This window comes from Rissa tridactyla, chromosome 3, assembly GCF_028500815.1.
Source record: "Rissa tridactyla isolate bRisTri1 chromosome 3, bRisTri1.patW.cur.20221130, whole genome shotgun sequence".
Taxonomy (NCBI): domain Eukaryota; kingdom Metazoa; phylum Chordata; class Aves; order Charadriiformes; family Laridae; genus Rissa; species Rissa tridactyla.
The window spans coordinates 68741513-68805535 of NC_071468.1; the positions used below are offsets into that span (position 1 = coordinate 68741513).

At 41.6% G+C, this 64023-nt stretch overlaps 1 protein-coding gene and 1 long non-coding RNA gene across 12 annotated transcripts; one reads left to right on the forward strand and one right to left on the reverse strand.

Annotated features, from left to right (window-relative positions):
• Positions 1–23260: 23260 nt before the first annotated feature.
• On the reverse strand, positions 23261–56443 carry TRMT11 (tRNA methyltransferase 11 homolog). 9 transcript variants are annotated; one of them, XM_054195790.1, is made up of 13 exons: positions 56259–56443; positions 52595–52660; positions 51791–51864; positions 49383–49464; positions 49208–49300; positions 48046–48180; positions 46205–46361; positions 42050–42130; positions 41248–41412; positions 39839–39911; positions 38992–39123; positions 35742–35862; positions 23261–25109 (listed from the first exon to the last, which is right to left on the reverse strand). In XM_054195790.1, the coding sequence occupies exons 1-13, from the start codon at positions 56364–56366 to the stop codon at positions 24969–24971; spliced, it is 1428 nt and encodes a 475-aa protein (XP_054051765.1). In that variant the 5' UTR covers positions 56367–56443; the 3' UTR covers positions 23261–24968. The 9 variants fall into 9 exon arrangements, 5 of the variants coding, with proteins under 5 accessions (XP_054051765.1, XP_054051767.1, XP_054051766.1 ...); XM_054195792.1 differs by having other exon boundaries at positions 23262–25021; XR_008465516.1 differs by having other exon boundaries at positions 24938–25021; positions 38972–39123.
• On the forward strand, positions 56382–60741 carry LOC128907219 (uncharacterized). Of its 3 annotated transcripts, none has more exons than XR_008465520.1 (3): positions 56382–56459; positions 58935–59264; positions 59537–60741. It is a non-coding gene; the product is annotated as an uncharacterized LOC128907219 (long non-coding RNA). The 3 variants fall into 3 exon arrangements; XR_008465519.1 differs by lacking the exon at positions 56382–56459 and adding an exon at positions 56565–56820; XR_008465518.1 differs by lacking the exon at positions 56382–56459 and adding an exon at positions 57297–58639.
• The last annotated feature ends 3282 nt before the right edge of the window (positions 60742–64023 follow it).

Below are 64023 nucleotides of genomic sequence, written 5' to 3' on the forward strand. Positions count from 1 at the left end.
GCTGACCACAGCTCTCACTTGATTCTCTAAAAAGCGCATTTATTAAGCACACACACCACACACACACACCCCGCAGACCTTTGAATTTGAAATAAGAAGTACTGGTTACACGGCTCATAGGGAGCCTGCCAATCTCTCCTCGATTTCTGCTTCAGTCCTGGAGACAGTGGATGTGTGAGTCAGTGGAGGGGGAGAGGAGAGGAGAGGAGAGGAGAGAGGAGAGGAGAGGAGAGGAGAGGAGGGGGGGGGGGGGAGGGGAGGGGAGGGGAGGGGGGGGAGGGGAGGGGAGGGGAGGGGGAGGGGAGGGGAGGGGAGGGGGAGGGGGGGGGAGGGAAAAAGAAAAGAGAAAGGGAGACGAATCTGGGTGTGTAATTTATATATGAGGGAAAGTTTAAACCAGTGTGACTGGCAAGAATACAATGTTACTAAAAGCCACAGACATGCTAATTGGTGAGTTATTTAAGCAAACCCTATTGATCTTGCAAGTTTGCCAGTTTCCAATTTTCACTTTTACTTGAAAACAGCTCAGAAAACAAGACTTAACCAGAAACTCATGATCGGTGACTTTTTAATCCAATTTTTTAGCAAATGTAACTTATCTATCTTGAGGGGTGCTTTTGTTTGACCAAGGGAACAGTTCCAAAGAGCTTCCCTTTACTCACCTAAGCCTCCCCCAGCGCGGGCTGGAGATGGAACGCTTGGGGCAGGCCAGCTCCTCTGTGCTATTCTCCTGCAGCTGCAAACCGAGGTATTCTTCTCAAAGGTGATCTTCACTGCCAGCAACCCGTTTTAGGTGTATGAGGAGTAACCACCAGAGGCCTGTGACACCTCAGCCACGCCACTGCAGAGGTGGGGGAATCCAAACTTGGCTCAGCTCGATTTTCTGCAGTTCTCGTAGCCGTGCCCAGCACAGGAGCTCTCAGCTGCTCAGAAATTTGACTGACATTGTCATCTTGCTGACAGTAAATGAACGTGACTGATGTCTAACAGTTCAAAGATGAGTTTAGTATGGCAATTCATGTAAATGAACAACAAAAAAGAAGGTTTTATCCCACTATCCCATCCCTCCTTTATTATTTGGACTGTAGCTAAGGCAAAGTTGACAGTAGTGGCCAAAGCAGGTATCCCTGGCCGTCCACCCTGCTCCTCTGTCACAGGTTAGGAAGACCTCGTCCTCTCTGAGAGAAGCACTATGGGCTACCAAGTCATCCTGAGCTGCTGCGATAGAGGGACGGGCTCCTTCTCCCCCTTGGCAAGAGCGTCAGTAAGCAGGCACAGGCTTTCCACGTTCTTAAGCAAAATATTTACTTTACAAGTGCTGAAACAAAATTTGGAAAAGTGAAAAATAATATTTATTTTGACAACGTTAAATTGCATTAAAGTTGAAAGTGAAAATTAGATGCATGCACATACATTGAGGGCATTATCCACTAATCACAGCAACATAAAAGAACTGGAAAATACCCTCCTCCGCTGCCACTAGGAAAGTTGGTCTGGACTAAATTACAGGCAAAATGTATAATTAAGCAAGCTATTATTACCCAGTGTCTTAGCAGATGCTGACCTCGTTTATGGTGATTTGGATAAGAATTCAACCGAGGTTTGATTTCACAGCTGTGTCCACCATGCCTTGGACCTGTTGTACTGCCCCAGAAATTCCCAGCATGTTAGCACTGGTGCCTAAGTGCGGTGCTTACAGTTTCCTATCCTCCTCGGCTGCTGGCGGGGGAACTTTTCTTCGGCTTCTTGGGAAAGAGAAAACAGTTTTCCTGATCTGTCAGCCAGGCTTTCTATTTGAAACCTGTGTTTAATTACTTTGAAGAAGCTTTAATATTCCACCAGTACAAGGAGGGGGGGGGGGACCTTCCACTGCTGTGTTATTCTCTTATTTTTATTTTTTGCAGGTGTAGGCTTGTGGCTTAGTTACTGAAATAATAATTCTGGAAATATCATTGGCATGAGGGATGAGCTGCCAAAGTGTTATGGGCTCAGTAATTTGTACATGGAAATGAGGATCCAGGGAACAACATGAACATCAGTGGCCCGAGGAGCTTATGATTAAAACATGATGCTGAGCTTTTATGATTTCTACAGCTAATTAGCAAGATTTATAAGCATCTAACAAAAAACAAGGCTGAATACAGTAATGATCCTTATTTTCCACTTGGAGCAGAAAACTACTGGGTTCTAAAACAGCAGGCAAAGGAAGAGAGGAACAAACACCCTTATCTCTTCATTTGCCCACCATTTAGCCTAATTGCTTCTTTCTTTTCCATAGGATGAGTGGACGTCTCTCAGGTGGCAAGCATGAAGTCTGTGACTTATTCACATCGATGGCAATACCCCGTTGATTTAATAAAGAAAAGGTTTCCTGCTGCTTCTTTATGGCTTCAGACTAGCACCCGTTTTGTTTTCCAGCAGCGTGCTGGGGGAATGCGAGATGTCTGAAAAAGCCACTTCCACCAGCCTATACTTGGTTGATTCTGTTCCCCAGAGGTGTAAAAGTAATAGGAGAAAGAAGAAAAAAAAAAAAAAAAAGGAAGAAATACCAAGCTAGTCTGTAGAGAAATGAAGTGCTTAGTCTGCAACCGTAGACCCGCGAGGGGCCCTGCTGTTCCCGGGAGGGCTTGTGGTCGGCAGTGCCTGCGTGACCTGCCTGGGAAGTTCCCGGTGTGCATGGAGGGGCCGTGCGTGACCCCAGCCTTTTCCCCTCTGGCTTCTGCATTTCCAGAAGCCCAAACATCCTCATGTAGTCACAGACTGGAAAACCCCTGGCCAGCGTGTAAAACTCTTCAATTCGGCCTGGAGAAACCTTCCAGCTGGAAAAGGAGACATCCTCCAGAAAAACTTGATTGCATGGAAATCTCATGGCAGGGGACGAGCCTCGCTCAAACCGTAGATAAAAACAAGACGATCGTCACTGAAGCCATTGGCAAAGGAATGGCTCCAATACGGACCCACAGCAACTGAGGTCAGATGCAATGACTGGTTTTGGTGTGATTGCAGCCGGCTCCTCTGCGCAGCACAGCTGAGATTTCACCCAGAACGCAGCCGTGTTGTTTCAGCCAAGAGGTCCCTCGCTCAGGTTTGCCTTTGGGAAGAGGCTCTCCAGCCACTGCAGGTATTGGTCTTTTTCAGCATCTGCACTGGGCACCTCTCCCGTTTCTAGCCAGGAATGCAAGGACCACAGGTGGGTCTGTGCTCCCTTGGCTGGGCATCGTGACCCACGGTGGGGGACTGAGAGCCCCACTGGGCCCTCAGCTGCCTGGGCAGCACTGCTCCCCTTGGCATGGAGCGACGTGGAGGGAGATGTGCTGTGCACACAGCCATCCCAGGCAAACCTGACCTTCAGAAGGCTGTACTTCATTTTTTGTCAGTTGTAAACTTCTAGTGTCAGGCACAGCATCTTCCCTTGTCCATGGAAAGTGGCTTTACCCATTCTGTATGTTGCCACAATGTAATAATTAAAAATACACTGTGTTATTACACAGTTAGTGTGACCACAAAAGTCCATTTATAAAGCTCCATTTATTTATACTGGAGCTGTGTTTCCTTAGCTTAGAGATATACAAATACTGGTAGGCCATGATTAATATTACCCTAGCATTTTATTATTTTTTAATGAACCACTGTCATCACCTCCTCCAGTATTTTTTTTTCTTGTTCCTGTATCCATAGACAGTTGACCTAAATGGGTATAATGGGATAATTTCCACTGCAGCAATGGTTTGGCGCTTGCGTTGAACAGTGCCTGGTAGCTGGTGCATCCTTGAGACACAGAGTCTGCTGAAGTTTATGGTGAGACCCACACCGGAGTGATGCCACACTCTCCGTTTTCACCTCCAAAACCAGTACATTTTTTTTGCTGGCATGGAGTCGGAGCAACTACATAGAAACATTTCTGAAGGGTTTCTGGTCTAACATTAGATAGGGAGGTTTAGCCAGCAAATTTCCTCCAAAGCAGCACCTAGCGTTCTGCTTTCTTGGCCAGAGGTCCTTCAGACCATGGGAATGTCATGTCGACATCTCTGTCGGAAAAACATCCAGTGAGAGGAGCATCAGCAGAGCTTGCCCTCATCGTATAAACCCAGCGCTGCATACAGACGCAAAGCTCTCAAAACAGAGCTGTGGATGAAAGGATCTCTCCCTGCTGGAAAGAGGAAAGCGGAATGAAGACCTGGGCTTGGCCAGAATCGCCGGGACGCTGGCAGAGCTTGGGCTAGTCCTAGCGGCAGCGGGAGGGGAGCGGGTCAGGGGGCACCACCCCGCCGCAGGGCAGCCCCCCTTGCCCACCAGTGCTGGGAGCAGGGTCTGCCTGGCCTCTTTTTACAGGTGTGCAGGGAAACGGGGGGAGCGACAGGCTGCCGGGGCTCTCCTCCCAAGCATGTGCGCTCCAGATGTGCCAGGAGTGAAAGCCAGCCAATAAGAAATATTATTTATAATAACAATAATAACAATATTAATAACATAAGAACATCTGGTAGCGTTTTTTTTTCCATCTACCATTTGGCTGGAGGCAGAGCATCCGGGTGACATGACAATTGGTATTTCTGTTTCCAATTTAGCCCGAGCTCAGCTGCTGCGTAGACTCAGACACAGGCGCTTCCAGGGATGCGTCCCCAGCTCCTGGGCTCGGCCGGCCCCACAGGTGTCACTCCTGCCACCACCCATGGCAGAAGCACCTAAAAACTTCTGGGTTTGGGTTTCCTTTATCGGCTGTTTCATAGGAGATTGCAAGGGGGATTCTACAACTCCATGGCTGCTTTCCATCCCGCCCTGTGAGAAAGTTACCCAACTACAACGGTGTGCGGTTTCAAACAGAAAACAAAAGCAAGCTGTTTTGAAATCAAAACAGAAGTGGCTCGATTACACATTTCATGCTATTGAAAGTATATTTGACTGAATACATATTTAAACCATTTTGGTATTGTTTTGAATTCTAAGGCTTTCAAATGTGTCCAGTAAATATATCACTTCCACCTACTGAGATTTCAGTTTTGACATGCAACTAACATCCAGCCCAAAAAAATTAATGCTGTGTTTAAGAAACAGTCCTCTAGCTTTTCTTTCCTCTGCATACTGACAGAAAGCTAAAAGCAAAATCACCATGGCAGCTGCAGCTGCTGCTCCTAAAGTCTGCACAGACAGCGGCAGCAAAATCCTTTTACCCATCCCGCTCATCATTAGTTTCTCCCGGCAAGGTGTAGGCTGGGGAGTTGGTTTCTTCGGGACCTGGTGCACGGAGGATGGATTCCTCAGTCATGGAACAGGCTTTCGCTTCAGAGCAGATAATGCATTGCGCACAGACTCTCATCTGCTATAAATTTATACAGGTTGATGACAAACTTAAAATGTGCACTATTAAAACGTCACGTTCAAGAATAATGTTCATTTAAGTATTCGAACATTCTCCCTCGAGTCATTAGAGACTGAGATTTATGAAGAGCAAATGAAGAGGGCCCCTTACGCCTTTGGAGGCATGTATCCTGTTCCTGTCCTTGGGGTCAGCCAGCTCTGCACGTACGCTCAAGGACAAACTAGGCCCCAACACTCATTATATTATCAAATTTGCATACGAAGCAGCAAATGTTGCTGATAAACAGAAAATCTAGGCCTTTGGCTCAGCACTTGTCGAATTATTAAAATAAGTTGCTTTAGATTGCATCTTCAATAAATCCATTTCTCTTAATGCACTTTACTCTGTGAATAATAGGTTAGATTAAATCTAATTAGGCAGACAGACCTCCTACTTTATGCAGCTGAATTTATCGCGCAATGCAAGACTGCTCCCATCACCTTTGGCTCTAGCATAGTCATTCTTAAAATACGTAAGTTGAAAATTTCAATAGCTTCAATACACTATTTGTTACTAGCAAAAGCCAGGAATTTGGGTTAATTCTACCCCCAGCCTTATTTTAATCCCTACGTAGGCTCCCTGCTGTCACAAATATTATTAGCATAGGAAATCTGCTGACTGCTAAAGTTTGGGGAATTCCAATAATGAAGGAATTTCCACAGCCTTAAATCTGACACATTCTCTGAAGCAGATGCTCAGCTAATGTATATTACAAAGCTCCCCTGGTTGTTTCAATGCGAACTTACGGTAGCCAAGAGCCTGGAGCTCTGTCACGTGAAAAACGGTGCCAGGCTCTCATCTCTTGGCCTGGAGAGACAGTGGCTCCCCTTCTCCCTGGGGACGCTCACGATGCCACCCAAGTGGGGACCCAATGCCCGCTTTCCTCCGGGATGCTGAGGCTGGCCCCGGGTGCAGTGATTATGGGTCAGCACACAAACGGACTAGAAATTTGGCAGCTGAGCAGCCAGAAGAGAGGGGGGATGAAGCGGACCTGGGAAAAAGAAACTGGAAAGGAACAAAGAGAGAGATGTAATCAGAAATAATCTGAAGCCATGCTGTTAATATGTTACGCGTAACAACATCCTTGATGACAGTCCAGGATGCTCAGCTTGGGCCAGGGAACTGTCAGCTAGGAAGGAGTAAGTCGTTACATAGGTTCATACTATTAATAGTGACAGTGCTCAGTAAATCTTACCTCATGCACCGTAAACAAGTTTTTATTCCTACAGCTCAGGGCAAGTCCTTCCGAATCCAGAATTCATTTGTCTCTCAGCTACACAGACCAGAGGTCCAGCTTCGCAGGCAGAACTGAAACACTGCAATAATGAGCCCTGCACTGCTTGCATACATTTTTTTAGCATTAATAGGTACAATTCACCTTCCTCTTACAAGACATTGAGCCTCTTAGTTCAGTTTCTCCTCCCCTTCCCACATCCCACCTCTCCAAAACAGGGTCTTCCCTCCATTCTGCAGGGCATTTCCTCGCGTACAAGCCCTTTTGCTTTATGTGAACCAAAGAAGTATCTGTGACAGTCACCTGGAAGGGTAAGAAGTGGGTTCCTGCCTCTGTTGAAAGACTTGATACAGTGGGAGAGTGGGATTAAGATCTCCACGGTCTCCAGAGAGGTCTCGCAGCCTGGTGAGACAGCCTTGCCTCTGCTGGTGCTTCCTCTGAACACCATAATTAAATCCTTGAACACAAAGATGACGGCTTCAATGGGGAGACTGAGATCCCTCACCACAAAGCTTTCTAATCCTTTTCTCCTAGAAAATGGGTTAAACAGCCCTGGTTTTCCTTGGCAAAGGAGGGGTTTCAAACTGGGTGTCCCACAGACCGGGTAAGCAGGTAGAGGGAGAAGTGCCTAAATCCCTTCTCAGTCCTTCGGGGTCTATCTCACTTTACCACCAGAGATAAGCAGCGAGCCAGCCTGTCTTTGAACACCGCGTCTCTGTGCAGCGGAGGGCTGAACACCTTCAGGCAGAGATGCCCTGCCCCCCACTCCAGGGTTTCAATAGTCTATTACCAGAAAATCCTGAATATCGATGGTGATTTTCTAGTAAGATTTTCATTGTTTTTTAAAATGCAAGTGTAGAAGGCTGATGAAAAGTTTTCAGAGCAATGTGTGTTAAGGTGTCAACATCAGAAATCTAGAGAGGATATCAGCAATTCACTCACATTTCTGCAGGCGTGTCATCTGAAAGAAAAGCTTATTTCATGTTGAGTATCATACTATGATGGAAGGACAGAGAACTCAATCAATAGGAAAGGACACAAACACTTCTGGGCACAGTAAAAGGCATCCCTAGGAATAAATACTGCAATGTATTTTTGTTGCTTTATGCCTTCTTCCAAAGGTTGCCTTTGAGCATCACCCAGAGGCAAGACACCTTCCTCTCCTTCTGGGTGAAAATCCAAAAATCTCTCTCCCAAGAAGGGAGTAGATGCAGTCTAGTTGGGAGTCTCCAAGAGTTTCAGGATCTTCCAAGCACAAATGCCCACAAATTTGCTTGAACATTCAGAATTGTTCTTCAGTGGAGAAAAAACGTTGACTAGATTTACCCTTGATTTCTAAAAATAATTTATGGGCTGCCTGAGCACCCACGCACACACTGGACTACTTGGCATTGTCACCTACGTACTTCTGTTTCGGCCACGGGTCCATGGATTAGTCCGTCTTCTCAAAGAGGACACTGCCAGCAGCAAAGCTCCCTCTTGACATTAGGTTAGTGTTGCTGTTAGTGAGTTGTGGGCTCGTGCTATGGGGGAAGGAAGAGAAAGTAATACTTGGATTCATAAAGAGAGGACCCTGGAGCAATCAGTAAATGGGAGAAGTGAAGATGACTAGTGTCGTACTGATTGCTGTCAGCAAGCAACTCAGAGCACAGTCCCTTCCAACCTCTTTATAAGGAAAGACAAAGGACTAGAGCTGGGGAAGAGGAGAAGCCATCCAGCCCAGTGAATCAGGACGGACAGTCCATCTCTGCAATGGGTAAATGAGCTGGTCCAGCTCCTACCACAAAAGAGCAGAAGCTGGAGGGCTAAGCCCACTTAACTTTAACCGACTTTTACTAATGTGGGACCTAAAACCACACATTTTGGGGATCAAGAAACGAGAGTGCTACTGGCTGCATTACAATGAACAAAATGAGCGGCAAAGTGACTGCATATGGGTAATAAAAATAATAGCTGATGGGAAACATGAGGAATCATTTAAATGATGCAAGAGAAAGGATATACATCTGAGTATATTTTTCATAGGCAAACAGATGAAAACTGGTCCTCCAGCAAAGCTGGGGTACAGCCAGGGACTTAGATGTTGCAATGTTTTAATTTGCAGATTTCCTGTTGCCTAGCAGACTCCTCAGCCAGGAATTAGACAGTCAAGATACGATTCCCGGGGAGAATTAGGTGCCTTAGAATAGCATTCCTAGAAACCAGCACACGGAGCATGAAGTTATTTACACTGGCCTGGAGAAACCACAGAAGAACAGAATAGGACCACAGTCAGAGACAGCAAAAATACCTCTCTCTGCTCAGTCTCGAACCTCCTCCTGTTAGGTAGGTAGGTGTTCAAGCCCAGTTAACCCTTTGTCGCAAAAAGACACTTTGCTCTTTTCTTCTCCTCCCATCGCACTCTGTATCTCGGTAGGTAGATCACTCTCCACAAAGAAGGAAAACCTGCTTTAAACCTCCATGCTGCCTGATCTGCGGCAATGATTTGGTCCTGACTGTTGCACATCACAGGCAAGCACCCATGTCAAATCAGGTTCACCTGCTCCCTCTCCCAACCCCAGTGACTATGCAAAGTGAAATGGTGTCAACAGGAGAAACTGGGAAAGGCTCACCCTAAAACACCAGGAGAAGCAGTAAGCTGAATGCCAACAGCGGATATCAGAGCATGGCATTCAAATTTTTGTTCCAAATTTGCTAAAGTGTGCGACTTTGCAAAAATACCCCACTTCCCAGTTCAGCCTTCCTCTGTCTCCTGGGTAACATCTGGCCAATGCATCCTGAAAAGCCTGATTTATGGCTGCTTGCAAAACCAAGACCCAGCTTGAGGACAAGTATGAAGGCTGACCTACAGCTGCGATGGGGGAAGACGTGCTTCATTTGAGAAGTTGCTCTGCAAGAGCGTGGAGGTAAGTGGGGCTCCGAAGAGACCGGCCACACCAAGACTGATGCTGCGGCAGGTGTGACAACAGAGTGAGGTTTAGGAGGACAGCACGGCCTTTCAACTGCACCTAGAAATCAGGATTCAGGTGCCCTGAGAAATCTACCCCTCTGATACTAATGCAACAATGCCATAGCTGCCTATATCACTCACAGTAACATGAAGATGCAGATGAACTTTGTAAAAGTTTAATGTGGAAGAGTTTCATAGCCAGCTCTTCGTCAGCGTTCTCTCACCCCTCTATTAGGCATGGAAAACTGATGGATGGACTCTTGTTATCTCCTCTTGTGCATGCTGCCTTGTGAAAGAAGGCTCTGCTCTCCCTGAGGAAACGAAGCACAGCTGCGTATTTCTTTCATATTGGATGCAATATCTGTTGAACCCTGCCAGAAATTTACCTCCTCCTTAGGCTTCCTTATTAAGTGTGCAAGAGTAATATTTATGTGAAATCAGCTGAGAGCTACATCCAAAAAACAACTATCCCAGAGAATATTTATGTGATTTTTATCTGGCTAACAGTAAAATGCTTCTGCATAAGCAGAATCTACTTATGTAATATTATAACACGGACAGCTGTATGTTGCTTGCAGGCAACGTCTCCACTAATTTTGGCTGGTATGCAGACCTTAAGGCACTGAAGAAACCTGCTTTAAAATAATTAAAAGTATACTTCTCATTGTCAAATTTAGAGTAATCTTGAAAGTGTAACCTTAGAAAATAATTCTGAAATTGGAGTGAATTATACATGCTCTAGACTTGTGCTATGGATTTTTTGAAATTTAAGACAAATGTGCACCAAGTCATTTTCATAATGATGTTTGCAGTGCAGCATCACTCTCAGTCTCAGATTCAGAGGATTTCTGTCTCCGCAGCTGCCAGTGAAACTCTATTTCCTTCTGTAGGCAGGTCATTTTCAGTAGCGTCTTATTGAGCTCCTTAAGACAGGCTTCCCTACTAGATAAACCACTGCGATTTGAAACCACAGAAAGCAAACTGCAAACCGCCTTGCCCAGAATGATTGTAAACATACAAGCAAACATGCTCTCAATAAGCCAAAGAACCTTTGAGTTAATGAAAACGCATGCCAATAGCCATCTTGATTTCTGCGAAGAGAATATTCTAGACTGAAAGAACTGAAGTAAGCCGGGCTGCAAGAGTGCTGTTGATGTAGATATTTGATTTGACCAGTAAATGAAATGTGCTTCAGAAAACCGTACCGGATCTGATTTGAGTAAGAAGAGTCAAAAACCAGATAATTTTTCTGACCATATGAGACCATCTTCCACCTCTCAACAATACCCCAGACTACTCCCTTGTTATAATTAAGGTTATGTGGGGTATTACTGGTGGCAAAACTCTGTCGAATAAACAGAACCTATTTAGCAATCGGCTGCACAAAACAATAGCAAATAGACCATGAAAGCAATAATCCCGTGCTGGCAGAGATGGACACTGGATGATCTAATTGACCTCCTGCGTTTGAACCTTGTCATCTATCACTGGCTACGGGCTGCAGAAGAATGAAAAACGTGTAAGATGAAGGTTTAACAATAGAAAAAGAAAAAACAAATGCAAATGCAGAATGCAATACGATTGCTCAAGATGCAAATTATAACCAGACCCGGGGACAGATTAAGAAATGATGAGTATACTCAGAGTGCCAAACTCCAAATAGTAGGTTACTGTAATGCCTCCTTTTTAACCCCACTCAGTCACTTAGCCACCAGTAAACGTCCTTTGCAGGACTTGTATCTCCTCATATTCAGGACGTAGGTAGAAAAGCACATTCAAAGCTCCAATTTTACTTCTAGGTCTACAGCGCGTTAGAGACAACAACCTAGACTTCATTTTACAACAGGAAGAGTCACGGAAAGTAGCTCATCTCCTCCAAAGCTGCTGAAGGCTGGATAAAACCTTTGTCTGTGGAAGACGGTCTAATTGCCACCTCACCTCTGAATACAACTCTATAAACTCTGATTTCCTAGAGTTTGTACTTGAGGCTATGCCAACAGTAGTGCTGTAATTAGCTGAAAAAAAACACCTTGAATTTCTACTATAATCAGCCTGAAAATCTTTGGTTTGTAGAACAAGTTAATCTGCATTACTTCCATTTCTGCCTGATTTGTTGTCACTTTGTGCACGCCCCGCAGCCAGCCCCATTAGGCTGGCCACGGCCTAAGGACAACAGCCTGCTCTAAGTGCTTCTCCACATTCTCCCTCTCCTTCAAGATGTAACCACAGAAGGATTCTCCATCCTTTGCCCCAGTTTCCTGCTCTAGAACTGCTCTCCTTCCTTCCTTTGGGAAACACTGGATTCGCTTCCCAATTCCTGGTAAAGAAGCAACTCTAATGCATCCCCACTTTGTCCAGCTGAAGCTCAAAAGCAGGCATTTTGTAAGAGAAAGAAAAGAAGAAAAAGTGGTTGTGAGGGGCCACAGCTCTGCTCTCTCCCATCTCTGCTACTCAGACAGAGGTCCACAAGGCGCTGGGGTTTCTACGACATCAGGAGGGGGCTGGTAAAGTGACTACACCTTGCTTCAAACATACCCACAGCTTCCAAGGGGGTTTGCTGGGAAGCATCACTGCCTGCTGGAGAAAAGAGTGGGAGCCAGTCACCCAGCCATCAGTTTTTATGGGCTGGCAGGACCTACAGGCAGGCATAAAGACATTTTTATTAGCAACACTTATAATCAAATTGTTTGATTACAAGATTAAGCTAGGATTTTGCAAAGCGATTAGCTCAATTGCCAAAGATTTTCTCACTTATTATTGACCCTTTTATCCAACAAAGAGTGGGATACAGAAAGGTTCATAGACTTTTATAAGACTACATCATTCTTCCATTAAGAAAGGTTGAGAAATAGTACCTTTATTCAAAATATTCAAAGACATTACAGATCCCCCTGCTCTCTGCGATATGACTTTCAAAGCCAGATTCAGACGGGAAAAATATAACCTTAAAACAGACAGATCAACCTTTCCCAAACTCTTAGCTGCAATAGAAATGGAGCTGGAACTATACGAGTGATCCTTTAGTTTGCAGTTTTCCAATTTCTTCCCTTGCAAGTAGAATTAATAACAAGTTTAGGTTCATTTTATTCCTCGGACTCTTTAACAAAAGCAATTTCTGCCCTCCATCTCTAACAAAAGGTCCCCAATCTCAGCGCTACCCCAACGGCTCTAATAAACAGTTACAGGTCTCCACTGAACAATTTCTTTGCAAATCAGATTGACACAGAACAATTTCCTTGGCCAAGAAAACCAAGAATTCAGCCAAAAAAAGACAAAAAAAAAACCCTTTCCCCTCGATTTTCAGGCAAACACACAACTGTAATAATATTTGAGCATATTTTATCATCAAAATCAACTACTTCACTCTTAAACAACTTATACTCTTTAGCCAACCATCCAACTAAACTGCTGGTCTGTCCAAACAATTAGTCATATTTTAAACCAATGATAACAGGCAAAATCGTCGTTTCCATAATAAATAAAGTGATCATTTTTAGTAGAAACCATACTTTGTATCTGTTTCTCCAATATATATGTTACTGTATGTATATCAATGTAGTTAATGCTCAGATGACAACTGATGGAGAACAGAAAAGATGCCGAGGCTGGCGTAGATCCTACCTCATCCTGAGTTTCTGCTTCTGGGACAGGAGTCAGGAAAATGAAAGGTCTCTGTAAACTTCATTCTGTCACAAGAAATGAGTAGGAAAGAAGAAGGTGAACCCACAAAGAAACCAGAACAAGACGAGACCTTGGGATTTCAAATTCTCTTCCAATTCATATAAACAGAGGCTATTTCCTTTCGGTTTAATTCCCTACCCCGCCTTATTGCTCTATTGCACATTATAAGCAGAGGTCCCAACCGTTTGCCTGACTGAATTACCACAATATGTTCCCAGAAAAACTGCAGTCACCAGAAGAACTCCGGTCGCCAGTGGCCATCCCATGAGACTGGCTGCTCTACCACCTGCAGATCAGTGGGTGGCTTTACTGGTGTGAAGGCCATTTGGCCACATTTGGTCCTCAGAGCACAACGTCCTGCTTCAACAGAAAAGGTACTGACAGCACAAAATGGAGCAAATCAACACATCAATTCTGGCTTTCCACCATGGTGTGGAGAAGGGGAGAATGGGTGTCTCTTGACCTGTGATGCCCAGGCACAGATGCCATTCTTCTCTAACCTCCCGTCTAAGGCAGGTGCTAAGAGGAGACCCATCACCCCTTCCAAGCTACTGTTGTGTCTCCTCGAGGTCGGCTGCAGCAGCATCCCCTTTTTCACAAGGATCAGCTGAACCAAAGACTTGGGACCTTCAGAACACGAACCCAGGCTTTGGCGGGTTTTTTTTGGGCTGGGTTTTTTGTTTATGCTTTTTTTCAGGCAGACATTTGTGTAACAGGGAGCACCTGAACTAACTGAAATCTAAGTAACGATGTGGGGAAGGGAGAGAGGGAGGAATGGGAAAAGGAGTGGAAAAGCTTGGTCATCAGTAATTCCTTACCTATAATAATTTCTAAACCTGGCTAAGCACCTAAGCATGTGCAGAACTGCATACACTCAAGTCTTCCTCTGGATCACCTCCAAGACATTAATTAGAGCTTTCAGAATTAAAAAATACACATATACAATTATAATTAATGAGATTATAGATTTCGTGTGATCCCACCATTTCCAGTTCAATGTAAGAACAATAATTTTGGAGGGGTCAGTTGCCCTTTCTTATCCAAAGGACTTGCGCCAATGTGAAATTACTAAGTGGGAGGAGAATTAAAGCATGTCGCTGGAAACTGGACAATTTAAGTCTCTGGAGATATACATCTGGTTTTATAGTTCATTCTTTGATAATTTTTCTTTAAAAGCCTGAAAAAGTACAAGCAATTGAATACCAATTAAACCATTACAGTGTCTGCAGGGCTTTCTTTCCATTACAGGTTCAATAACCTAAATGAGGCCTTTTAGTTACTTCTACAGAGTCCAGATTCACAAAAAAACCCCAACCTCACACACATACACACAGAGAGGCCTTCAAACGCTGAAGACCCTGGTTTATAAAATCACATAGTGAGATTAGTTTTGAGGAAATTCAGAAGCAACCGTGCAGTTATGTATCTGATAGTAGAGCCAGCAGATAGTGATCATTTCGGAGAAAGGCACTCCTTTTGTCCCACTCAGAACAGCAATATTTTTGACAGTGAGTCAAAGTGAAGCACGTGCAGCCATTGTAGCTACGAAGGCATCCTACAGTCACGGCAGGGACTACTGCAAAATTACAGCACTTGTGCTTTGCGTCATAAATAAAGCAACCCGTGGGAAGGGGTGCTCAATGTTTGCGATGCAACAGATAGATATCCTTTACCCCCTTTTTCAGAACTCAGGTATTAATACAACAGATTTAGTTGGACACTATGAAAACAGCCCTATCCAACTTTCCAGATGCTCCAAATCTACAAAGCAAAAGGCAACTGGTACCAAAATAGAGTCTTTGGGCACCAAGCTTACAGACTGGCAAAACCTTAAGCCAAAAAGTGGTTAGATTTCCTGCTCTCTGCCCAGATTATAGAGAGGATGTAATATTTCATGGTAAAAGATTGCCATGGAAGATATTTGCCTGGGCTTTTTTCAATAAAGTTTATTTGGCAGCTACAAGGGAACGGACCATTAGGTATTTTTCCATCTCTAGCATCTATTATTCTAATTTCACCTAGGAATAGCAGTCCGGTATCCATCTGTAGCAGCGAAGCTAGAAAGGTAGAGTTAAGCACAGACATAAAAACACAGGCTGCAGGAAGAGCCAACGCGATCAGTTGTCCATATCTGGTACCCAGTAATCTGATAGTCCAGCCTCTTACCTTTAAGACTGAAAATATCCGTCATCATAGAGTGGGAATTCATTTCTAGAAGAACAAACAGAAAACTTTGAAAATAATCTTCTAGGCATGTGCTGGAGGTACCTCACCACCCTGTCCTCTCTCTCTTCACGCTGATGTGTTGCATCCTGTGAAGAAGGCTAAGACAGACTCTCTGAAATGTTGTGATGTTTTTCTCTTCACCTTGTCACAGCTCTGCTGAGTGATGGAGGAGGATCTGAATGGTCTATTCTCTCTGGAGCGAGAGAATAGTGTCAACACCGCTCTAGATTTCAGATCTGGCAAAACGTGCCTGAAGGTGACATGGAAGAACAGCAAGTTTTAAATGACATCTCCGTTCTCATATGACTCTTGTGAAGCTCTGCCATTAATAAGATAAAGCTTTCTTAAAAATTAAATGTTATTCTTGTGTCTCTTGTACTGAGTACCTCAACACAACACTGAGTTAAACAAAGCAGGCACTTATTTTAGATGTGGAGTGATAAGCACCAGTAATTTACCGGTTTTAATGAAATTCTGTGAGTATGTTTTAGTCCCAGCACCATTGGTGCTCACAGACTAGCAATGCTCCGTAGATAAATTAGTCTTTCTTGACATCAGCAACCACAAATATCCATTTTATTTTTTTTTTGGAAAACCTAACACAGTTGTGTCTTTTGTGGAAAAAGTCTTTCAGACAAGCTTTGACGATAACCACTACAATAAAGGATTAATTCTCTTAGTTTCCTGGGTCTTAATCTGTTTGCTGTAGTTCAGTTTAAAACAAAAGAGTACCTTCCTTACAAATGACAATTCAGAGTGAATGAAACCAATTGTGCGGATTAAAAACTTTAAAGTTTTACTTGAAGATCATACTAACTGTCCAGCAAAATTTAACAATCATTGACAGATCTGCTTGCATTTTTGCTTATGGTACCAAGCAGTTTACATAACCTGTATTTTGTTCACGAGAACGTGCAGTATATTGTGAACAATTATTTTCTAGTTCACTGTGAATTTCCCCACTAATTTAAAAATCAGTCGGTCTTTCATGTATTTTCAGTACACTCTTATGGATCATTGGTTCTTTCCAGTTAGAAAGAAAATGAAGGAACATGGTGCCCACAAGCATTAAAATAGTACATATTGCAACAGAACCCTACAAAATGACTGGCTTCACAGCTAGGTCCAGATTTTGATTTACAGATCCAGAACATTTTGCTTCCCCAATCTCCTAGCACGTAAAAAAATCACAGTGGAGGTACTGCACTGTGAGCTGGTTGTGGTCAACCCTAGAAGAAAAGATGGTGGAGTGGTTTGAGAGCTAGCCTGAGACTTGGATTCAATTCCTGCTCTACCATGGGCGCCATGTATGACCTTGGGCAAGTCATGTTTGTAAATGGGAATACCTATTTCATAAGGATCTGGTGAGGACAAATGCATTCAAGAATGCGAGACACTCAAGTATTACGGTCATATGGTTTATATAAATACATAAACTAATTACGTAAGTTCCGTATCTGGAAGCTTTGGAGGGTAAGGAGTCCTGAGTTCCAATGTATTTGTACAAAGAATGGCCACAGCCCTAGATAAAAGGAGTCTTCACCCTGAATTCCCAAAGACAGATGTTTCACATGGGAAGATGTCCTCAGCCTCAGAGATGAACACCTGCTTGCACTTCACACACAGAAAACCCCTTCAGGCTTCAGGCAGGTTATAAAATCTGGGCTACCCACTGCAGTCACAACTGCTGCTCTGTCACTCTAGTACCACTTCATCATCTCAGCATGCGGGGTACAAATATCCCCATGAGCACACACATACCACCTCGTTCCAAACACCCCCCAAAACTCCTCTGCGTGCTGCTGTTTGCTGGGTAGCTGCCTTAACCCGCCCCCCTGTACTATTCAGGGTGGGATTAACTAGTCGGTGATTTCACGCGTTGAATCTGGTTTATGTCCTGCTACTCAGACATTAACCACAGAGAGAAGGACTGTCTCACCAAACCACACTCAGAGAGCAAAGAAGCCCAGCCCATCCTCACACCAACTACCCAGGCATGCTCTTTGAAATGCCTGGGTCAAAAAAAAGTTGCAGCATCTAAATTAAAGGAATCCCAGGCCACCCCTCAGTTGACAGACTGAGAAGAAAGAACTGATTTCTCAGTAAAAAATCTGTAGCCACTGAGATGCAAATCCAAATAGGACAAAGATCAAATCAGAAACACATTCTGCTCCAAAAAGGGACAGTTTCACGGTGTTGGAAACTATTATGAGCGAAATCAGCTTGGAGAGAGAATTTTTGAAAGGAAATCAGAAGTAATAATTAGGAGGTATTGAAAAAGAGAGCACTGAATCACTAAAGACACACAGTCACACACACAAAAAAGAACTTTTTGCTGCTGTGACACATACTGTGGCTGGACTTTTCTACACCTTAAAATCCTCCAGAACCTGAAGAGAGGCTGTAAATGCCCCTGGACTGCAAATCTCTTCACACCCCTCTGAGGTGCCAAAAGCCCAGTTGCAGCTCCACTACCGATCCTCATGGTTCCTCTGGGCTACATGGTTCCTTTGGCACTCCCTCTCCCTGGATCACAAGAAAAGAAAGCTTTCAGCAGCAACAACATAGCTCTTCATTTAAAAGAAAAACACAATAAAGTGTAAGCTACAAATGTGTAAATAACCCCCAAAGGCAAACCTTCTCACTTTAGTTTGTATTTCCTTTTCTCAAAGACAGGGTCAATTTGTGTTTAGAAAGGCAGCTAATGATTTTTCTTATAGAATCATAGAATCACAGAATGGTTCAGGTTGGAAGGGACCTTAAAGATCATCTAGTTCCAACCCCCCTGCCATGGCCAGGGACACCTCCCACTAGACCAGGTTGCTCAAAGCCCCATCCAGCCTGGCCTTGAACACTTCCAGGGATGGGGCATCCACAACTTCCCTGGGCAACCTGCTCCAGCGTCTCACCACCCTCACAGTAAAGAATTTCTTCCTAATATCCAATCTAAATCTACTGTCCTTCAGTTTGAAACTGTTACCCCTCATCCTATTGCTGCACTCCCTGATAAAGAGTCCCTCCCCATCCTTCCTGTAGGCCCCCTTTAGGTACTGGAAGGCTGCTACAAGGTCTCCCTGGAGCCTTCTCTTCTCCAGGCTGAAGAACCCCAACTCTCTCAGCCTGTCCTCATAGCACAGGTGCTCCAGCCCGCTGATCATCTTCAACCTTCCACATTTTTACGTTTAACAAAGCCCACTGTGACACCAAAGAACATCAGCAGCTTTCCTTCTGCCAGGAGGCTCTTGGGTGATCCAGCGAGGAGCTGCACAGTCTCCACAGACCGCCTGAGGTCTAGGAGTAATGTGACAGAGACCACAGTTTCAGGACCACAGCGAGCTGATCCAACAGCTCACCTCCAATGGGAGAAAATGCACTCCCTCGCAGTAATCTTTTTCAGCAAAAAGCAACAGTTTTCTGCTGGCTTAGTAAGTGGAACTGGCACAGGAAAGGCTCCAGTAAGAACCAGAGTCAGTGCAAGAGTGGGCAATTCCGCTGAGCACAGCAGGAGAAAAGCCAGGACCAAGGAATGGGGAAAAGGCAGCAAACCCCCCTCCTTTCAGCAGCACTGCACTGTCACATTAGCTTCCCTGCTTGTGAAACCGCAGGCTGGGGACTTGCTGCGGAGCAATAACTCATCTGCAGAACCTTTCATGAAATGTAATCCGCTACTCCCAGGCAGGATTCGTATCTCACCCATCAGCTCCCCAAAGCATCATACATATGAAGTAACGATGTAGTGAAAGGGGAAGTAAAGTTAGCCGTACAAATATTTAGATAACTCACACAAAAAGGAGAAGTAGGCAGCAACTCCTAGAAATCATAAGCCAGAAAACTGATAAGGCAGCCAAAAGGACAAAGGGAAATAAATTCTGTGACTGCTAAGACACTAAGAAAGGAGAGATTTTTAGTTTTTTGATGTAGGACAAGAGGAAATGGCCTCAAGTTGTGCCAGGGGAGGTTTAGGTTAGACAATAGGAAAAATTTTTACGCGGAAAGGGTTATCAAACATTGGAACAGGCTGCCCAGGGAAGTGGTAGAATCGTCATCCCTGGAGGTACTTAAAAGACGGGCAGACGTGGTGCTGAGGGACATGGTTTAGTGATGCGATGATCTGAAAGGTCCCTTACAACCTAGACAATTCTGATGCTATTCTGTGTTTAGGTGTTTGCTCTCCTGTGTGTTTCTTGAATTCTTGTTTTTTGCTGGATATCAAAAACAAATTGGTCCATCTTGGGATGGACGAAGTAGATGAAAATGAAGAGGCAGAACTATTTCATAAATATTCTTATCCAGCATCACAGAAGCAGCAGCTGACATGCATATATAAAATGAAGGTGAATTAACCAGCCTCACTGTGCCCATTTGGTATGGAAATATGCAAGAAGATGGCTGAAAATATGCCCCAGTGCTGCCTCTCCTGACTGAAAGCTGGGCTGGACTTCAGCTGGGACATTTCACTTTCCCCTTTCTGCCTCCTCGAGACTACATTCATCCCTATCTCAAGGCGTCCTGAGAAGGAAAGAAGAGCTCGGTCACTGTGCATTTCCCCTGCTCCTCCATGGCAGGTGGGACACAACTCACGGAGCCTGTCAAGCAGCAGCTCACACTTGCTCAACAGCCAATGGAGAAAACCAGCAGCTAATGGTGACAAGGAGCGCACCTTTTAAAAACGAAGCCCTCAGCCAAGTGGAAATGAGTGGAAGGGGTAGTTCTTCCGCAAGAGATCAGAGGGACTGCACGGCTTTCAGCGCCAGCAGGCACCGCCTGGAGACGGGAGATGCTGCTGCCTACACCGTCCCCCATAAATCTTTAGCAGAGGCCATGTCCTTCATGATCTTCAGATTCACCAAACATTTTAAGTGGTCCATCTGGGAAAGCTGCTGTTGCTGTTGTTCAAAATAATTAACAGAATATGCCATAAATATGAGTAGTAGTACTCCTTCTCCATGCAGGTCAGCAAGGTGCTCAGACCACCTGCAGTGAGGAGCTCCTGCCATCCCCTCTGGCGAGCGCTGGCATCTGAGCTAACGTACTCACAGGTAGCTTTCCGATGTCCTTGTGAGCTGCAGCCTCACACATGGAGCGGGCAAGGCCACGGGAAGAGGCTGTCGGCATCCCAGGGCACTGCCCGTGTTCGGAGCACTGCCTTTTCTCTGTCCCAGCGTGGTCACCAGGAGAGGAACACGCTGAGCAAGATCATAGTAAGCTTACAAGCTTCCAGAAGACTCTCCTGGCGAGAGGGAGGAGGGAAAGGAACGTGGGCCGCTTGCCAGAGATCGATCTGTCCAATTTAAAGAAATTAATTTAATTGTTTGTGGCAGTAGGAGAGCTTGCAGCTGTTGGCTGCAGGAAGCCTGGAGAGTAAGAAAACACGGCGCCAACACTGCTAGAACTAAGCAAGCGAGGTGAGCACCCAGCAGCCAGAACTTAGGACGCTGGGTGGCTTCACGTCTCTGAGATGGCAAGACTGCACATCCGCCTTTGCCGTGTTGAACAGCCCCTTCCCAGCGTGGCAACTCTCCCTAAAACGCAGGCTGGCTGTGAACACGCAGAGCAGCTGGTATGAGACAGGGCTTACAAAAACTCCAACACCCTGCAATCAAAAGCTCGCCCTGCAAAAAAGCCAGAGGTCCGTCCCGCAAAGGGGAGCCCAGGGAGGCTGCTCGGGCGGGCGAGAGGCGATGGCCGTGTGCGCGGTCCATGCCCTGATGCCCTGCACGGGCTGCGTGGTCCATGCCCTGCACGCAGACACCCGCTGCCCCTGCCTGGGTCGTGGAAAGGCAGGGAGAACGCTAACAACTGTGTAATTACAAAATTATGTTTGCTTATTTTCATTCTTTTTTATTTTTTTTTGTGACTCAGAAGATAAGAACAGTTGGAGAAGTATACGCTGTGGGGCCTCAGCAAATTGACTGCCAGGGTTTGCTGTTTGAGGCTTTTTCATCCATCCAGTTTTAATCCAAATTAGTAGGAGCTTCAGAAAGGGACTCTGGCAAAGTCACAGCTGGAAAGATTTTCATCATTAATTCTGCCAAGCATATAAAAAATACAATTAAAAAAAAAAGGGGGGGGGTTGGATGTAACAGTTCTTGGCGCAAACATGTTTTGACTTCCTTTTAGAGTAAAAAGAAAAACCAAATGAAAATCTATATTTAATAAAGAAATAGTCCGTATCTTTGTCTTCCTTGACATCTTTACATAAGGCTACAAACGCTGTTCGATGATGATTACAAAATTCGTTTCTTACTGAAGGAGAATTTTTCATTGCTTTATGCAGAGGCGAGGCGGCCGGGGGTGAGAGGGGAGGTCCCGCTTCCCTGGCCCCAGCGGCACGGGGCCCGTGCGGCTTTTTGGCAGGTCATTCCCGGTCGCAAAGAGCAGTAGTTTGTGGAGTTCGGCCCTGCAGCTCGTCATGTTGCTCCCAGGAGGGAACACCAGAACAGGGAGGCAGAACAAACGCAGGGGGTGCCTGGGCGCTTTGTGGTGAATATTGGGCAAATATTCACCACTGCCCGTATCGGCTGCTTTGCAATTCGCGGATGGAGCAGAGGCACCGCGCTACTGAAGAAGCCGCTTTCCAGCAGCCACTATCAAAGCACCCACCCATGGGTGCACACACACCTCTGTGACAGCTCCTGTTGCAAGCCACGGAGACTAAAACACGACATTTTGCAAATGCCAACTTTGACAAATACATACCCATTAAGCAAAATCAGCCCCTTTTCTCACATAACTTCACTACTTTTTTTCCAGGGAGCATTGTGTAAAGGGGTGAGGTTCAAGCAAAGGCATCCAAGGGAGTACCCCTGCCACATACGCATTTTGAAGAGAGTGTGGGAACTTCCCAAGACTTCCCTAAATTGCTAGGGCTTTGTTTTTTAGCGAGACAAAAGGTTCTCCCCACGACAGGAGCGTTGAGTCAGTTTTGGGCCCCTCACTACAAGAAGGACATTGAGGTGTTGGAGCGTGTCCAGAGAAGGGCTACAAAACTGGTGAGGGGTCTGGAGGACAAACCTTATGAGGAACGACTGAGGGAGCTGGGGTTGTTTAGCTTGGAGAGGAGGAGGCTGAGGGGAGACCTTATCACCCTCTACAGCTACCTGAAAGGAGGTTGTAGAGAGATGGGGGCTGACCTCTTCTCCCTGCTGACAAGTGATAGGACGAGAGGAAACGGGTTCAAGTTATGCCAGGGGAGGTTTAGATTGGATATTAGGAAACATTTTTTCACTGAAAGGGTTATTAAACATTGGAACAGGCTGCCCAGGGAGGTGGTGGATCCACCATCCCTGGAGGTGTTTAAAAAAAGGGTAGATGGGGCACTTAGGGACATGGTTTAGAAGTGGTTTTTGTCAGGGTAGGTTAATGGTTGGAGTTGATGATCTTAAAGGTCCCTTCCAACCTCAGCAATTCTATGATTCTATGATTCTATGAGTCCTGCTCATGATTCAGGTTATCCTAGTCTCTGCCACAACTGCTACCGCAATAAACACATTGCAGTCTGCCTGGCGCTTCTAACTGCAGGATCCCACAGCTTTATGCAAACAGCCTCAAAAGAAACCTGTGGAGCAGAACAATTTATAAAGGCATGAAGTGTGGCCAGAGAAGCATCATTCCACCCATTGCACACGCTCACATGAAGAACAGTACCACAGCTCGGTGGAGAAGACTGCCTGTAAGGACCTATCCTTCCAACTGAACACATCCAACCACTCACAGTCCACATAAACAAAAGCTACATTTCATTTCCATCCAAAAGGCACAGTATTTTTGAACCTTGACTATTACTTATTAAAAACTTTTATATCTAAATTTATCCTGTACTGAAATTACCTGCTTGCGTTTCTCCCAGTGCTGCATTCGACAGAAAAAAAAGACAGATGAAGGATTAGTCTTGTTCCAAAATGCAATCATTGGCATAATTCCTAATCTTCAGCGGAAATCTCTCCTAACAGTCTCAGGATAAAGCAAAGGCACCCTGGGCTGCCCGGTCGTGGCACTAAACATCCATCCTTGGTCATCACTCAGAGACATCCCATCTTTCGGGACAGACTCTTGTAGACGGAAGTATGACAATTAATTGCTACATGTCTATCGTGCCAATATTATCTCCTTATGGAGATGAGATTGTTTAGCTACGAGTTATGTATTTGATTAGAATTAATTACTTATCCCATCACATACAGTAACATGACCTGCTATTTTGCACTTTATTAGTGCAAAATTTATTAGAATGAATCCATGAAGAACAAGTTTTAGATCAGAATTTTATACAGCAAGAGGCACTTTCATTGAAAAAAAAATTGAAAAGTATTTCTTAAATAAGATTAATAACATTTCGTTTGGGAGACAATTAAAACAGTGATAACACTATACTGTTTTGACGTCTTTAGAAGGTAAGATTTTTTTTATTTTAACCAACAGATATTTTGGATTAGAATCTCAGATGGTCATTGGCAATCATCGTATCTTCGTACCACATAGTCTCTTTCCATCACCTGAAAACTGAATTTAAAAAAAATAACTTTGGGGGAATTTTAAATGAAGGAAAATGTCCTGTTCCTACCCAGTTGTACTCAAAATACTCCTTGTGAAACCTGACATGCAGCGTCTGCTCTGGGCTGTCAGCAATCTGCAACGTATCACCCCAGGAACCTCACTGAGCGCACAGATACCAAAGATCGCAACAGTGGCAGTAAGACATTAAGATCTCCCCTCTTAATCAATGGATTTTACCTTTCAGCTGCCCAGCTCATTTTAAGCAACATACAAGAATTTGAAAAGATCTTACTTGGCAAACCTGCCTGGAGGTCCGATACCCTTAAGTGTAGCCAGAGAGATTGTCCTTTCTCTGCCATCTTGGGTTTGATGGGCCTTTTAGCTGAAAGAGAGCTGACATCTCTTTTGAGAGGTGTCCTCCACATCCACAGGCTCAGCAAAGCTGTAACTGATTAGAGGCACTGTACAAAATAACAGCCACAGTGATAGACAACTATAATGAAAACAGTTGTGAGAATACGTACATCAACAGATTTTTACAGTCCAATAAGCCAATAAGAGAACATCAAAGAAACATATTAAAAAGGGTAGCACGGAGGCAGGTAAGTTATATTTCACTGTTTTAAATGAGTGATCACCAAAATCGATGACATAAGAGAATAAGGTTTAAAAAATTATTTTTTTTTTTCCAAATAGCAAACAGAAGAGAAAGGCAGAGGGATACCGGCCTCTTTGTTCTCCCGGGTACCCACAACTCTGTTCTTTTTAGGAGCAGGGAAGAAGTTTCCAGACTGAAAAGACAGCCTTGTTCAACTCTGGGCCTCAGTTCAGACTGGAGACCAAGCTAAACAGCAAAGAAAGAACGCATTCATTTTTTCTTAGAGTGTCAGAAAAGAGAAACATGGTGGTGACGGGAGCTGAGCCAGCAGAGAACAACCTTTGCCTTCTGGAGACTTCATCGGCCTCCTGTCAGCTAACCCCAGAGCTGCTTGCTGTTCGACAGGGAAACTGGTAACCACTGCGTATCATCGGCTCCAGACTTGCCCTCTCCCACGGGACATGTTTGTCTCTGGAAAACCTGTGGCCAGAGGACAGTGCAAAGTCACAGGGTCACCTTCTCTGTGACACCCTTCTCTGGATGGCGGCCCTAAGGCCGTGGAGTTGTCCTGGAGAGAGTTGAAATAATCATTAAGAAGAAATCTTAAAAAGCAGTGAGAGAAAGAAAGAGAAGATTCAGAATTATTAAGGTGCTTCCTCCCTGTAACATCTCTACTGTTCACTGTAATATCGAAACAGTGAGAGAAAGCCCATACTTTATCTTCTTAGCAGTGTTTTTCAGTATTTTTGGACAGATGACCCTTCACTGAGATCACTGCCTACTGCCAACTTCCATATGTACCAATGACCCTCTTACAAGTCACAACTCTGAACTAACATACTACTTTAATGGACAAAGAAGAGGTGGCAAACAGTTAAGGACTTCCACCACAGTCTTCCAGCACCACTGAACAGGTAGAGAGGAAGGAAAGATCCACCAAAACCAAACTTCAAGAGCTGCTGTTGAAGTGCCCACATCCAGCGAGTGGAAGTTGCTTTAGTGCATGGTACCAGCACAAAGCCCAGCACGGCTGGTATGGAAACAAAAATCCCGCTCTACTAGAGGAGGTCCAGAGTCAGATGTTGTCCCAATAACAGACAACAGTTTCTTAGGTTGGTTTAAAGGGAGGACTGCATTCTCCTTGAGATGTTCAGCAAGCTGACATATCTGCTTAACTCCTCTCATTGGAGTGATGAGGAGAAACCAACGAGTCTAAGTTTTTGTGAGCTGGTGTCACAGCTTGAGTAGAAGTGGAAAGTTCAGCCAAGACCTTTACGTTCCTTCTAAAAAAGCTCTTCGTATGCTTTCATTTGGGTCTTTTTGTTTTAAAGAGAAGATCAAGAAGCAACAGGACCAGCACTGGTCGTAGCAGTGGCAACAAAAATCATGGTTAGAGTATTTGTCCCCAGGTCTTGTTTCCATGTGGGTTCTCTGATAATTAGAGTTGAACTCGTATTACAACCTTCTCCCTGGAAGAGATTACCTGGGTCTTTTTCTTCAACACCTCTGCCTATTTCAAGAAAAGTTGCAGCTCCCTCTTATCTGTAAAACTTCATCAAACCTTGACCTTCTGTCAAACTGGCTTATCTGTAAAACTTCATCAAACCCTGACCTTCTGTCAAACTTCTGTCCAACTCGCCACTAATTAAAAAAAATATTAGAGATAAGCAGATAGGGCACATAATTAATGCAGAGAAAATCTATTTCTGCTACTTTTCCACTTCCTCTTCCTATAGATTCGTGGGAAGCTTGGCAGCCAGGAACACCACCACCAGGCAAAGGTATTCTGTGAAAAGAGGGGGCTCCTTCCCTTTGTTGCCTCCACAAATCGCTCCCTGCAGCAGGAGACAGCCTCTGCCCATATGACCTCGCAGCCGTTTTCAGCTCCTCCCTCTATCCAATTTGCTGCAGCGCAACAAAGCGCTCCAAAAATAACGTTTATTTTTCAAAACTGGAAAATGGCACAAACCACCCCAAAGGAGAGAATGACAACGGCATGAGTTCAGCGCGGGCTCGTGAAATGACCCTCCCTGCCAGGGACAGGAAACTGGAACCTCATGGAAAGAGACTGAATGGAACCAGATCGAACAAAAGCGCCAGAAACCGCGGCCATCGATGGCCAAATCCTGCCGAAAGGATAACTCAGTCCTTCGCTAGAGCGAGCACAAGGACTGTGACACGGCTCTGCAGCTATAAACACCTCCGCTTTGCGAGTCTGGGTGTACGAAAGCTGGAGGACGCACTTTAAGCGAGGAGAAAGTTAGAGATCAGGAATATTTCCAAATGATAGCTTTAAAGTTGGGGACCAAGCAGAGCTTGAACATCTGATTCCAATTCTAAACTATTCCTTATTAGCAGATGTTGAGGTAGTACCCCAAATACACTTAAGAGTTTCTGTTCAAAATGGTATTCTTCAGTAATGATAGAGCTGTTATGTATGAACTGCTAAACAGAGGCCACACCACCGCTGCTGAATGGACGAAAAGTTGGACCAGGCAGAGGAGAAATAAACTAAATCATTCTCTTTGAATAGACTGAGCCAGATTTGCCACTACCTTACATCTTGTATAACCATTTAGATCATGTCTATGTAAGGTAACTTTTATGAAAATGAAGTTATAAATACATAATAAATCCATCTAGAAAAATTCCTTGCCTATGAAGAACAGAAAGTAATTTTAATTTGTAAAGTAATAAAAGCTGAATGCCAAATTGCAATGCTAAAATTGAAGTCAGAAGTTACACGAAGACAGTTTTTCAGAAGCAGTAATTTTTTTGATGTAGTATTTGAAAGTGATCAATTCAAATTCTGCTTTTGAAAAAATTTTCAGAGCTTTGATCTCGCTCCAAGTTTAGCCCAGAACAACTATTATATGGCTGACATTAAAAGTCTCAAAACAAAGTGATTTATAATGGAAACACAGAAAATAAATCACTATTTCAGAACCTCCTAATACACCATAGATTAGATCCAGAAGGTCAGACAAAGTTGTCATTGAGTATGTGAGCTCTCCCTGTTGCAGCTGAGGACCACAACACACAGAAGAGCAAATTTAGTTAATGAACTTGATCAGATACCCACAAGACTCATGCCTTCCTAGGCATCATTTGTTTTTTGGAGAGGCACTTAAAGATTATAATCTACAAAGACTGTAGCACGACCACAGCCAGTAACTCGCAGCAAGTTGAGAAGCAAGGCTTTCTCTGGCTGGAGCGAGTAGATACATTCACCAATGCCCTGCTGAAGAATATTTGACCATATTTGACCACCAAAATGAGAAGAGCCATTAACATCTTGAATTAATGGGCTTAGTGGTTTTCAAATGAGGTATTTTCATGATGGACATGGTGGGGATTCAGCAAAGTTCGCCCTTCAACAAATACAGCTTCAATTTCAAAGATTTGATTAGGCTTAATACCATTAGGGAACCATTACTGATTTTATGCTCTTGTTGTTACTGCTTTAACTATCAGTTTCTGAACCAAAAATTGCAGACAGTTGGCTTGACCAAGAGTCAAGGTTTAGGAATGCAAAAGCAAATCCAAGGTACAGATGAGCTTCAGATGTGGACAGGCTTCACAGGATTTAACAGGCTCTCCAGAGTTTCTTAGGTCACAGAGGCTTCTTCTTCTTGGGGAGGTGTGTGTGCGCGCACGAGCGCATTTGTTTCTTTGTGTTTTTTGTTTGTTTCAAACACTGGTTGCCTGAGCCAGAGCAAACGGAATTCATACAAGCAATTATTGCATGCAACAATTGAAAAAAAAAAAAAACTCACATCAATCTTTTCTGTTTTATTGTATACCATTTACAAAAAAACAAAACAAATGAAAATGATCTTCTTAACAAGCAACCCTTTATCACCACCACGTGTTTCTAAAACAGCCAGATGTTCACAGTTTAAGAAGCCAAATAATACTACTACTCTTTTGTAAACGTTAATGGTGAAAGAGCAATAATAATGGTTTTAGTCAATCATCATTAGTACTTGAAAGTACAAATATAAATTAAATAAGACTCAAAAAACTTGTACAATAAAATTCGCTATAAACAAAGCTAATTAAAAAGAACTGCTCTCAACCTGTGTTGTGGGTTTCATCTTGTTTTAAAATTAAAAGCAGTATTTATTTTTCTGAAGCATCCAAATGAATGTTCACATCCAGATGTCCTTACAAAGAAACACGATCTTCATTCTTTCCTCATTTTTTAATCTGTTTATATTACATTTTACTTATGATTGTCCTTTTCTTCCTTGGCAATCCTCTTTGTCACACCACTGAAATACTTCTCACGGAATGAATTGTGTCCCCTGTATGGCGTATATTGACCGTCCAATAAGTAAGAATTCTGATCTTGATCCTGCATGGTATCAAAATGCAAGCATTAGGATTTATGGTAGTATGTTGAGCATGTCTTGCCATTGGTTTTCCTCCAGATTTTTTCAGACAATTACAAGCAAGAGTAAAGCTGGTTGATCAGTGGTTGTTTTGTTGTTTTTTGGTTGGTTTTTTTTTTTCCCTCCCAATTCAATGGCAAACATTTAAGTCATTAGATTGATTAAAGAATTCCAGAAATAGAATGCTAAGGTTTCCATAAGGATTAACAAGAACACATACATCCTACTGCAAAGTCTTAATATTTAACAGAACTGAAAATCCACATGCAATGGATTCTCATTTGAAATTGATCAAATACAAGCTGTAAGCAGACAAGGAGTTTTTGTTGGGTTTTTTTTGTTTTGTTTTTTTTACCTACTCATTCAAATTTTCATTATTTTACTTTGTACATTTTGCAATGATGCAAGTTGTCAGTACCAGACACTTGAAGTTTTAGCAGTGCTGCATCACTGGAAACATCTCAGCTAACATCACCAGAATCCAACCTTTGCATGAAAAAATGAGAGCATACGTACTATGCCACACAGCCTTTTATAAAGGAAAATACAAAGATTGAATTCTCCAGACAGTCTTTTTTCAGGAAACTAATCACTTATAGGTTTGTGGAAGGCAGATACAAACCGGAGACCACCATAAATAACTAAAATGAGTTCCTGCTCATTTTAGGCTATCGGAGCGCTATCGGAGGATTTTTTTCTTGTGCAGTATTCAGGTACTTCTGAAAGTTAAAAGTTGACACAGTAAATCCCTACACATAATACCTAGCTGACATCAGCCAGGAACATAGTCTAGAAAATTGGCCCATTATATACACAAAGGTTTAGTTCACCGTGTACTGCAGCTTTATACAATTAAGATACCTGTCAACTAAAGTTATCAATACTCTCAGATAAACAATACATCAAACTTGCATCTGAGCGCTAAAGAAAACTGATGGCAACTTTTAAAAACCATTTCACGCTTATGGTTGATGTCAGTTTATTATGCTCAATAGCAGGATGGAACTGAGATAAACAGCCCCACATAGAACAACTGAACTGTACAAAGAGAAAATAAAAACAAGCATACGACAGAACTAAACCTCTATCCCACTAAATGCTTCTTCTCAATGCATCCTCATTACTATATTTTTTTCATCAATGCAGCAACATACAGATTGGTTCATTAGCTAAGTTTCGGTTCAGGGTTATTTGTTTGTAATTGAAAATGAGGTTACTGTTGAATGCTTTAGCGTAAGTAATAGGGACATGGAAGTAGACTTAAGTCAGTATTTCTATCCATTACAAAAGTATTACAATGTAAGAATCAGCTGAATTGCAGTGGACAGTCCCGCCCGCTTTCAGCTATTTTGTAGCCTGTTCAGGCTTTCACCTAGCAAGATCAACACCTCATCTTGCTTTGGATACCCTAATATGCATTCTGAAGGAGTGAAACAAAAGGTTTTTCAACATAGCAAGAGGTTAGTGTGCATGTACAAGTGCCCTCTTCTGGACACAAGAAGATAATCCAATGATGTAGTTCTCATCTGCTAACCTAGCAGATAGCAGCAGTGTGCCACTGGCTCAAATTAACTTGCTAAGTGTTAAGTGCCATGTAGATATCAAACATGTAAAGCATGTACACCGGTAGCAGCCAATTAGTTCTATTTAAATACTGCAATATTGGAAAACAGCAGCAGAAAATGACCTCAGTAAAGCCACTGTAGACACAGTACTATCTATTGCCTTTTGGTCACCTATGAGACTGCCATCTCTAAAACCATTCTCAGGCTGACGATCAACAGGCTTTTAACATGTCCGTGGGGAAAAAAAAAAGTTACTATTGGCAGTTAGGAAACAAGGAGGACTTAAGATACTCTCCTCCCACAGCCAGCCTTTACCCGCTTCTCCAGGTCTCATACAGGGCCACTGTGAGGAAAAGAGCGCTTATTCTTCCCCTGAATTTGCAGGTCAGTAATCCTTCTTTGATCTAAACATATAATATATTTTGAAACCTTTTGGGTGTGCTTTAAATGTAATTCTACATAATTTGCTTGTTTTGAGAACTGAATGGGATATTTGACCCTCAAAGATAATGATACCTGGGTCAACATTATTTTAACATAAAAATTAATCCCCACAACCTCTAAGAGGTCACACATCTGTACACCATTCATCTTGATTCCTTAAGTAACAAAATGCTGATTCAGGGTGAAGGGAGGAAGGAAGAAAGGAACTACCCCTTCAACCCCCCAAGCTGGTTAGGGCAAAGAGAGGATATGATATGTAAGAGAACAAACTTCAAGTTAAACAGAGCTCTAAGAGGAGCATCTGCATTCATCAAATGGAAACAGGCTTGGTGCATCACTCCACAGCAGAATCCATTTTGCAAATCCAGGCCTCATCAAAAGATATGCAAATCATTGCTCACTAGATAAGAGGAGATCTGCAGTCAGGCACGCATTTCTTGGAAGAGCTGACAAAGGAAGCTCCTGGCCCACATCACAGTAATTCCAGCTTCAGAGCTTCCACTCCTTACCTCTCCCCTGTACAGACGTGACTGCCCAATACAGATGGTAATTGCTTTAAAGAAAAAGAATAGATTGAGAATTGCTTCTTAAAAAAGGGAAAAGAAAATAAGATAGCCTGAACGACCTGGAGATGCCATTCACTGTTGACATTTACTAGTCAAAACAGTTTTATAGGCAACACAAGAACTGATCAAAGCAAAAGGAATTGTTGGATTGCAGAGAATAACAATTTCCAAACAAATTCTAACTTAGGGCATTTTATATCTACACGGGGAGATGAATGGGTGCAATCTGAACACCAGGGACACGCTGCATTCAATGCTACAGAGATAAGAAGTTGTCAAAAATCATCTGTTAAACAATTTGTTGTGACTATTTGCACTAGAATTTGCCTGGGCATGAGGCACCAGCTTGTTTCAGTAAGGAAGCCAGTCAAACATCCTTAGTTAAGCTCTGTCTTGAGTAGCATAAATTGGTAGAATATGAACTTTAAATATTTGGCAGGAATGTTTTGCAGTAAGAGAAGATATGTCTCTTATGGAGGGTGTCAGAGACAACTCTCCCTCTAGTGTATTAACTGCCCAGTGCAGTCAATATGGATGGGGTTTTTTTTGTTTCTCTTGCTTCTTAAAAAAGGTTTAAATTCAGGGAACAGAGTTGAACCACAGTGTTTTAAGGGAGATAGTCTCTTTCCTCCTCTGGAAGAGGAATAAGGAGTACTGCTCATGAGTAGTAATGCTCAGTACAGCTGCATCTACGGGCAAGTAGCTTTTTTCACTTATTTCCTGTGAAACAACTGTACGTATTTTTCAAGGCATAAAGTTCGTAATTGGTTATTCAACACGAAACAGTGAGACCTCCCAAGAAATGATTTCCAACACTGATCAGCAATGATCAGTCAACTTGGCACCAAGCCAGCTCTTTTCCCAGTCTGCCACCACTACCAAGATGACAAAGACTTTTTCCTTTATTTGTAAAAGTCAGAACTGAAGATGTTCGTTAATCCCTGGTCATTCTTTATTATCATCCCTGGTTCTCACTTTGAATAATTTAAATTCTAGAAACAGCAGAAACTTCTAGGTATCTCTCTGAGCCCTTGTCAATTACAGAGCTCCCCCACAATATTTTTTTTAGAAGTCCTGATTAGAAACTTCAGAACTAGGTAGCATTTACCAGCCAAATAGATAATGTATTTCTGTAAAACAGCCAGCAGAGAAATTAAACAAATTATTCAGTTACAGCTGAATTATAATTCAGCATAGGGAAATCAACAAGCATCAGAAAACAGAAAGCTAGACATACTGTTGTAAAGAAAGGGAACAACAAACAACGCTAGAGTTAAACACTGTTCATAAATCCACCCCTTCCGAAAACCGTTGGTTGATCACCAAATACAGATTACCAAGAACCGCTGTAGTAATACTGGTGTAAGTTTTTGTACTCCTATTTACCTACTGATTAACCACTTACCAGTTATTTGACATTTAAATAAAAAATAATGATGACAATTCAGATATAGGTGGCAGTCTTACATAACTCTATTTTTTAAGGCTTTTGAAAAATAAACTGGCCAAAGTGAAAATGTACCTTCCATTGATTTGGGCTGGAAGAACTGGTTCAAACCTCCTATGACCTAAAGCAGAAGACTGGACTCCTAGTGGATCACAGTTGACAGATATTATAACGTGAATCTGTTCGGCCAAGGGATTCTCATTTTTCCACTGCCACTGTATTTCAGTTCTTACACACGAATGCCTACAGTCTTTGGAGAGATGAACTTGTGTTTTTACTGTCCTGTCCACTACGATTATCAATTCAAAGTTTTATTTCAGGTTTAAAGAGAGATTGGGGAGATCCCTATCCATTTAATACCAGAAGGGACAGTAACGTCCATAGAAAAAAAGCAATACATCAGACTAGTAAGCTCTCATCTCCTATCGCTTCTGTTTTGTTCCTCTCCCATTCCACACTCCTGGGCTTCGCTTCTCTAATTCTTCTGCCTTCAGAGTTTTAGAAGGCTAGAAGTTGCCAGGTGGCTACTGCTAGCTGCCCTCTACAACAACTGCCTTCATTTACTTTTATTATTATCACTATAATTGAAAATTGGGGAGGAGGGGAGTTACTAATGACTACCGTAGCTGTGCAAAAAAAGCCCTAAATATTAAAAACCAAACATCTCTTCTGCTCTTATTGTGCACGTGCTGGAAAAGTCTATTCATACTGACACTGTGTTCGGTAAGAAATCTTTTCCAGTTGGCACGATTTCATCGTAAACTTAAATAGAACAGAGTGGATGCCTACAAGACAGTGAGTTATATACAACCTTCTGTGATGTTTTGAATCCAACATTTATGATCTTCATGCTTCTGATTAATTATGATAGATCAATACTACAACTAGACACATTCACTTTTTACTTTGTGTCTCTTTTATATTACAAGCACAATCAAATTGCACCACCAATTTCATGTTCACTAACTGACTAAATTCATTTCCAGTTAAGAGATGAGACTGTTAATAGTGAAAATGAGTTTCCTGTGAAATCTGCAATTCGTTATTGGTGGCAAACACTGGGGAAACTGAAGGACTGCATAATGACACTACATGATTTGTAAAACTTCTTAGCCACTTGTGAGTACTACACTAAGCTGAATTAAAAGGTATTTGTGACTGACTGTTACAAATCAGTTCAGTAAAGCAGACAAGAACTGTCTGGAAACATAAACGCATGTATACTCCTAAAAATTCACTCTTTCATTTGGGAAGAACTGCAACTATTGAACTTTATGATCATACCTTGTGTGTCAGAAGTATAAAATAAATAGGTCGTTCAAGATATTGAAACGGGAAAAAACATGTCCCAAGTAAGGGATGCTGGGGTGGGGAAATCTTAGATAGTTAGACACCAGACAACAAGACCCTAAACCAAGCAGGCACTAGCTAAGGAGTCAATATGTATTTTGTTATTTGGACAAGTTTTACATCATCAGAAACAGCACATGGGTTCTGGTATCTTTAAATTATCTAGAAGACATCTGGAGTCCTGAGTGTAAGCACCTGTGCAGTTTTATCTAAGCAGTAAGCCTGCCAGCTAGACTCAGGTGCTCAGAGCTAAGCGTTTCCAGACATGAACCTGTCAAAGCATGTACTGAAGAACAGGTGATGCACAAAACAAGAATAACAAATGATGAAAGTCTATTCGCAGAAGGGTGAATAGATTTTTAAAATTAGAACATGTTATCCTACAGCACTGTCAATAATAGAACTCGTGCAGAAAACTTCCATGAACACCCTTAGACATACATGTCAAAAGCTTTCAAAATTTACCCTCTGGGTTTGCTACTGGTGAAGTTGGCATCTCTGGCTCTGAACTCCACGTACAGTGTTTTAAAAAAAATAAAATAAAAATCAGGTGTTGCTTGAGAATCTCTGTCATCATTAGCATTATGAATGCAGTACTGAAACCCTGCTGCGTTATTAGTGCAAGCACCATGCAGACACAGCAGTCCAACCGTATCTCCTGTCATTTAAAATACCTCTTCCAACTGCCAAGGAATGCACTAAAAACACCTGCTCACCGTTTGCACGTGTTTTCATTAAGAATATTGATTCCCCTTTGTTTAGCATCTCTTTTAACAGTATTAGGTGAGAGAATCAGCAAAAATGGAAAGGAGACCCGAATGCAATATTCCCTGGTCTCGATGCCCCAGGAGAGGCACTTAACATATTCCAAAACAAACAAAAAAAAAAAATAAATGCCAGTGTGCTTCACTGTACTTATGTCACAGCTACAATATTATTTCAAAAGCTTGAAGAGTACCACTCTAAAAATGAAGTAACAGAATTGAATATGGTTTACCTATACTGCAAGACCCACAAAGGCATTTAGTATTTACTTGGCCACCAAATTACATTTTGGAATCAACGGGAACTTAGGCATCTCTGTGGATGGGATTCACAGAGTTCAGTTTTCCAAGAAAAGCACATGCAACTTTCACAAGTAACCATAAGTTCAAAGACCTCTTTCACACTATTAAGTAGCTTGCTCAGGATGAAAAGTTTATCAAAAACTCAGGAGAAAAAAAAAAAAAAAAGACCAAAACCAGAACAGTCCCTTAAAACACTACCCAATTTATTTTAAAGAAACGTGTGGCAATTTTACAAAAGCTCTAACTCTTATTATAAAAAAAAAGCCTCAAGTGTGATAGAAATAAGGATCAAATGTTGAAAAACAGAAACTTTTCATGAATGCAATAGCTACTATTTCACACAATATAATCAAGAATTCAAGCTTACCTTGAATTCTTTCACTTTTTCCATGGTTATCAGGCGCCTTGATGTGTGGCTGGAAAGCATCTGCTCACAGTTGCTAATAAGTTTCAGGCACGGGTGGCGGGGAACGATCTCTTCTGTATATCTGGAAGAAATAAACATTCACAGAGCTGTAAGCTCATGAACTGGAAGACTTGCATCTGAAACAAAATTCATACGGATTCTTCACAAAATGGCTTACATTTAGGAAGTTGCAGTGCATTTTAATCTAATGAAAGAAATTCACGTATTGGTGCTCGAGTTTTTACAGCATATATTCCAATCATTTTGTGACATAAGATGTGTAGAATTAAAACCTCACAGTAAAGAGCACCCCCCACATTTTCTACATGTATTTACATGACACTAATGTATGCACACAGGCCTACCTGTATAATTTCAAGTAGAAAATATCTCAGCCAATCAGGAGTAATAACTTATCCAATCAGAACTGTGATTTTAAAAATGTATTTCACAGTCAACATACATAAAATTGCAGGAACAAGAGACTTAACTCTGGCTCCCCAAAAGGGGACCATTACACTTCAATTCCAAATCGATTTAACCCAGCTCTTATTAAACAGTGACATTCCTGGACATCAGAATTCGGTGTTATAAATGTATCGCATTGAAATTACTTTTTCTAAAGGGAAGAAATAAGAACACATTATTTTTTAACATAAGATGGTAGCAATGCTGGCTTGCAATTAAATCCTGTCTATAGAAGCAAGCATTTACAGTGTTTTAAATGCCCCTATCTCATAAGCATACTATTTTCTATAGAAACAGCTTTCTCTAGATTGCTTTCAATCCTTCTATTTCTCCAAATGCTGAAAGAGGAATTTAGGGATTTAAGACTTTTGCATGGGAGTATAGGAGCAAGAAGTATTGACTTAGCTAATAAGATAAACATGAGATCAGACATCCTTCCTATATAATTGATCAGCCATTTAGTCTTAGTTTTTGTAATTTGCTTTCCTGTAATAGTTACTACAACATCATACAAAAAACAGCATATGGTATTGTCAGTGACTATGATTTCATATGAAATGCTTGCTTTCATGATTCCCCAATGCTTGGGGGTCAACAGAAGTCAGACATTAAGAAGCAGAACTAAACAACTTTCACACCTATCACTTGAACTTAAAAGATAAAGAGGATGAGCTTCATATTTTTTCTGTATAAAAATGGATTTTCTGAACGCACTTTACAAAGTAAATGGGAGTTCTGGGAGAAAGAGAAGTCAAATGCAACACAACTCAAAATAGAATCCCATCTAGGTGCTGATGGAAATCTTGACATTTCTCAAAGATAACAGTGAGCTGTTAAACAACTAAGACAATACCAAATACAGACTTGTAAATAGGAAAAAAACCAGAACAGTACTGCTTCTTTGCATTGTTCCAAGACTTCCAGATTGCAAAACAACCTTTCAGTCACTTCTCATGTGTGGAATCAAGTCAATACTTCTGCTAGGTGAACGTTCTGCATGTTTTTGACAAAGGAGAGTCAAATTAATTCTCAACTGTTTTGTTTTTTTTGTTTGGGTTTTTTTTTTTTTGTTTTTTTTTTTTTTTATTACACAGGACTTTTGATGCCCCTAGTACCGAACTGCCTTTCTCTCTTACAAAGGTAGGCACTCTGCCACAACATCTTAGAAGTTTCTCTTCATAACCCTCTAAAAGCCTGACTGCAAAGGAATTAAAAGAATTCAGACTCAACAATGATTTCAATGTCAGATTGAAAGAGTAAACTTTGGAGTGAGATGCTATCTTGCAGAGGGAGAGATCATTATCACTTTGTTTAAAAGCCTTGTCTGTTAGCATTAATGCATATATTTCTACATTCTTTCAGGTAGAACTCGGAACATTATCAAATAAGAAATATAGTAGCAGTGGTTTAAACAGACACCCATTTTAATCCAGTTTTGTTTTTAATTTAAGGTAATACACTAGAATCTCAAATAACACATGAACCTGATGGCAGGTGTTGCCAACGGATATTTGATAACACAACAGGTAAGTAGACAGTATCTTATCTTCCCCCCACACACTTGCTTTAATGTTTGTTCCTGTGTTCATCATTACAGCTGAAAATGAAGTGACTGTACTAACATTCTGTGCTAATATAGTGGCTTCAGTATTTCAACCTTCATTGAATAAAGTCAATTCATAGTAGTATGTACAAATTTACTTTTTAAGAGGTAACCCAACTAAAGCTTGAGAGCACTGATGTCCCCAAAACAGCAACTCAAGTAAAACGAGAATGTGCAGTTCATAGTTATCTAAAGTTAAGCACTTTATACGGCTGTACTGAGGACGCATGCTCTTACCAATGCTCAATGAGCAGACAAAAAGCTCTGGTATCTTAACAGATAGAATAAATTCAGTAATTTCAAACAGAGTTTATTGACATGGAAATCTAAGAATTCACAGCTACAGATGGTCTGTCAGGGTTAAGCATGTATAGACAGTCATTTTGAACAATTAGCTATAATACTGTTAATGGCACTCATTCCTTTGTTTATGAATAGTGTTACAAGAGAAGAAGCCTAAGATACCAATTCTACCAAAAAAAAAAAAAAAAACCCAAGCCTCAAAATCTTATCTAAGAGATGCTCAAGTAAGGTAGGCAAACGGATGTCTTTCCTTTTAAGCCCAGTTCTAATCCTAGGCTGCACTACTGAGCAGACAGCATCCCGCAGTCTCTGCTGGCCTCTCTCGTCCCTAACAGGGCTGCTCCCCTACTCTTCCTGCCTCTCACTGCCATCTCTTGGTCACTTGACTTTCTGATGTCAGAAGAAAGCTAAAGTAGTAGTGCCAAACGCCAAAGAGACAGGAATGTTCTCTTACAGGACTTCGTCACGCACCTCTATCAAGTACTCTAATAGAAACATATATTAATAAGATCCTTGCTACTACTATCTTCGAAATCTATCTGCACCTTGAAAGTCTAATTTTCTAAGTTTTAACCTCAACCGACTGGACATGCATTTGGCAAGGACATGTGAAGGCTTTTTTCTTTTTGGTAATAGTCAGGAATTATCTCCATCCAAAACCCTTATTTCAAAATCTGCTTTCCCTCATATGAAATTTTAAAATATGAAGTCTGAACATTACTCTTAAGTGATGGTACTATGGAAGTTCCATCTGTACTATGCTCCAAAAGAAAGCACAGTTAGAACATAGCAACATCGGTTCTGACATACTACATACCAGAAATCAAGAATACATACTCAGGCCTGTATATCGGCAGCCAGTAAACTAATCTTCCTCCCATCACAAGATATTCTGCAGCAAACTTCAACAGGTCAAAAAAGATGTCACTTAGATGATAATTGGATGAAACGAAGATGTGATTTTCTGTGCTAAACAAAAAATTTACAAGTGTAAACATAAAAGCACAGGTAAGACCTGCATTTTACATTTAAAAAAAAAAAAAACACAAAAAACTCCAAACCACAAAATAGCACTATCCAAGATTTGCAAAACTACCTAGGACAATCAAGGAGTACAGCTTCTACTATGAAGAATATGACTTCCCAAATTCCCCTACTGGCTCTTTAGTACTTGTGGAAGTCAAAGCATGACTATTCCCCAGAAGCATGTTGGAAATAGTTATTTTGCACAGCATCTTTCTTAAGGGCAATTTAGAGTAAAAGGCAAGGAAGGCCAGGCAGTGGAGAAGCAATGTGTTATCTCTAAAGAGAAAGGGAAATCCAAGAAAGAAGGTTAAGGTAAAATAGACATGTTCCATTTTAGACTGATTTTGCAGCATGCAGGGACTGAAGAGAACTTTATGAGAATAGGAAACAAGGTTAATGGTGGCTCACAGAGATGAGAAATAGGATTTGAAATCTGAACACGTGCAAATGATAAGCAGGGAGAACAAAACCAAGAGGATTTCAGGAAGAGACACACTGGTTTTGCAAACAGAACAAAAAGGGCTTTTCTTCTTTAATTATTATCATTATCATTTTTTAACTGCTGACAGCCAACCAAGAAATAATAAAGATTCTAAAACTGTGACTGGGTTTCCATTAAGGCATTTACATTCTACAACAGACAAGACAGCTTACCTACCTTCTTTCAGCTGTCTTAACTGCTTCCTTTTGTGAACCTGTTCTGCGAGTAGCTTCTCTGATACCATACGGTGCTATACAAAGCAAGTGCGTAATGCAGAGATGAGAACCTCACCCTTTGTCCAAACAACATACAACCGTATTATACACACACAGCAGTGCACAAACTGTGGCTTATACATAGTTAAAAAAAGGAAAAGCTTTTACAAAGTAAAAGTTGGTAAGGGTAATTTCTTGAAGATCTACTAAAAGCTTCTTGCTTCAAAAGGTCACTTTAAAACCATTTCAAAGAAAGCCCTTCAGCTGTAAGAGGTTTCCAGCAGCCTAGACATTTGCTACACCACAAAGGACGATGCTTTTCTGTTTTGTTCATTAAGAGATATTCCTTACATTTCCAACATGTGACAAACAATCCCACGCTCTTTTGTTTGACAGACACAAACACCTCCCCTATAGCGCTTAGCTAACCTTTTTCAAAATGAAATTTTATGTATTGGAATTTCTTGCCAAAACATCACACAAATGGTAATTCTCAGACAGACAGATAAGAATAGACAGAAATGGCTTTTTCGCATACATTTTTGCACACTTCTAATAGCATAAAATATTTATTTCATGTTCACCCCACAAGTTGTGACACAATTTGCAAACTCCATTTTAAGTCACATTAATATTCTATACTGTCTTATTGCCAAACAAGGCAAAAAAATTAGCAGGCAACCCACAAAGAAAAGTCACACTCCCTATTCCTAATTAATATGAATGTGTCATGGTAAGAGCCAGCACCAGAGATTAGAAATTGCTGTATCGAGGTCTTCTATTTATTCCCTTAGCCTCTACTCCTCTCAGGCATGACAAATGGTGTTAACTATATAGGTTTCCAAAAGAGCAGAGGATCCTTTCAAACTGCTAGTACTTCTAGTAGGTAAGTGTATCAGAAATGCATTAAAATTTCTCTTGGAGGCATTCCAATAATCGCTTAATGTAAGTCTCTGGAAGTCCATCAGAGCTGCTTGGCAGACTCAAGTGTGCTGCAGATCAAGTACTTACAGCAACATGGACCATTATGATAAGAAGTCTCTGTGCATCAATAAAGTTATGCCTTTACTGAATGAGACTTCTTCAAAGGATGATTTTCAGCCATGTTGATTTCTATTGGCACACATAATATTCTCTCCACGGAAGAAAGTATTACTTCCAGTTTTGTTACACATTTATAACTATCCCTAAAGCAAATGCAGGGATGTCAAATGCAGATCCAGTCTCCACAGTGCTGCCCTCAACATTCATCTTTTGTAATACGGAAACTGCAGATCTGAGCACTCAGAGACATTAAATCAATGTACATAGACACAGGCAATAATCTTTTAGTCATTGTTATTAGGCAACAAAAAGCATTAACAAACTTACGATCTGTAATGATTGCATCAAACAGCATCCCTTTTCGCCATATTGGTCTTGAAGAATCAGAAACTAGCGCATCAAGGTAATATTTCTCTAAACCATACTGTCGGAGATTAGCTCTGATGTTTTCATCTGGCCCTCTCCATTTCTGGTTCTTTCTGCTTGCCTTGCCTGGGTCGGGTAGAATGGGAAAAAAAGCACACTCAAACTATTTTATAGGAAAAGCTTTCCCATACTCTATCATTTATTTTAGAGGAAAAGAATTAAATGTCGCATACAAAACCAGAGTTTATCTCCTGCCTTAGGAGATAAACTCATTGTGACAAATACTTGCGATAAACTTCACAAGTAGCAAGGAATAATAAAAATAGATGAGAAAAGTTCTGCTGTATCATCTACATAGGGTCTCACAGAACACATTTATAAAAATGTTGTTTTGTAAGATGTTCTCACTATTCGTCAGTCATAATCCTGTCCAATCGGTCAGGTAAAGTTTTCACTGGGATTAGACTTCCTGGGGTTAGGTTACGAGAAGCTTCCTACATCACATGCTAAGAAAGCAATATTTATTGTAATTATTATTCAGAACTCTGTTTTGGCTTTTGTTATTCCTTTTAGTATTTCCTGCTTAAAAATTAAGAGAATAGTTTTCTATTCTAAATGTAAATTGCTCAATAAAAATAAGCATGACAAAATAAATCCTGTGAAGATTAATGTTGCTTTAAAATCCACTAAGTATCATCTGCCTATCATGAGCATTCTTAAATTCCAGAGTAAGACTTCAGTGGCTTAGAAACATGTAACATACCTAATCCGTGGATTGTGTTGTAATCTATATCAGTACCACACACATATGCTCCAAAGTGTGCTGAGGAGATAAGAAGGCCACCTATAAAGGGGAGAAAAGGGGAAAAGTATAAACTGCTGTCATAAGTGTTATCTGTGTTAGGATTTTTTGGTCAGGAACTTCAGGAGTTTACAGCAGTAGCACACTAGACCTAAAGCTAGACCCAAGGAAAAAAAAAAAAAAAGAATTAAAACTACCAACCAGTTAGAAAAGCTACACAAATACAATCAGGGACAATAACACTAAGTCCCCTGTCTGCTATACTTGATCTTCCTTATCTTGCTATGCCCTATGTCACTCCTTACCTCTAGAGACTGTTCTTAGGAGTTTGTTTATGGTTTTCTGTATTTCAAGGCAATAAGATCCTTTAATCATTACATGAACCAAAACTTTTAATTCTAGTTTGCAAGCAGCAGAATTGTTGGGAAACAATCTGAAAAATCATCACCAAACAAATGGCAATTCTACCATGTGTGTTCTCAAAATCAGTCTCCTTAACTGTGTCTAAAATCAAACTTGTTGTATAATGTGGCCATTCCTTGAGTAAGAAGCAATGGTCAAGAACCTTGCAAATGCTAATATCTCCAACGTAAACAGCAATATCAAAAAAGTTTCTGTAATTGTTTTGCAGTGTGAAATGTATATACAGATGCATCTTTTTCTGTATGACACCTATGTTGTCAGTACATTTATTAGCATACTCATCCTGCAATAAAACTAATTTTTTTAATCGCTACTATTGTGATCTGATTTCCTAATTAAAAAAAAAACACACCAAAAAACCCAACTACCAAAAAAGCACATGTGATTTCCCCTTGAAACTGGGCAATGGCTGAATAGCCAAAGAAAAAAGCAAGTGACATTCTCTCTTTAACATTTTCCAAATTAAAAAAGGACAGAAAACAGAAGATTACCTAAGAGCTGTGTTGTCAAGTTGTTAATAAGGAGGTATGTAGTTAACAGTGACAGAGAACAAGGCTGTGAACCCCACACTACTGGTGTCAACTGCTTATGGATACAAACAGTCCTGCTAAAATAAAGGGGACAATTGCTGCAGGATGAAGAGTTGACCAGTGCAGGGACCAACACACAAGCTGGCTGTGTGGGTGACAAGCTTTCCCATTCACCAGCAGTGTGGAGAAGAGCATCTCAGGTGGCTGCATTGCCCCACGCCACCCATTCAGCACCAAGAAATCCCTAACAAACACACACTGTGTGCGCAGGCTAAACATCCCACCTCAGGGCAGCAGCAAACTCCTACATCATATGCCAGTGAACTCTACCAAAACTGAAGGTGAGGGCGAAATTAAAAAAAAAAAAATCCTCTGCTTTTTCTTGTGAAATGGATCAGGGAAAAGCAAGGTTACTCACCCCAGAGGAGTCACCCATTTCCCTTCTCGGCTGCATTCCCTCAGAACAGATGGGCAGTACCTCCAGAGGGTCAAGACAAATTTAGCTAGCCCTGACCCCAAGTATGGCATACCACCCAGTCCTATAAAAAGAGTAAGAAGAAAGTACTTTGCCCATCTACGAATGTTTTTGATTACAGGGAAAAAAAAAGTTAGAAAAACATGAACTTACAGCTTTTAATAAGTCTCAGCTGGTACTAGTTCAATTGTGTTCACAAAGAAAGTGCATGAATACTTAAATACTCTAATATGGCCAACCCTTTGACTTCCTATATCAAACAGATGTATACAAAGGGTTAATCAGAGAATCACTCTGTCGCCTGATGACTACTAACAGAATGATGACGGCACAAAACTTCACGCCTTCCTATTGTACGCTTTTTCCCCCGTCTCTTCAGTGCACACGTGTGTCTGGTCAAACCACTATCCTCCAGGATGTCAAAGAAAAAACTCCCATCACTTGCAATTATACAGCATCACAAATTGGCAAAGGGAAAGGGACAAACATCTTCCAAAGGTACAAACAATAAGCTTACTGAGATAACCAGAACAGATTGTCTAGGAAGAATTATAAAGTATTCACGTAAAAGACTTGATTTATTCTTCCAGAAACCTTCAGGCTTCCTTCTGCCCAACATTGAGAAAAGAATATTTAACCAGTTTATGGAAGTTACGTTTTACAACTCAAAACCAATCCTGGACATTACAATTCTGCTTTACAAAAAAAGGGGAAATCAAACCTCCTAAGCCAAGATGGTCAAAAGCACTTTTTATTAAGACAAATTCCAACTGTCCACTCTTATGCTAATGCTGAAGACTTGTGATTTGGCTCATCCAGCAAAAACAGTTTCCTTCCAAGAAGAAAGCACCATTTTGCATGGCCATCCTAATTTGGTTCTATTTACCTTTTCAGCATAAAAAACAGGAAGAAACCAAGCCAGGTATTAAAATTGCATCAATAAAGAAATATGAACTGCAGTTTCTTCAAGATTTCCTCAAATCCCAAATACATGCTCTTTCCCAACCCATCAGCTCAAACTCACTGCATCACTCTCAACTCTGCGCTATCTCCCAAAATTACAGTGGCAGGACACTGTTGCCCCGATAATCTTGAAAATCCTCTAAAGGACCTCAAGAGACTATTGAAATTCCTGGAGTTTACTCACCAAAAGTAGGTGCAAAAGCCACTGTTCAGTTGTTTAGTCATAAATACACTTGACTGACAAATGGTGTGCCCCCCAGTAGCTCCAGTGTCCCTATGTACTGTTTATCTCAAGCCTGTCTATTACAAATGAGTAGTGCAATAAAACCACAAAAAACGCAATTCAAATCATTAGTCAATTTGGGGAGAATTTTGTGTATTTTATGTTTTGAACTGAAACATGACTTAATATTTATCTTGAATTTCTATAGCTTCACTACTTCTATGTGATTTTTTGTCCTCTAAATTTACTCTTTTTTTTTTTTTCTTCAGTTTTCACTCCGAAGAGAATGAATGCTTTCAAAGAATTTTTTGTGATTTAGGTTGAGCAGATTTTTGTAAAGAAACACAAAACCATAGACACTGAAATGAAACAAACTGCTTAGAGATGAAGCAGAGGAATTTCCTCAACCTTTCAAAGAGTACTACCCATCTGCAAGGAACACAGGCACAAGGAGGAGGAAATTCCATAAGACATTATCATTCATGTAAAAAATCAGGTCGTTACAAACAAAACTTCAGACAAAAACATATAGTTCACCGAAGCCTTGTGTTTCTGAAAATATTATATCCCTGGTCTGTTTTCAATGGCACCGAGAAGCCACATGCTAATAAGAATTTGTCCTACTAGTGACCCTGTAGCATTATCTTCTCTCTCCCTAACTTCTCTGCAGTGAATTTTCTTCATCCTTCCATTAATGTATGTATTTTTAAATTGTATGCGTCTCACACGTGGTCCTCTTGGTCAAAGTTTAGCAAAATCCAGGTCAGAAACACAGACTTTGTTATGCTTTTGAAGAAACTACTATAGGTAGCTTAACACAATATACTCTTGTGTGATTAAATGGCACAACCTGACACAATAGATCTTCTATTTCACTTACAGCTGATTTTCCCTTTGGTAAGAAGTACTTCTATACCACACGGTAATATATGGAATAAAAGCTCCCCCTCCTGGCTTAACTAAGAAAAGTTCTGCTGGGGCCGAATACGCGGGGTGATCAATATTATCCTGAAGTCGAGACGTGATGGTACAAGCAACTCATCACTATTGAATGCTACGACCTAACTATTTCTATGTTGTGTTATATGCCCAGAAGCGCCCTTAGCACTCCTCTAAATAGCCACCTCCAAAACTGCTGCTCCTTCTAACATTCTGAAAGTGGCTGCAGGGAGTGCTCTAGCCAAATTTCAGTTCTTAGTCACTTGGGACCTTAAGCAGCCCATGACACACATGAACTGGTGTTTAAGCCATGTTACATAAAATAATACAGTGAAGACAGACTTGTCAGAAGTGTAAAATAAACTGTTTACATCTTCTGAAGTTGGTCTCCCTCCCCCGAAATCCCTTTCAAGTTAACGAAACATTCATTTTGTAATCACCATTTTGCTTTTGCTTCAAGTATCACTGGAGCACCAGAAGCCACTGTGCCAGGTAAATATGTGGTGCGAGCAGTAACACGATCTCCCAGGTTTTCCCGACAGTAGAAAAAAAAAAAAATATACCTGTTCCAACAAATGGATCATATACAACATCATTGGGCTTTACTCTCCCATGGTTTGCCATAATGAAAGAGAGGCAGGCATCCATGCTCGTATTTCCAATAAAATGTCTCTTTTTTACACTGTAGGACTCAATTAGTTCTCTTTGGCCATCTGCAATCTGTCGAAACATTTAAAAAAAAATCACTGTCAGGTCTCAGATACAAGATATAAGCAGAGAGGATAACTGACTTGCTTAAGTGACAGCACCCCAAACAAACAGGTAACTCTTGATTCCACAACACATCACCTTGCTTTCTGCCATCTGAAAATACGACAGACTTCTTTCCAAGCAATAGATATCTTGGTTCATCAACTAAATAAATTTTTAAAGACAGAGGCCAAAAATGTACAAACAATTTAGAGGGAAAATTCTTCTGAAGAAGTAACAATTAGAGCAACTTTGCAATTATTCTGGGCATCAGAAAAACAATTCCTGGCAATTCAGAGTTAAAAGAATTTCAAAATTATGAGGAGCAGAAATGCATGTTAACACACACGTGCACATAGACATGCACATGCTTAAGGTCACACAGAATTCCATCTTTACTGGCTTTTCTGTCCACACTCAAAATCTAAATTTAGGTTAGTGTTGACAGATCAAAATTTACTGGAAAAACAAAGACCTAATGCTAACATTTTTACATCAGACTTCCAAAATATGTTGAAGAGGACCAAAGCAGTCTGGAAGAAAACATGTTCAAAAGCCCTTCCAACACTATTCCCCAGCTCCAGTCAACATCAGTCTTACTGGGTAAACAAAATACACTTGCCGATTTTTTTTCAGGTTGGTTTACTCTTTTTTAAACACTTCAGGAATCCAGCACAGACGGGACAACAGCTGCAATGTTTTGCAGTATTGCCACAACCCAGGGTGCTTTCACATGAATCACAGGCATGGAGAATATTCACAGGTGCTGACAGATCACTTGGATCTCTAACTTCTCTGTACACAGCCCCTGACGATAGCTGTGCAACTTTAGCAGTGGTTCTCCCGCCTTCCAGCTGCCCTTGACCCAGGACATTGCAAGTACACTCCCATCAGTGGCTGGTGTCATTCTGGAAGATGTCCTTTGAAGACCCACTTTTTCCTCACAAGACATAGTAGACCAGATCAGATTTCCTCAGGATATCCTAATAATGCAGCAGATTTGGAGTGCATACACCCAACAGGCAAGAACATTTTTAGTAAGGACCTCAAATGACAAGCTCCAGACAGCTTTTGAACACGGTTCCTACTGTACAGCACTGCACTGTCAGTGTCCCCTTCGGTGGGCTTCACTTGCGGGCTGGACCTGCTGATGGCCAAAGCCTCAGGGATCAGTCTGTGCCTTTCTGTTGAAGAGCCTGCCAGGACCACTTGAAGCACAGAACGCTCCAGCATGGCTGATGCAACTCAGTGGGGCCACAAGCCATCTCCAGTTCCTGTAAATCTTACTTCACGTTTGAAACAAGCTGCTGGTGCTTTCAGCTGGGTCTGGGCCCACAATAACCTGACACACCACTGTAGCTGTGCAGAGACTCAACTGCTGTGTTGAGTTCCCTCTGTGGAGGGCAAGATAACGCATGTTCCAGATAGAAATTCAATTTTTTCCACCTCTAAACTGCCCAATTAACCTTTTTTTTTTCCCTAGTCATAATAAAGACTTGCACGACTTACACCAGTGTATTATGCAGTGACAGATTCAGCCATGATTACATTGTCTGCTTCCATTAAAACTCAACACATTTTTTTATATTTAAATTGAAGAACACTTTCCTGAAAATACAAGCTCATAAAAACTGAAGCAAGCGTACTCACGCACCCATCTACCAAAATACAGATGAAAGGGCTCTTCTGGAACATTATTAGGGTCCATTCCGTAATCTTCCAAAATCCAGAAGATGTGTTCTGGATTCTTTAAATTTACTTTTCCTTTGAATGGCAGAAATTCAAGGGCCTACACAATAAAGAAAAACAGAGTCCAAAAAACACAGTCGATTTTTTTTAAATACGCCCCCCCACAAAAAAAAAAATAATTAAAAAACCAAACCAGAAACCAAAACACAATTCCACTTGTGAGAAATGATAGATTAGTAGTAAAAGTACATCCTCAATTTTCTTTGGATTTCTGAAATGCCTTTCTTGTGAATAAAGATAGATCAAACGATTAAGGATTAGAAATCAGGAACTGTAACATTTTTTTATTAACTGAACAGAACCCAACTTTAGAGGAAATAAACTGTGTGTATTAATTATGCAATTTTCAAATTATAAAAAACAACACTGATGATGAACAATGGGATTTAAAATTTCAGTGATATGCAGCTGCACCAATTGACATACTCAGCATTATTTCACGTACACAAAAACTGAACAAACAGGAAACTGTAGCTACTATTAATACAGATAATTTCAGTCTCTGTAAATGAAGTAAATAGGATAAACAGCTGCTAAAATAAGATTGTGGAAGAGCAAAAATTAGCAGTAATTTAGAAAAATTTCCTAATTAAAATGCTAATGCAGTTAGGAGGAGAGCACAAGTGCTAACAAGAGCATAAGGACAGAACAAGAAATCAGTGCACAATCCACAGCTTGCAACTGAAGTCACTTGTCCCACGTTCTACAACAATAAATGCCTAATATGGAGATCAAGTAACAGATTTTACAAAAATCTAGCACCTAACTCTAGCCATTTGAATCTTATAGTTTTGGGCAATAAACTTCAGTTTCCCCAGCACACTGAGCTGAAATCAGCAGTGATATTTGTTTCTCTTTGTATATGCCTTACATGGTCTGTTTATTACAAAGTCATGAATTTTGAGGGGATGTTAATTCAGACACAAAGATCTCATTTAGAGCTGATAAGACGTAAGCTTTAAACTTCTTTAAGATCACCAGGAAATCCAATCTTAAATACACTGATAGCATGGAACAACATGAATAGATTAAATCAAATGTCAAAGACTTCTTAAACATCTACTTACATCTATCTTTTTTATTTTCTGTGCTTGGGTCAGTGTTTTATTAAATGTATGAATATGCACTTTGTAAGTGGAGTCTGACTGTAGATATGGAAGCTGAAAAAAAGCAAAGATACTTTCATTAGTGCTATTCAGTGTGATTAAGGAACCGTATTATCCAGATTCTTTATATGCATACCATCTTGTCCATTGGATAGTTCTTCAAAGATGCATAGAGCTCCCCTGCAGACCTTCCATGACCCCACAGTTCAAATATAGACCTGAAATAACAAAGATTTTTTTAGACTGCAGTCATGGGGGGGAGGGGAAAATGCCTTAAAAACACTTACTTTTTTTGACCTTCTTGGCCACTGTATTTAGCCTTTGCTTCATGGATTATTGAAGCGCATTATTTAACTCTTAGCACATGCTTAAGTTTTGTTCTTAACAGGGACACACTTATTTTTAATCCTAAACTGGTATTTCAGTTACGCCTTTTTGATTGGTAACATACACTGAAAGGTAAATTTCAGTCTTAATACCCTCGGATATCACCAGACCTTTTTCTAGCACACAGCGATACTATCAAATGAGACAAAATTAATTTGTACCTACCAATTCGATGAGGTAAGCAAAGGCTCAAAAAAGGTCAAGAACAGACTTTGCAAGTGTTATGCTACCCTGGAGTAAAACAAATCCTGAAACTGTAACATCCTATGGATAACGACATCATCAGAGGTTCTATCCCATTTTAAGATGTGGTTATGATGTTTGACATTTTAAGATGTTCATACACTATGCTGACTTCTTACACGTTTTTTCCCCCCCTGTTTGTTTCCATATTGTCAGCTTTAAGAGCAGCATTGCCTTGGAAGATGAGAGAGCTGATGCTACTGTAATGAAGGCACAAGACCACATCATGGACCTTTTTCCCAGCATTCAAGTATCCCAACCGAGTGGTCTTTCCGTGTCAAAGAAAAAAATCCTTTTAGTACAGGAATCCTAGTCTCACTGCATATATTGCTAAACACTAATGCGTGCATTTGCAACGCACCATAACCACAGTGTTTAAGGATGAGCAGTGTCACGTAGTACCTTTTCAAAGATGACTCCTGAAGGAAAGTCTTCAAAACGTTCAAAGGTTTAGCTTACTCAAACAAAAATAAGATTGCCTAAGTGCCAATAGCAGATACCAAGGTCCAGTGGTAAGCTATTTTGTTAAAGTATTCCTTTTCTGAATAAATTATTTAAGGCTACATTTCTAATCTGCATTTACCCTGAAAAAAGTACATTTTTTGCAGTGTCTAATTTTTCTTCTAAAACATCTGATTCATCTACTGTGATAATTTAAACTATATTTATAGATGGAGCAATGAAAATGCTGACAGTATAGGCTGTACTAGACAGAACCAAATATTCATCGTTGAATTTTATTCAACTGTTGGAGAAGCTCTTATAACACCTTCAGTCCCACATTTTACTTTTACACTGACATATGTATTGGAAAAAAAAAAAAACATAAAATGCTGGGGAGATTTTATTTAGATAAATATATGCTTCAGAGCTTTTAATATTCATTAGCAGTGCAACAGAGATGTTCCACCAATCTTACTCTAAAACTAGCATATGTCCCCACAACCAGTAAGAGAAGAGTAAAAAACCAGGGGCCAGTTATGCTTTCTACATGAAATAATAATAGATTAGTTGAAAGAGCATGGTGTACAGAATACCTGCACGCTGTTTTGTCATGTTTTACTTCCTTAGTTGCTTACAGCTGCTGTTTGAAGAGCAGTATAGTTTATCCCCATTGGAAACACACTGTCATAAGGACAGTTTTGTATACGTGGGATTTCTTTAGGTAAGAGCGGACAGCTCAAGTCATTGCAGGTAAAACTGAATACCTGACACAACAAGCACTCAACAGGGACCATGCAATGCTCTGCAGAAGCACCCAAACTAACCCTGAATAGGACAGCACACACTTCATATTTGGTATGGTCAGAGAGCCATAGCACAGCTCTGCTGCTTCTCATCCTGAACCATACCGCTGAGGTATCTCTCAAGCCTCACTGGAAAGCACATTATTTAGGCACCTCTAAAAAGGACGAAAAGCAGCTGGAACAATCACTCTGGCATATTCCTGTGCTCTTGAATTTTCTGGAAGGACCTCTGCTGCAGTGGCCTGGCCTGAGGGCTCAGATACCAGCACTATGAGGGTGACACAAGGAATCGCTACTTTTCTCTTCCAAACTTGATTTTCAGTTTTCATGTATCATTGTTTTTATCTTTTAATTCCTTACACATTTTAGAACAAGCCACTAACTAAACATTATTCAAGTTGACTAAAATGTCAGTGACACTACAAGACAAGTACTGGCTCTTCAGTGAAGAACATCATTTCAAGATGCTGAGTTGACCGTACACTATGTACAGAGGACAGGTGTGCTACAAAATCAGTTCTACAGGCTCCAGCAACACCTCCTCAATTCGAGAGGTAACCAGAGACTGTCTATTTTAAGACTCCATACAAAATTAATATTTGCCGCAATATAGCGGAACAATTTTCCACAGTCCACGTTATCACTTCTAAGATTTTTCACCTCTTACTTTGCACATACTGTCCGTTTCATTAGTCCCCTTGCCATCTCTTCTGAAGGAATACTGAGAATCCAAAACGGAGACTGAAATAAAGAGAAGATAAGTGATGCAAATGCCAGCTGGAGGATGTCACATAAATTACACAATAATTCTGCTCTATTAAAAAAGAGAACATGCATGCGGAAAACAAAAAAAAAAAATCCGTTAACTGTAAAGAAAATATAAGGACAAAACATTAAATTTGAGGTAAAACTGTATACTCAGCTTGAATGTCTGAGAAATTTTACTAGGTATTTCATTTTCCCAACATATCTTTGACTTGGTAGAATACTATTTGTTTATGCTCCTCTAGATTATTCACCCTCTAAAGAATCCTAGCACTTCATTACACACAACTAGTAACTAAAACTCAGTGACGTTCTCCGACCTAAGCACTGAGACCAGAGTCACTCAGCTTCCTAGCTTCACTATTGCTGATACCTTGTCTCATTGATTTAGAGGCAAACACCAAATTCAAACTGCTGCTGAATGTTTTCATGGTTCAGCTATTCTGAAAAGAAAGGAGCACCTCCCAGCAGATGGCACTGTTTCTTTTCACATTGTTAAACGAAGACATCCCGAGATGTATTTTGTGCATCTTTTACTCAACTCTGAGTCCTTGCTGAAATTGAGAATTAGTCCATTTTGGAAGATACCTCATTTTCCTAAGAAACATTAAAATTTATTCAGCTACCTACATTTAATAGCAATACTATAAAGAACGTATTTGTATACCACACATGCACTCAAGTAAAATATTCGGTCCTCACTTACATTTACGCGGATTTCCTGCTCGCTGCTGAATTGTCCACCACAAAGCGAGAGCAAAGATGTTATTTCCTAAAGTGAAAATATAAAGGCCAGGCTTTAGGAGCATTCACTAATGTTTTAAAGAAAGAAAAGTAAAGGAAAAAAAAAAAAAGCAGCATACCATAAATTCTACTGCAGATGGTGACCTCCATAAGGATTATGAACAAAATGTCAGAGATAGCAACAGAAGAAAGGTGTTTATTACTGACTTACTGTGGGAACCGACAGTGAAACAGTCTCAGAGTAGTTGTGTGGATAGGGCAGAGGTTCACAAATAAATTCAGCTTGTACACACAGTTCATGAACTGAAAAAAATTAGACTCTCTTGCTATAAAAGCAGCTGACTACCGCTCTCAAGAGTTCAGTTGCAAAGGAACGAGTTATGGTTAGGTTATGAAAAGCTGTACATTATACAACACAATAAGATAAAGTTCAGCAAATTTCAGTAATCAAATACCACCGTTTTGTATTTTCTCTTTCATCAAAATCTTTACTGTTCAATCCTACACTCTCACAACAATATTCCTTTTACAATATTATTCTATCTACTCTTAAAGTATTTTTCTGACTAATTCACACAAAAGGAGCGTCTCACTAGTAACGCTCTGGCCCAGGGCTGGGTCCAGCGCTGAGCATCAATCTCTTTTCTGTTACTTCTCTCTGCTTTACAGGTATCTCAACAGTTTTCTTCAGTAGGTGCCTTTTCCAGAGTAAACTAAATCAAAGATCATAAATTGAACATGCAAAACAGCAAATCTCCAAGAAACAAGCTAGCAAGTAATAATTAAAAAAACCACCCACTAAAAAGGCTTTTGAACTGAAGTGAGAGGTAAACATTGGGGATGTTTCTCATGCAGCACTTTTACTAGAAATGACACTGCAGCCTCTGAACAAAAGAGCACTGAAGCAAAATTTTATATTGGCTTAGATTTGAGCCAAGTGGGTAAATAAGAAGATTACCATGAAGTATCCCAAAAAACAGAGAAAAAGAAAACTGTTGCATAACACTAGCACATGGCTTTAGTGGGACATTACCCCATTCATTTCCATCTTTCCATTTGTATAGAAAGGACATAAGAAACACTAGAAAAAAAACAGGGGGTTTGGTCCAGGAGAATAGAAGTTTATGCATAACCATTTAATTGTACAGTCCTGGGACAGCAAAAGTGCCTGAGATCTTACACATGAATCGGTGGCACCCTCACACATTCCCGGTAATATTATCCACAGGAAAGTGACAAGAATGAGAAATGAAGAAAACATGGCTTGTGAGAAAAGGCTTGGAGAGAAAAGCAACCTTGACCTCTACACATGCGAAAGGTTGCTGTGATAAAGGAAGGTAATAATCTATTTTCGATGTCTACTACAGAGGAGACGAGAGCACAGGGTTCAGACTGCAGCAGTGCTCTGGATGAGAGGTTGGGAAGATCTTTCCAAGAGCAAAGACAGTGAAGCACTCGAACAGATCTGATAAGAAAACATTTGCCATGCACCTATCTGTCCATTACAGACACCTTGTGCTGGAAAACAGGATCCGTGAGGTTACCCCTCGGTATCTGAGCTAATCAAAGAGAGATCCCGGATTATGGAGCATGGTTTCTTACCAACTAAGAAATATGAAGCACAGAACTTTATTCTACAGTCATTTAACAACAAATGCGGACTTCACACAACACCTTCAGCTTCACTACCAGAAGAAAAGCAGTCCTCTCCTATCCCATATGCAGGTGTGGCAGAGATGGAAATCAGGCAGCTGATGTGGTTGAAAAATCTGTCCTTGCTCATTTCGTTAAGTTTTCAGATCAATCAGGTCCCTACTGTAGCTCATCACAAAGGCAAACGCACGTCTGAGCGGTGACCAGAGTATAAGAAAAGGGAAATGGAACTGCTTTCTCCAGCAGTTCATAGAATCATAGAATCATTTAGGTTGGAAAAGACCCTCGGGATCATCGAGTCCAACCATCAACCCCAGTTGTTACAACCAAGTTCAACTACAACCTTTGGAGGGGGGGGGGGGGGGGGAGGCGGGACAGAAACCAACAACCCCAAAAACTTTCTCTTTTACATATATATCGTCTTTTTTTTTTTTTTTTCACTTAATCTGACGACCTTGCCTCAAGAAAAATTGGGTTGACCATAAATAAATTCATGTTTCAGTCCCACAAAGCAGATAGTAAAAAACAATGCACAAAAGAAAGCCTTAATGAAAGCAAGGAAAATAAATGAGGCAACACACATTAAATATTTTAAAACACGTGTTAACAATGACCCATCAATTCTAACAAAATAATTCTGCATTTCAGCACTTTTTTTAAGCACTAACATTTTACCCTGGATATCATATTACTATCTCTTCAAGATGGTGCCTAAAAAAGCGCTTAAGGCATTAAAATGTGTTACAGCGTATAGTAAATCTGCAAGTCACCATGGGAAACAAAATAATCACAAGTTAAATTTACAAACAAGAGGGTTTTCTTATAAACACAGAAATTGAGTGTATTCTAAACTAGACATTCACCAAGGACCCATAGAAACCACCAAGGTCTCAGAAAAAAATACCAGGGAATACTTCAGATAAGTTACAATTTATTTCTTTTTAAATGATTTCTGTGAATAGCACTTGATCAAATAAAAACAATTTAGTGTCAGGGAACAAACTGTGCACCCCAAATTTTGCACCCAACTGGCATAAAGGTGTGAATGACAAGCAGACGGTGGTTTTGGAGGCAGGACTCGCTGGCTCCCACACCCTACCACCGAAGGGGGTCTCCTCTCCCTGATGCCACATGGGCCAGCGCAGCACAAACCCTTCCGACCACATGGAAACAAACGCTCAGAATTAAAAGCCAAAAGTGAGCAGCCCTCGGTGCCATACAGAGGAGGGAGGCTGGCGACAAGGACACCAGCCAAGGGCTTGGAGACCTCCACTGGATCCCAGCACACATGCAGGCCCTAGGACTTCAGAGAAGCCCCGTCCTCACTGATCCCTACGTCTTTTTTCCAGAAAATGAAGGTATCTGCACCCTCGCACAGCTCCATGAATGCCTGGGACAGAGAGGACCTCACCTGTCGCCAGGGCAGCACCCACACCGCGCCGGCGGGAGCATCTACATCGCTTAAACAAACTAAAAAGTCACCGAAACAGGACCTCAGAAATACTGTCATAAACCCACTTTTTTCCTCCGAGTTTCCACTTTCTACGTGGGAGCCCCAGGTACTTTCCTGGCAACCCCTCCTGGCTCCAAAGGCTCTTGAGAGTGGCAATGAAAACGTTGCCTCGGAGCCACCACCACAGGCCACCTCTCCGGCCAAGGGGCCGCCTCTCCACGGAGGCCGGGGGCAGGAGGAGGAAGCCTACGCCTGCTGCAGGGCTGAGGTAAAAGGCGCAGCAGCCCAAGCCAGGGGCTCGCTTGCCACAGGGCGCGGTGTGGGGCGAGTGAAGGGGCACCGAGCGCCCCCCGCTCCCCCCGAGCCGCGCGGGGCGGGCAGCGGGCGAGGCCCCGCGGGGGCCAGGCCACCCCTCAGGCACACCCGGGGCCGCTCCAGAGGGCAGCGCCTCAGCGGGCCGACCCTACCGGGCCCCTAACCCTAACCCCAGCCCCTAACCCTGGCCCCGGCGGGCGCTCACCGGCAGGCGGAACTCGAGGTGCTCCTGCGCCAGCAGCAGCAGATACCGCCGGAGCGCGGGAGCCGCCAGCGCCATGTCCGGCCATTCCCCCGCCTTCCCGGGCCGCATGCGCCGGCGGGCGGGCCCGGCGCCGCGGCGGGAGCGGGGAGCGGCGGGAGGAGCCCGCCTCGGCGGGCCCGGCACCCTCGGCGGCGGGCAGCGGTAAGGGGTGTGTGACCGAAGGGCCCACGCTACACCCCCTGCGCCGTCCCGCAGCGCTGGGAACGGGCCCTGACAGCGGATCTGTGGGCCGGGGGCGGAGCAGCGGCCGTCAGCGCCGCGGGGACGGAGTACCGCTCGCTAATTAGCGTTGATTTCATCTCCCTCTCATCCCTTTATGAGCTGTACCGGTGCGGGGCTGGCCGGGGGCACCCGGCGGGTTCCCCCCTCCGGTCCTGGCAGCCGCCCCTCCATCCCCCGGCCATGACCTTCCCTCGCTGGCAGGTCATTAAATAACATTAACAATTAACAGAGGCCAAAGGAGTCGCCTTCGTTTTTCCATGGGAAGGAGGTCAGAGCCGAGGTGGGTGTAGGAGCCGATAGAGGCGAGAAACAGATTCCAGGAAAGGGGCCGAGATGTGGCTATCCAACAAGGGGGGGGGGGGGGGACACAAAGTTTTTTGTATTGCAGCTCGTATTTTGTTTTGTTTTAACATCTAGACCTGATAACCGTAATCCTGTACTCACTGATCTCCCTGTTATGTTGAGCTGAAAGGTTCGGCTTATCCCGATTTCAGTAAGCTTTTTATTAGGACCAGGCCAGCTCAGCACTGAACTCATGTTCTGGATTTTCTGTGCTGATTTTTGGACAGCTTTTTTTTTTTTTTTCCCCGGATGGCTAAGATTTTGCTCGTGACCCGTGAGCACTGCACGGGCCGTGTTCTTGATGTGTCTCCGTAATGTCATCCTGCAGCTTCTCCAGTTACCTCTTCCTGCGATAATCAAAGCTGAGGTTTGCTGTGAAGCTTTGGCCCTGACGACTGACAGTGTTGAACCAGCATCTGAACGTCAGCTTTCCTAGAAGAGAAAGAAAAGACGTAGAAGTGGGTCAGGTTTGCTCACCTCAGCAGCTGAGCGCTGAGACCTGGCAATAAACACATTGCTGAACTGCTGACAAACCCTGCAAGTCTGAGATTGCTTACAAAATCTTGCGATTGCTGAAAGAGATTTAGTGGAAGAAGTCTGCTTTTATTCTTCCAATCTGTCTCACTTTAAATTTCTTAGCCATATAGCTTCCATTTTAGAAACTCCTTAGGAAGGGTTATTGGTATTGTTGTTTAAGCTTAGTTTCTTTGAGACTGGCTTTCTCGTACTTTATCTGCAGAGCATTGCTATCTGTTCTCAGAAGGTGAATACCTCAATTTTCCAGTGATGCTGTTTTCAACAGAAGAATTTAACTAAAGCCCTTTTTTCCTGCTTTTGGCTGGAGGATCCATGCAAAATCACTGGCAGTCTCTATATGCTTCTCAGCATAGTTTGAAAATGTATGTATATTAATAAGTAAGACTTACGGAGTCTGATCCTGACATAAAAACAAAGTGCTTTTCAGATACTATGTTTGTAAACTTAACACGCATTCCTATACTGCCACTGAGAAGAATCAAGCAGTTTGTTAGCGTGGATTTGGGGAGTCATCTTACATCGACAACATTACATAACTATTTTAGGGAGGGAAAGGAAGAACAATTCTCCTTTTTAGCCTTCAGGGGAATTTTAAGTACACAAAATGTAATTACTAAAATTGAAATTTATCCAGGAAGCTAGAATTAACCACCCTTCTCTCACAAAAAATATAACAGGATCATACGACAATCATGAGTTCCAATTTAAAAGTGAAACTGTGAATGAAAAGCCATTCTTTAATATGTGCTGCTGTTTATCTTTCTCACTTCCCTTTTGCAGCCGTTGTGTTGCCATCTCCTGCTCATCCCGTGCACTCTTCTAGACCCAAACACAACACAAGCTTTTTTTGACCATGACTTGCACGTTCTGCTGGGACACTCAGGAAGCTCTGACACTGCTCATAGAGTTCACGTGCAACAGCATCAACACATTTATATAAGCAAATACCATGAAACCTTACTTTAAAAAAAAAAAAATAATGCTTTTAAAATATAGATGCACCTGATCTATAATTCAGTTATTAAATTGTTCAGAATTGGCATTTTTATCCATTTTCCCATAGAAAAGCTAGCACTAATCCTCTGTTTTATCTCCAAATGTCTGTAAGAAAAATATCAGCTCTACTGATGTGCTACGTGGAAACTTTAGTTTGTGTATTCCAACAGGTGACAGATAGGATAGAGCAAAGACGTGGTTATAATGCAGTCAGACCTCTATAGGTATGTAAAAGTCAGTCCCTAATTCATTAAAATAATGACATACTGCACAGATAGTCCATAATCTAAGTATATGTAATTTTATATCGGTGGGGGGCAGCCTGTGTGCCCAGGGGAGCTGGGCAGTGAGTGCAAGCTCCCTCCTCTGAAGCCTGCCCATAGGTTTTAGTAGGCAGACATGACTCTGCAGCGCAGCCTTTTAAGGGAGAACTATCTATTCTGGTTTTGTCTTCTTCACTAAATAGGGTGTTGCAGACGGTGCCGTGCTCGCTAACTGGATTTCCACTTCTCTTTTCAGTGCCTGATGAGGAAAATCCCCCTGCTACCAGCACGTATTGGCATTTCAGCTCCAGATAATGTTTTCTGTGCATAATAACTACCGCAGTCTGTGGGGACCTCCTCAGCACAGCCTGGGTTTGTCCACCTTTAATCAGCGTGCAGGCAGGAGAAAGGCTACCCACCCCTGTGTATGGGTTGGTTCTCTGGCCCCTGGAGAATGGTTTGCTCTCTCTCCTGTCAGTAAGCCTGTGCTGAACAGGTCAGCCGGCACTCCATCAGCTTGTCTGGGAAGTCTGCGGGGCTGCCAGCTATAAGGATAAAGTTCTTTAAAAGGATCATTGCATGAAGAGTAAGTACAGCATGGGGCTGCGGGGTATGTATGATAACTGCGGGACAGGTGGTACCCCCTGTAACTTGTCAGAATAGCTTACTGCCCTGTGTTACAAAGTGACTTCCGAATTTCAGCTGAATCACTTCTACTTTTCTCATTGGTATAGAGTTATGGGTGGACTTAAAGAAATCTTCAGATATTTAACATCTTTTTCAGCAGCCTTGCCTCTCACTCGGGCAAAACTCTGCCAAAAATTATCAGGCTGATTTGTTGTTGTTTTTCCTTCACAGCTGACAGTGCACCCAGGAACAACAGTTACAACCGGTTGTTGATTTGTTTCCTGCTTGAGTGCCATAAAACATTCTCAAGAAATGGAGGAAGATAAAGGGCAGAGTGCTAAAGCTACCAGTGCGGTGGGTGACTTGAGGAAAAGTTGGCAAACCTGGGCAGAGGATCACATTGAGTATCAGAGAAAGAACCCGTTCAGCAACGACGACAGGCTTGCATCTAAACCGGTGCATACTCACAGAGGAGACTCTACCTATGGGAGACCCCCCGAAGGGTCTCAGACAGAGCAGAGGGGAAAAGATGCTCACTCACACGTGGGTAAGGAGGTAGAAGAGCTGTGCTCTATCATTAGAAGAACTGGAGAGGTGGGAGAAGATGGACATGTGAGTGTGACATTCGGGCAGCTCTTTGAAACATACGTGACTATTTCCAATAAAGTAGTGGGAATCTTGTTAAGAGCCAGAAAGCACGGTCTGGTTCGTTTTGAAGGTGAAATGCTTTGGCAAGGAAAAGATGATGATGTGGTCATCACTTTATTAGAATAAGGTTTTGTCATCTAATGAATTCTGCTGCATGGTTCCATTTAGAAAAACATAGCTGGATACCATCTTGAAAGAGGTTTTCATTACAGAATTTCAACTCAGCTGCTTACTGGGACGTGAGCAGGAGAGAAAATGGGCGAGAAGGATAAAAAATGTTTTTGCAAAAATGGTAGAGATTTGGACAGAAATCACAAATAATGAACTAATCCATCATGCTGCTATTGGGTTGTCCTTTCACTATTATCATCCACTACCACGTATACCGCAGTTCTTCAAATAACTCCACTGGCTTACTGCTTTAGGTTACTGAAAGTATAAATTGCTAACTTGCTACTATTCAACACTGATTCTTGCAGGTTGTGAAATACTCACTGTGTGTGGGGTCTTCATTTGTAAAACATGGAATTGAAAACTTTTATGGGAATTCATATACTTCTTCAAAAAAAGAGCCTGAAATATGACAAAAGTTTAGGTTATTTTCACATGGTGAAACTGAATAAATGGAAGTTACTTTCTGAAGTATATGAAAAATCCCAAATTTACAGAAATATCACAGCAAGGATATTTGAAGTTTCCTAAATTAGTTACATCTTGCATGTATTTCGGAGAGCTGCACTAGTCCTGGTATTTAATAGTCTGTTCTTATCATCATATCTTCTCCCAAATCTTCTGTGTCTCTTGTTGTTTTTCCTCTGTATCTCACCATTTTTACCTGTTCTGTTCTTCTAATGCTGCGTCATACCCTAGAAGATCACAAAGCTCTGCAGCTGCCTTGGTGAATCCAGCTAACATCCTTTCATAGAAAGTAGGGTGCCACAATGTAAAGATGTGAAAGACCACTGATTGGGGCACTGTGCATTCACGAAAAGAAACAAAAAGGTTCTTTCAACAAAATGTAGCAATTTTGTTTACAACAGGAAGAGAGTAGGGATCCTGTAGTGCCAAATGCAAAAATAAAAGTATAGTGGTGCAGTCTCATGCCTCATTTATCTGAGGCAAAGCTTTTCTTTCAGGGGACAGTTGTGGGTTCTCCAAACTAGGAGGAAAAAAAATGACCAGCTCGTGAAAATTGAGACTGAAAGATGACCGATAAGAATTTCCTTCGTGGTTATTCCAGGGGAACTTTTTCTATGTTTAAAAAAAGAAAAAAAAAGGATTGGTTATACACAATAGTTGTAATAATGCTATTAAGAATAATCAGGAGCTGTATTTACAATAGTTCCCACCAAGAAAACTGTATAATTAGAAATATCAAATTCTATTTTTTACCAATGCAAATAAAAGCTTTTATGTGGTGTTAACTACAGTACTTGACAGGTCTTTAGTGTAAGATATTCTCTTGCCTCAAAAGGATATTGAAATTTAATATAATATAATATATTATATAAATTACAAACTTGATAAAAGTGATAGATTATTTTATGCTATTTATATAAAAGAAACTTTTTGCAAAAAGCCTAAAAGAATGGTTTTTTTGGTTTGACATTTTCATCCAATGGGGTTTTGCATTAAAATAAGCCTTTGGACTGAGCAAATACAAATACGGATTTCTTTATCCCTCTGCCTCCTTTTGTAGTGGAAAGACAATGAAAGTAGAAAAAGAGGGAAGAAAAGAATGTGCTAAAATAAGTGTATTTGGGGGAGAGGGGAGCCAGATGCAGATAGAGCATGGAAGGGAAAACAAAGGGTGGGTTTTAATCACCATGTAATTTTACCATGTTGGAAAGTGGCGAATACGTGCTGCAGCAGGTACTACTGGTGTGTGGTCCCTTAGCTCTCAAAACTGCTCCTTCTTCCTGGACAAATCCATGTCTTGCAGCCAAAACCAAGACATATAATTTGTGATCTTAACACATTTAAAATGCTCAGGGTTTTGGAAAAGCATTTCTTGCCAAAATGACACAAGCACACCACAGTGGATTTCAGCTCCCATTAGATAAAGCCTGGATATGCATTTTGATTTCAAAACGAATTGAGCTCCTTAAAATACAGCTACGGAATGTGGTTTGTTTAATTCTATCAATTTTCAAATGCAGTCCTTGCTGCTGTAGCACTTGCAGGAAGCAGTGTCAGGCGGTTCAGGTGTTGACAGCTGACTAACAGGATGGCAATATCAGGAAAAATAATACATTACAAGACACACAGTTGAGGCAGTGTGTAGCCTGAGCACCCCAAGATGCAAGTCCAGCTCATGCAAACTTACTAGTCCTTCAGTAAGTCTGGCTCAAGTAGTTAAATGACAGGAATCTAGGCTTCCACTGCTATGTAAGTAGGTAGGGTTAGGTGCTTACATGGCCTCTGCTGCACTCCTTCCTGCTGCTCGTTGGTTTAAATATCACTTGAGGACACCTACAAGAGTTTTAAGCACATCTCTGATCAAAACAGATAGGAAATGGCTTACCAATTTTATACGCGACTACAAAAAGCTTGCCCTATCATGATACTTGGAATAAAACCAAGGATTATTAGCAAAAAAGATTATTTATAGAGGGATGGATTTGTTTAAACAGAGACAAATTTCCTACCTGCCAGCTTCAGATGAGTATTCTCTAAAGAGTGACTGAAATCTTCCTATGTGCCTGTGCAATGGTTATAAACACCAAAAAGCTGTCAAACTGGGTCAGCAAGCAGGCTGACAAATCCAGTCTCCTGCTTCCAGCAACAGCCAGTATTTCAAAAGAGGCCTAAAAGATAGATCATACAATTGGTGAGTTTGTCACTCTAGAATACATCAGTTTGTACACTCCAGAATAAAAAAAATTACTCCTGAGGCCTGTATAGTCAGGAACGTGTCATATCTAATAAACATGACTCAACTGAGCTACTAGTTTACAAGTTTCACAAAATTCTGCTTCCTCACCTGCGATGTAGAGATCAGGTTAGCATCTACAGGTGAAACAGGAATTTAAACTTTTCAACAGGCAACTTTTTTTGCTACAGGCTCCCATTAGCCTAAATGGAGCGGAATTTATTAAATTATTTTCAGAAAAATTGTAGCACGTGAGGTTTTCTAGTATTACAGGTTATTTAGAGTAGTAAGTAAAATCTGACCTTCTAAAAGGTGTTCTTGCCCTACTAAGTAACTGTCAGCTCTTCAAATCTCTCCTAAACCTCACTTCCCTGTGGCCTTTCCTCTTCTTCCGCTTGGAGCCTGTGAATTCTGCATCTCTTTTGGACTGTGCCTTGCATAGGGATTATCTGTATCCCGTCTTGTCAAACACTGAAAGCACTTTCAGCACTTCAATAAATATTACACATCAGTTTGAAATGACAGTATGTGAGTTTTTATGCAGCATTTTATTGTTTCCAAGTTTGGCGAATTTGAAATACGATTTTCGCAGGTTTGCTCCCATTTTTATGCTTTTATTTACAACTCGCACTTAAGATGACTTCAGAATAGCCGGAGGAGCTATTACCAATTTAATCACATTGAAAATGCTGTCCTTAGTCAAAACACAAACTTTTTTTTACTCTACATTTAACAGCGTTTCAATGTGTATCTGTTTTGTCCTTTCAGAGGGGACAGTTAGCACTTCAGCATAAAAGCAGTATTCCTTGGGTTCACATTAGGTTGGGAGTTTATGTAAAACAATTGAGCAAAAGAGCACAAATAAAGCGTTGTCATTCCTAAACTTGTAGTCAAAAAAGCAGCTTTTCTCGGGGCTGCTAATACTGGATCAAAGAACAACAGAGCCAGGGGCAGTGGCTAAGCAACTTTCCTTGGCTTCTCTGGGCTCTTGGAGAGTAGCTGCTGAGTAAGTTACTCTCCAGGAGTATTTAATTGATCTTTGCTCACTGGAAAGCTCTACAGATGATTTTGGAAGTTTTAAAGTGATGCTGCGATGCTGCTGTAGAAGAGGGTGACGTAGTTAATGGGGTCTGCTCACCGCCTCTTCCAGGGCCCAACCAGGAATTCTGAAACATATTCAAAGCATTAGGGCAGGCCT

Bases quoted from the DNA above. Each gene is read 5' to 3' on its own strand.
- TRMT11 (XM_054195790.1), bottom strand. From the start codon at position 56,366: ATGCGGCCCGGGAAGGCGGGGGAATGGCCGGACATGGCGCTGGCGGCT. The intron at 39,912-41,247 runs GTAAGTTTGTTA...TGCTTTGTATAG, and splicing joins TGATGCAATCATTACAGATC to CACCGTATGGTATCAGAGAA. The intron at 39,124-39,838 runs GTAGGTAAGCTG...TTTTTTGTTTAG, and splicing joins GTTAAGACAGCTGAAAGAAG to CACAGAAAATCACATCTTCG.